Genomic DNA, 72,089 nt, shown 5'->3' on the forward strand with positions numbered 1-72,089 from the left:
TCAAATGAACACTTGTATTTCTACTTTTGTAACTTGATACTAAGCCTGCTTGAACTTCTCCTATCGCCATGGATATGTTAGACGCTTGCTGAGCTCTTTATGCTCACCCCGTTGCTATATAAATTTTTTTCAAGGTAGCTTGTCACGCATAGAAAAGCTAGAATTGGGTTAAAGCAGTGAAAGGCTAGAAGATTTTTGAGCTAATTTTGTTGGATGATGGTTTTTGTTGTATAGTAAACTTTACTTCTGATGTAATGTTAAGGATCTGTTGATACTTATGTGTTGTAAAAGTTTAAAGGACCGCTCATGTGTATGGAATGATAAGTTTAAGTTGTATAAGGATAAGAACTCATGGTAAATAATTATCTTTTTGTGATTGTACATACTTCTATGTTTATGGATTTGTGTTGTGGTTGATGTTTAGTTGAGTTGTCTTTGGATTTTGTGAATCTCTGAGTGAAGTGGATTATGATTTATGTAATGTACATGTTTATGAATTGTGAGTATTGAATTTTGAATGATTCTTAGTATCCTCAAATTGTTAGATTGGATCCTAGATTGAATTGATGATGAATTATAATATTATTGATTTTAGACAGGGTCACACTTCCTGAATGTGAAAATTCGGGAGGGGGGGGCGTGACACAGATGAGTATGTGATGCTTATTGATGCAGGTGAACCAGAGAGTTACTAGGAAACAGTTAAAAGTGAGCAGAAAGAGAAGTGGTTAATTACTATGCAGGAAGAGATGGATGCTCTTCAGAAGAACCACACTTATAATTTGGTGCTGCTACCAAATGGAATGAAGGCCTTGAAGAACAAGTGTGTTTTTAGGTTGAAGACTCATGAATATTGTTCTCAACCAAAGTACAAAGCTAGATTGGTTGTGAAAGACTTTGGTCAAAAGAAAGGTATTGACTTTGAAGAGATTTTCTCTCCTGTTGTTAAAATGTCTTCTATTCGTGTTGCTCTTAGTATTGCTGCTAGCCAGGACTTGGAGGTTGAGCAGTTAGATGTGAAGACAGCTTTCCTTCATGGTGATTTGGAGGAGAAAATTTATATGGAGCAACCAGAAGGCTTCAAAGTCAAAGGTAAAGATAATTTTATCTACAAGTTGAAGAAGAGCTTGTATGGGCTAAAGCAAGCTCCAAGATAGTGGTACAGAAAGTTTGATTCATTTATGATAGAAAATGGATACAAAAGCACGGCTTCAGATCATTATGTGTACATCAAATTGTTTGGTGAGGATTTTATTATTCTCTTACTTTATGTTAATGACATGCTTATTCTTGGGAAAGATGTCTAAAATTGACAGGTTGAAGAAGGAACTAAGTGAGTATTTTGCAATGAAGGACATGGGGCCAGCAAAGCAAATACTAGGCATGCAGATTTCTCGTGACAGGAAAAACAAGAAGATTTGGTTGTCACAGGAGAAATACATCGAGAAGATATTGGAAAGATTCAGTATGAGCAATGCAAAACCAATTGGTTCTCCTCTTGCAGGTCACTTCAAGTTGTGCTCAGAACAGAGTCCGTCAAGTGATGAGGAGAAGGAGAAAATGCAAAAGGTTCCCTATGCTTCAGTAGTTGGAAGTTTAATGTATGCAATGGTATGTACGAGGCCGGACATCGCATATGCAGTTGGTGTTACTAGCAGATTTCTTGCAAATCTAGGCAAAGAGCACTAGGCTGTGAAGTGGATTTTTAGATATCTTAGAGGGAGCTCTAAGGTTTGTTTAAGCTTTGGAGGTGGACCACATGTGTTGACAGGTTACACAGATGCAGATATGGCAAGAGATATAGATACAAGAAAGTCTACTTCAGGTTATGTACTTACTTTTGCAGGGGGAGCTGTGTCATGGCAATCCAGGTTGCAAAGGTGTATTACTCTCTCTACCACAGAAGCAGAATATATTGCTGCTACAGAGGTATGCAAAGAAATGTTATGGATGAAAGAATTCTTACAAGAATTGGGGCTAAAACAGAAAAATTATGTGGTCCATTGTGACAGCTAGAGTGCCATCCATTTGTGTAAGAACCCAATGTTTCATTCCAAATCAAAGCATATAGATGTCAGATACCACTGGATTCGAAATGTATTTGAAGAGAAGTAGTTGCAGCTTCAGAAAATTCATACAAATGATAATAGAGCAGACATGTTGACGAAGACCTTACCAAAAGAAAGATAGGAGATATGCCGACAGCTGGTCGGCATGGCTTCACATTGAGGAGTCATGGGACAGCCTCCCTTATGGGCTGAAGGGGGAGGTTGTTGGGCTGATAGCCCATATTCAGCCCATGTGGGCTAGGGCAGCCCACAGCCCACACCCCCTCTTAACTTAACCCTAATTAAGATTAGGGGGGTGTGGTGGCTACGTTTTAGAAGCAGAAAAAGGCTATAAAAAGGTAGCAACGAGGTAGATCTTGAGGGCCACGGGATTCCAATGAGAAGAAGGAGTACAAGGCAGAAAAGGAAGAGAAAGAAAGGGAAGAAGACAAGGACAACGCAGAGAGACTGTTCTCAATCATCTAGTAGTGTTCTCATCTCAGGTTAGATCAAATCTATAGTAGACTCTTGCTGTGATTACTTGGGGATGTTTTAGATATTGTGGGCAGTGACGTGATTCTTGTATCCCAATTATTCTCTTGAGATTGTTGCTAGGGTTTAGGGCAAGAGATTGAGATTTGTATATTCATTATTCTCATAGTGGATTATCTCTAGTTTGCCCCGTGGTTTTTACCCTTCACATTGAAGGGGTTTTCCACATATATCTTGGTGTTCTGTTTGATTGTTCTTCTATTTAATTCCGCTGCGTATTATGGTCTTCTAGTATTTGTTCATATACAAAGGTTATTCCTCTTTATATCCCCATCAAGAAGTGCCAAGTCATCGTCATAGTCCTCATCACTTGAGTTTTCTCTCAAGTGGTCTTCTGAAGTTCTAAGTGCTATATCCTTCCTGTTCTTTGGAAGGATGTCTTCTTGCTCTTCATGAGCTTTGCAAGTCATCTCGTTGGGCATTAATGACCCGATTAGTTCTTCAAGAGGGAAGTTGTTTAGATCTTTTGCCTCTTGAATAGCAGTGACTTTAGGATCCCAACTCTTAGGAAGGGATCTTAGAATCTTATTTACGAGCTCAAAATCCGAAAAACTTTTTTCGAGTCCTTTTAGACCGTTGACGACATCCGTGAAACGGGTAAACATGTCGCCAAAAGTCTCACTCGGTTTCATCTGGAAAAGTTCGAAAGAGTGTAACAAAAGATTGATTTTTGACTCTTTCACTCTACTTGTGCCTTCGTGAGTTACTTCGAGTGTGTGCCAAATATCAAATGCGGTTTCACAAATCGAAACACGGTTAAACTCGTTTTTATCAAGTGCACAAAATAAGGCATATATAGCCTTTGTATTAAGAGCGAAAGCCTTCTTCTCCAATTCATTCTAATCGATCATTGGAAGAGAAGACTTCGAAAATCTATTTTCGACAAGATTCCAAAGTTCAAAATCTATAGAAAAAAGAAAGATCCTCATTCGGGTCTTCCAATAGGTGTAGTCCGTCCCATTGAACATGGGTGGACGTATAATAGAATGACCCTCTTGGTTTCCAACGTATGCCATCTCTCTTGGGTTTTAATCCATTTGAGAGTTAACCCCGCTCTGATACCAACTGTTAGGATCAAGAGCACTAAGAGGGGGGGGGGGGGGGGGGGTGAATTAGTGCAGCGGAAAACCTTTTACGACTAAAATAAAAATTGCGTTCGTTCAATAAAAGTGATTTCGATAAGAAAGCTGATTCGTAAATCACTTTAACATTTGATTAAGTGAAATGCAGCAATGATATAAATGCAGTTTGCAGTTATGATTCAAATCAGATAGCAGGCGCAAACTGAAATATGATATTCATACGAAGAAACTAATTTACGTCTAAATGATGATCCGTAAATCACTTGATTAAGCGAGATGCAGTTTAAGCAAGGATATAAAAGCAGTTTGCAGTTATGATAGAAATCAAAACGTAAACGCAAACTGAAATATGATGATTATACGAAAAAGCTGATTTACGTCTAAACGCCGGTTCGGAAAGTGCAAAGCTTGAAACCCGATCGTATATGCGTAGAAAGCAGTGAGCTTTTGAGGAAGTTTGCAGTAAAGATAATATGCTCAAAGTAAATGCAAACCGAGATTTAGAGTGGTTTGGTCAATCTTGACCTACTCCACTTTTGGCTTCCTCCACCAACGAGGTCACTGACATCAACTATAGGCCTTCCTTCAATAGGCGAAGGCCAACCACCCTTTTACAGTTTCACTCCTTTTGACGGGCTTAGGAGACAACCCTTGCAGAATTTTCTCTCCTCTCTTTACAACTTAGAACTTGGAAGAAAAGAGGGAGAAGAACTTGTGGCCTTTACAACAATTTTGAGCTCTAAAAATCATAGAACAAGATCAGGATTTCGATGTAAGTTCATGCCCTTTCAGTGCTGAATGAGTGGGGTATTTATAGGCCCCAACCTAGTTCAAATTTGGAGCTCAAAACTATCAATTCCCGGAATTCCGGGATCAGGCGGTTGCACCCCCTGATTAAGGCAGTTGCACCGCCTGGCAGAGCTCGAAGACTGAGCCTCTAGGCGGTGCTAGCTCCTGTTAAGGGTGGTTGCACCGCCTAACTGAGGCGGTTGCACCTCCTATCAGAGCTCGAAGATCGAGCTCAGACGGTGCCACCTCCTATCAGGGGAGGTTGCACCGCCCAGTCTCGCTCGGAGACTGAGCCCAGGCGGTGCAACCTCCTGCCTTGGGCGGTTCAACCGCTTGGCAGAAATCAGGGTCCGAATGGGTTGATCCATTCGGCCCAATTTGGGTTTTTCAAGGGCCCAATTGCTCCAAAATTAAGTTAATGAGATCACCTCCCATTTCCAACTTAATCATTGTGCTAACTACGATATTCCCTAAGACATTTACTGCAACTTGCTCCGGTGCGTCAATCGCTTCTTCCGGCGAGCTTCCGACGAACTTCCGTCGATCATCCGATGAACCCTCGGTGATGCTCCTACGGTCTTCCGGCAAACTCCTGGACTTGCGACGATCCACTTGGCGAGTTTCGACGAGCTTCTTTGGCAAGCTCATGGACTTCTCGGATTTGTTCCCGCAGAACCTCCGACGACTGTCCGAACTTCCATTGAACTCTCGAACTCCCAACATGATCATTGTGTTGACTCCGGCGCAACTCCTGCTGCATGTCTTACTTTCATCATAGTTAATCCTGCACACTTATCTCAACATACAGATTAGATAACAAATAACAATTGACTTCATCATCAAAATCCGAGATTCAACATCGGCGACGCTGCCACAACCGCGCCACCATCGCTGCCTCCGCTACCCCCAGTCGCACCACTGTCACTGCCTTCCCTTGGGTCGCAACCGTCGCAGCTACCGTCGCTCGACCTCCCCTCTTCGTGGCGACCACAACAGAGTAACTTTGTATTTTTTTGCCGTATCCACCAATCACCACAGTTCTTGGCTAGCAACCACTATCGCCGCTGCTCCTGGCCAACGACTAACCCCTTGTTCTGTAGCAGCCGCCCTCCAACAACGAACGCAGCAACCGCAGCAAGTATGCTACCCTGCCTCAACCCCAACAATGCACGCAACACCGATTCTTCTTCTCAACCCCGACCGCTTCAACGCCGCCTCCCCCTTGCTTAGCATATTCTGCCACAATCGCAGGTTGCCATCATCGTAGCCTCAACCCCGCTACTCGGCGATCGCCCCTTGGGTCGCAGTAACTGCAGCCACATCGACATAGTCGCCTTCTAGCCTCGAAGCTCTCACCCTACGCACTGATAGAAACTGTTGGGAAATCATGGGGGGCGACATCATATGCGCAGCGGAAGAACAAGAAAACAAAAATCCCCGATTCCCAAAGAGATGTTCGTCGTCGTGCGAAAATTGGTGCGCAAAAAATCTGCAAAACACAAAACTGCGTATAGAGATTGTGTTACCTAGGGAGATCGTATATCCCTGTTTCCTTGCAGATCCTTAGGAGAGGGTGAAGGAGGTCAAGCATCCTCCTCTCTAGCGGTGATCCACACAGCAGGGTTGCGACGACGCTCCTGAAATCTCCAGGCCTACTCTGAGGTGGAGAGGGAGAGGAGAATAGGAAAGGCAAGCAAAGACTCTAGCCTATAAGGCTATGAATCACTCCTATTTATAGAGATCCCATGTCAAACCCTAATGGGTCCTTCCCTAGTGGGTATTGGATCTGCATCCAATAAGACAAGGGCTCCGTCGGATATCTCATATCCGAACCACTACTCATCACAATGCCTACCATATGTGTGTGACCCTCTAGGCCCAATATCGAGCTGGCCATGAGTCATACCTGTTAGAACTACTTCTAACTCAGTGAATTATTATCTCTGTAATAATTCACTCGACTCATCGACTACGGACGTACTAGGCCACTACGCCGTAGTCCCCAGACGATACAGGGGAATCCAATCCATTGGACCTGTTTGTCCTCAGTTACCATGTACCTATAGTCCCTCATCCATCTAATATCCCAGAGATCGTATATCGAGCATGGTGCTGTCAGACCCATACGATTTCTACCCAAGTCTCGCTCTAATCGGATTCTCCCGGAGAACTCTTTCTCTCTCAACCCGAATGACCCTGGCTAGGGATTTGTCTGAGCAAGAACACATGGGATATTCCTCTCATGACGCCGAGAGTGGATGATCCTCTGTCGACACTCAATAGCCCTCGTAAGGTCGACTACCACTCCCAATGACCAACTGTACTAGATCTGGGATAGCCAAACCTATAAATCTGGTATCAAAGAGTGGAGCACTCATACAGGACATCCTTGGTGTCTCAAGTCTAAGGACCAGATACACCACTAGGACTACGGAATCGCTGTCTGACAATAAGGCATTATCAACCATCCAGCATTCCGTAAGCGGATCAATCAGTGAACTCATTCTCCAATGAGCACCTGTACTGTATCCCTAGTGTCCCTACACGAGCAGCTATGAGACCAGCTGCATCCATCATATGGACGGGTATACAGCACACCAGTCTATCCGGTTATCACGATGTCCCTCTCGAGTAACCTATGACCGGGATTATTTACGATATGTGTTTAAAGGTGAATCGATCTCATTATCATGATCTTATCACGATCCGATTCCCATTGCACAAATCCAAGGACATCACAATATATATATGCATTTATGCAATAGTTATAAAGTGATATACGCCAAAATATAATAAGCAAAAAGATTCTGTATCAAGTCACACGTGCCATCACTCACGTGATTGGCTTGCTGGGCACCTATGACTAGCAATCTCCCACTTGACCTAAAGCCAATCACCTCTGTGTCTGATCCCCATCAGACTCCTGTGACGCTCAAAGACAATCTGAGACAACGGCTTTGTCAGTGGATCTGCAATGTTATCTTCGGATGGAACTCTTTCCACTAATACATCTCCTTGGGTCACGATCTCTCTGATAAGGTGGAACCTCCTCAGAACATGCTTAGATTTCTGATGAGACCTAGGTTCCTTCGCTTGAGCAATTGCCCCGTTGTTGTCGCAATATAGGGAGATCGGCTCCTTGCTACCCAGCACGACTCCCAAATATGTGATGAACTTCTTCAACCAGACTCCCTCCTTTGCTGCATCTGATGCTGCAATGTACTCCGCCTCTATGGTCGAGTCAGCAATAGTATCTTACTTGGAACTCTTCCAACACACTGCTCCTCCATTCAAGGTGTACACATACCTTGAATTCGACTTGCTATCATCGACATCGGACTGAAAACTTGAGTCTGTCTAGCCTTCAACCTTAAGGCTATTACCTCCATAGTAAAAGATTCTTAGTCCTTCTTAAGTACTTAAGGATACACTTTACTGCTTTCCAGTGCTCCAAGCCTGGATCCGCCTGATACCTGCTCGTGACACTCAAAGCATGCGCTATATCAGGCCTAGTACATAGCATGGCATACATGATATACCATATTGCTGAGGCATAAGGTATCATATCCATGTTCGCCCTTTCTTAGAATTTTCAATGCCAAACCTTTTGACAATGGTTTCTATATACCTGGATTGGGACAAGCCAAGCATCCTCTTGGATCTATCTCTATAGATTCTAATCCCCAAGATATAGGATGCTTCCCCTAAGTCCTTTATGGAGAAGTGTCTAGATAACCAAGTCTTTACTATGGATAGCATTCCTACGTCATTCCCAATGATGAGGATGTCATCCACATATAACACCAAAAAGGTGATAGCGCTCCCACTTACCTTCCTATATACACAAGGCTCATCTTCGTTCTTAACGAAGTCATAAGATCTGATTGACTCATCAAATCTTATGTTCCAACTTCGGGAAGATTGCTTTAGTCCATAAATGGATTTAAGCAACCTACACACATTATCTGGGTAGTTCTTGGACACGAATTCCTCAGGTTGCATCATATACACCTCCTCCTCGAGGTTCCCATTGAGGAATGCGGTTTTCACATCCATCTGCCAGATCTCATAATCATAGTGTGCTACAATAGCCAATAGAATTCTGATGGATTTTAGCATTGCTACGGGTGAGAAGGTTTCGTCGTAGTCAACACCTTGCCTTTGACGATACCCTTTAGCCACTAGCCTTGCTTTATAGGTCTCTACCTTTCCATCTACTCCGATCTTTTTCTTAAAGATCCATTTGCAACCGATGGGTACAATACCTTCGGGCGCATCAACTAGGTTCCAAACCTTATTGGAGTACATAGAATCCATCTCAGAATTCATGGCTTCTTGCCACTTCCCGGAGTCTATACTCATAATAGCCTCCTCGTAGGTCTGAGGATCAATATCCTCAGCATCCTCTCCTCTAATATGTCCCACATATCTCTCAGGAGGATGAGATACTCTATCAGACCTTCGTAAAGTTGAAACTTGTGTATTAGGTACCTAAACAGACTCGGGCTGTAGAGTAGTGCTTGAGCTTGGTTCTCCAACCTCGCTCAATTCTATCATTCTCCCATTGTCTCCGTCAAGAATGTGTTCCTTCTCAAGGAACACTGCTCTCTTATCTACAAAGACCTTTTGGTCCTCGAGATGATAGAAATAATACCCACAAGTTTCCTTGGGGTATCCCACAAATTTGCATCGCTCTGTCCTTGATTCTAACTTATCGGGGTTGTGTCTTCTAACATGGGCAGGGCAACCCCAAATCTTAACAACCTTAAGATCATGCTTCTTCCCTTTCCATATCTCATATGGTGTAGACACTACCGACTTAGTTGGAACTCTGTTCAGAAGGTAAGCTGCGGTTTCTAGGGCATATCCCCAGAATGAGATGGGTAGGTCAGCGAAACTCATCATGGACCGTACCATATCTAATAATGTACGATTTCTCCTTTCAGAGACACCATTGAGCTGAGGTGTATAAGGAGGTGTCCATTGGGATAATATCCCATGGTCCTTGAGGAACTGAGTAAACTCTGTACTTAAGTATTCACCTCCTCGATCTGATCGAAGAGTTTTGATACTCTTTCCAGTTTGGTTCTCCACCTCATTCTTATACTCTCTGAATTTCTCAAAGGCCTTGGACTTGTACTTCATTAAGTACACATATCCATACCTTGAGAAATCATCAGTAAATGTAATGAAGTAGGAGTAACCTCCAATGGCATGAGTTGACATGGGTCCACATACATCACTATGTATTAGTTCCAACAACTCATTGGCTCTCTCTCCAGTTCTACTAAATGGAGATTTGGTCAGTTTTCCACGAATGCAAGGCTCACAAGTTGCATATGACACATAGTTGAATAAATCTAGATATCCATCATTTAGCAACTTTTGAATCCTTCTTTCATGGATGTGACCTAGCCTATATTGCCACAGGTATGCACTGTTCAACTCATCTCGTTTCCTTTTGGACACATTTACATTCATGATATATGGAGTGGTGTCTAACATAAATTAAACCATTATGCAATGTTCCTTTCATGATGATTTTATCATCTAATAATATCGAACAACCATTGTTCTCAAAAACAAATTTATATCCACTAACTGTTAAACATGAAATGGAGATAATGTTTTTGATAATAGAAGGAACAAAATAACATGCATCTAATGCAATAAAAGCTCCACTAGGCAGATATAGGGCGACCTCGCCAACAGCTAATACAACAACTTTTGCTCCATTATCCATCTTGAGGTCCATCTCGCCTCTCTCTAGTCTCCTAGGCCTTGCTAGAACCTACAACGAATTGCATATATGATAAGCACTACTGGTATCCAATACCCATGTGTTATCATAAGAGTCTGACAAATAGAGACTGATCATGAATGTACCTGAAGCTTCATCAAGCTTTTGTTTCGCCCTTTCTGCAAGGTACTCTTTGCAGTTTCTCTTCCAATGCCCATCTTTACCACAGTGGAAGCACTGGCCTTTGTCCTTTGCTGGGTCTTTCTTAGCAACCTTTGCTTTACCTTGTTTGCCCTTGCCCTTTCCCTTCTTAAGGGACCTTTCTGCTTTCCTTTTCTTTCTGGTCTCACCAGTGTAGAGAACTGGCTTCTCTTTCTTAATAGTACTTTCTGCCTCCCTCAACATATTGAGGAGCTTTGGGAGAGTCACCTCAAGCTTGTTCATATTAAAATTCATTATGAACTGTGAAAAGGAATCTGGTAGGGACTGAAGCACAATGTCCACACACAAGTTATCATCTAGGACCATTCCTAGACCTGTGAGTTTCTCTATCCACTCAATCATCTTTAGAACATGGTTCTGAATCGGTGTCCCCTCAGTCATCCTAGCGCGAAAAAGGCTCTTGGATATCTCATATCGTTGAGTCCTTCCCTGTTCCTCAAACAATTTGCGGACATGTAGGAGAATGGATCTGGTATCCATCTTTTCATGTTGTCTCTGTAACTCTGGAGTCATAGAGCCCAACATATAGCACTAAGCAAGAGTGGAGTCATCAATGTACTTCACGTAGCGAGCGATCTCATCCTCGCTTGCCCCTTCTTCGGGCATAGGCATCATTGTATCAAGGACGTACACGATTTTCTCCGCTGTGAGAACAATTCTCAAGTTACGGAGCCAATCCGTATAATTTGGACCAGTGAGGCGGTTGACATCAAGTATGCCACGTAAGGGATTTGAAAGCGATAATTTCTGAAAATAAAGATGTAGCATAAATGAATAACATGCAGATTTTGCAAGAAATAAACTATCAAGATATGGACTTCTATCTTAATATGCTCCTACTATTTTACTAACGAGTCACGCGACACCCTCAGCACGTGAAACGGAAGTCTCCGGCAGACTTTTAGTGGGGACCAGGATCCAATCAGCGTCTTAGTGTAACCTCGAGGGATTCGACCAATCACACTAAGCCTAAAAGGTAGGCAACTCTTGCCGATCACAACTCCTTGTGATTCCCGTCCTGTTCGGCCTCCGAATCACCATGGACTCGAGGGACTCGACCAACCATGATGCTCGGTTAAGTCAACACCTTCGTTACAAGATGAGTCTGATTTGATGATATACCCTCGAGGGACTCGACCAAGCATACCATGCCCTCAGGTCACCGGTGACATCTCTATGTCATAAGCAAGATAGCGAATCGCGATATAGGTGAGTCTCGAGGGACTCGACCAACTCAACCTACACCGGGAATCGGTTCCTACTCATAACGATGGAAGGCCACGTGGGTCAATCTAATTGCCTCACGTATACCGACTTAATATTATCGAGACATGTTTCTATAATTTGGTCTCCTAATATGACATGTCACACATATACATATTTAATATATATCTATATCGCATGCAAATATATATACATATCTAGTATGTGTATAAGCAATCACATCAGATGATCATGGACCACAACCTAATATGATTAGCCCCGAGCCAGTAGGCCTAATCACTCACATCAAGATCTATGTGTGCAACGGTGCATCTCCATGCCCTGTGATCGTCCATCTCGTCCTCGTCGGTTCCGTCGACATCTTGATGCATCTCCATGCATCACGATCGTCCGTCTCGTGGGTCCCGCTATCGCATCCACGCTCCCGCTGCGCCTCCTCATATGATTACAACTTAATCATAGGCACGCAGGCCCGACAATAAACGAGAAATATAATGGAGGTTCGCAGACCTCAATAATAATAATCACAAGTACACACATCACACGGTCCATGATCATCCGTCCACACATCATACATCACATGTATAAATAATCATCATCATGTAGGACTACTAGATAATAATAAAAATAATAATCAACTAAACCTTTTAATTAATTAATATTTTTCTAAAATCAGGGACATGTAGGGAATTTCTCAATTCTTAAGGGTATTTTCGTAATTTGGACAAAAGACAGAAACTGGAATTTCTCAAATTCCGAGGGGCAAAACTATCTTTTGCCCAGAAAACCCTAATACCCTTTCCCCTTTTCGCTGCTGTCGCCGCCGCCACCCTACCGGCGGCGGCCTGTGCTGCGGGTGGGTGCCCCCTTCGGGCGCCGCTGCCTCCGCAGACGGTGTTGTACCGCCTGGCGGCCGCCCCTGTGGGGGAGTTTCGCCGGCGGGAGTAACGGCAGCAGGCGCCGCTGCCCTGCGGCGCCTCTTCCCGTGGGCTGCCAGCCCCGCCAGCAGCAAGCCTGCTGCAAGAAGACCGCCGGCCGGCTGCTGCAGGCAAAGCGCTTGCGCATGCACCGGCGTTATGCTGCCTGGCTGCGGTTGCGACTACCGCTGGAGGTGGCTGCTGGCATGCAGATCGAGGGCAGCAACTATTGCTGCCCTTCCTCGCTTTTGCGTCAACGATTTTGACGTCAATATTCTTCCTAAACACAACACACGTAGTTCAAAACCAATCATTCGCACGAACAATCTGGCTATGATACCACTGTTGGGAAATCATGGGGGGCGACATCATATGCGTAGCGGAAGAACAAGAAAACAAAAATCCCCGATTCCCAAAACGATGTTCGTCGTCGTGCAAAAATTGGTGCGCAAAAAATCCGCAAAACACAAAACTGCGTATAGAGATTGTGTTACCTAGGGAGATCGTATATCCCTGTTTCTTTGCAGATCCTTAGGAGAGGGTGAAGGAGGTCAAGCGTCCTCCTCTCTAGCGGTGATCCACACAGCACGGTTGCGACGACGCTCCTCAAAACTCCAGGCCTACTCTGAGGTGGAGAGGGAGAGGAGAATAGGAAAGGCAAGCAAAGACTCTAGCCTATGAGGCTGTGAATCCCTCCTATTTATAGAGATCCCGTGTCAAACCCTAATGGGTCCTTCCATAGTGGGTATTGGATCTGCATCCAATAAGACAAGGGCTCCGTCGGATATCTCATATCCGAACCTATACTCATCGCAATGCCTACCATATGTGTGTGACCCTCTAGGCCCAATATCGAGCTGGCCGTGAGTCATACCTATTAGAACTCCTTCTAACTCAGTGAATTATTATCTCTGTAATAATTCACTCGACTCATCGACTACGGACGTACTAGGCCACTACGCCGTAGTCCCCAGACGATACAGGGGAATCCAATCCATTGGACCTGTCTGTCCTCAATTACCATGTACCTATAGTCCCTCATCCGTCTAATATCCCAGAGACCGTATATCGAGCATGGTGCTGTCAAGCCCATACGGTTTCTACCCAAGTCTCGCTCTAATCAGAATCTCCTGGAGAACTCTTTCTCTCTCAACCCGAATGACCCTGGCCAGGGATTTGTCTGAGCAAGAACACATGGGATATTCCTCTCATGACGCCGAGAGTGGATGATCCTCTATCGACACTCAATAGCCCTCGTAAGGTCGACTACCACTCCCAATGACCAGCTGTACTAGATTTGGGACAGCCAAACCTATAAGTCTGGTATCAAAGAGTGGAGCACTCATACAGGATATGTTGAATCTCGGATTTTGATGATGAAACTAATTGATTGTGTTTAAATGTTTGACTACATTTTGAGTGATACAGGTCTACTCGATCAGGATTAGACAATTAACGCAGGAGGAATTGACGTTGCATCGGAGGAGATCACGTCAGGATATTGGATGGCAGAAGGCTTCGGGCGTCGGGCATCGGGCCAAGGAGAGCGAAATTGCGCCAAGGATATCGGGGTTGCGGAGGTCAACCGCCGATTGGGCAACAAGCCGCAAGAGAGGACGATGCATCGAAGAATCGGATGAAGCGCCAACCAATGACGTGCCGGGCAACAGAATGTTAATTTGCGTTATAATAATTGTCTAGATCGGAGTAGAGTGTTTGCTTGTGTGTGCAGGATTAACTACGATAACCAGAAAACACAAAGCGAGAATACCGGAGTCAAGTTCGATGGACGTTTAAGAGTCCGAAGAATCGTCGGAGATGCTGCCAGAACCAACCGAGAAGAAATCGGGAACTTGTCGGAATTTTCGGAAGTTCGCCGAAGAGATCGTCGGAGGTTCACGGAGATCACCGAGAAGGCTCGGCTACTCATTAAAGTCATCACAAGTTCGGGAGCTTGCTAGAAGCCCGTCAGTAGAAAGTTCGTCGGAAAGCTCGCCAGAACAAGACTCGACATTCGCGGTTGAAAATTTGCTTAGGATGTGTTTTGGTTATGTAGTCCACTTGTAATTAGGATTAGGATTAAGAGATAATCCTATATCCTGGTTAGGGGCCAACTGGGCCCAAAGTCAGAGTTGGTTTAGGCTAAAAATTAAGCTAAACCAGCGAACTAGAGAGCCAAGATTGAAGCCCAACTAGTGGCTGAAAACACTGTAGTCGGGCTGAAAACACTGTAGGCGGTGGCACCGCCTAGCTGGGCGGTGGCACCGCCCAACACCCGAGAGCTGGGCGGTGACACCTCCTGGCTGGGCGGTGGCACCTCCAACAGCGGGAACCCAAAGAGAATTCAAATTTTGAAGCCCAAATTTGAATCCTCTTGAGGCCTATAAATACCCCTCAAATCTCAGCTGAGAGAACAACTTTTTGAGCAGCAATTGTTTGAGAGAAAAGCCTTAGAAAAGTGTTAGCTTGTCTTGTTTTCAATTTGCTAGTGTTCACCTCCTTCTTTCTTGTTGAAAATCTGTAAGAGAGTGAATCGCTTGTAAAAGTTGTAAGAGGGGTATTCACCCTTCACTTTCAAGAGATTTGCTAGTGGAAGGTGGAAGCCTCATCGAAGAGGGGCCTCGCAAGTGGATGTAGGTCACTTGACCGAACCACTTTAAAAACGGCGTAATCTCTGGTTTGCATTTCTTATTGTCATTTACATTACTGCAAATCTTCTTACTTGCTTTGTTTCATCATTACCTTTGCTGCACAACTTTAAGAATACGCTTTCAAGTTAAGCTTTTCAAGTTCCGTTCTTATCGTACGAAAAATTTGATTAAAATCAAAGTTTTAATCCGCTGCACTAATTCACCCCCCCTCTTAGTGCCACTCCGATCCTAACAATTGGTATCAGAGCCACGTTTTTCTACCTTGGTTTAACACCCAAATAGAAATGGCTCTTTATGGCTTTCAAGAGGGTCATTCTCTCATTCGTCCTCCCTTTTTCAATGGGACGGACTACACTTATTGGAAAGCTCGAATGAGAGTTTTCTTACTTTCTTTGGATTTGAATTTATGGCACATAGTCGAAAATGGATTTGAAATGTCTTCTCTCCCAATGAATCATTGGAATGATTTGGAGAAGAAGATGTTTTCTCTAAATGCAAAGGCTATGAATGCCTTATATTGTGCACTTGACAAAAATGAATTTAATCGTGTTTCGATGTGTGACTCGGCTTTTGATATTTGGAGAACTCTAGAGGTCACTCATGAAGGCACTAGCCGAGTGAAAGAGTCCAAAATCAATATTCTTGTGCATTCTTACGAACTTTTCCGGATGAAACCAAGTGAGTCCATCGGAGACATGTACACCCGGTTCACGGATGTCATCAATGGACTCAAAGCTCTTGGTAAAAGTTTTTCTAATTTTGAACTAGTCACTAAAATCTTAAGATCCCTTCCAAAAAGTTGGGATCCAAAAGTTACGGCCATTCAAGAGGCCAAGGACCTTAAAACATTCCCTCTCGAAGAACTTATTGGGTCTCTAATGACCTACGAAATGAACAATGTGACAAAAAAGAAACTCGAGAACAACCTTCCAAATGATAGGAAGGATTTGGGACATAGAACACATGAATACCACTCGAGCATAAGCTCAAGTGATGGTGAACTTAAACTACAAATGAAACAAAAATTAAAAAGCAAAAAGAATGGAACTACTTGCTTTGAACGCAAGAAGAACAAAAGTTGGGATGAATTGAGCTCTTCCGAAGACGAGGAGAAAATCAAGAAAGGCGAGGTGGCAAACTATGCCTCACCCTCTTACAACAATGAGGTAATCAAAATCCCACTAATTTATTTCGATATTACATAATACTTTCTTGAGTTATTTTTAATTTAGTTTAGGATTAATTTTCTTGAAAATTGCATGTGTTATGTTAATGCAGTAAAATGTTAGATATAAATCTAATGCTTATACACCTAGTAAGATTAATCTTATATATGTGATTGAGAAGCAAGAATTTGTATTTTGACGATTTCCATATTGATTTTCAATGACGATGCATGACTTTTGAATGGAAGGCTTGATGATTTTTTTTTTTTTTTTTTAACCTTGTCTTTGGTTTTCAAACATGATGTATGGTTTTGACATATGAACAAAATTTGAGCATGCTAAGATAAAGTTAATCATATAAATTAAAACTAAAGAAGTTTTAGTTATCTATAAGAATCATTCAAAATTATGTTCAATAAAAATGCAAAATGATGGAATGAAAATATTAAATGTTTTAATACCATTTTATGCATGAGATTTTAAACGTTATACATAATGATCTTGATGGTTTTTATGACAAAATTCATTTTTCGATCCTAAATGTTGATGCACATTTTTATCTAGCATAAATGACATGAATTTAAATAACTAAAAAGAGAAAAGCATTGTTCTTGAAAATTATTTTTCTCTATCTTGTTGATTTATATGAATCCCTTGAAAATGATTTTGGTTTGATGATTTGAATTAGAAATGAGTTATATCAAAATCATGATATTGATTTGACTTGAAGTAATGAGTTGAAATCATTTTTTTTGGAATTATGTGTTGCACTTTTTTATCTTGATGATCTTTGATTTTTTTTTTTTTTTTTTAAAACGATGATGCATGGATTTGAAAGAAAAGGAGATGCATGCATGGAATCAATCAATAAGTTGAAACAAAAGGAGGAAAGATTTTTTATTGAAAATTTTCTTTTTCTCTATCTTATTGATTTATACCTAAGAGACCAATAAAATTATTTATGTCATTTTGAATCTCTTGAAAGAAATGTTGAGATTTTGATGATTTAGACGATTTGAATTTGAATGAGTTTTATCTAAAATCATGATCTTGATTCCGTGATATTTACAAATTAAGATTTATTATGAATCAAGATTTTTCATTAATCGATCTCCTAAGATTTTCTTTTGATTATTAATGAGTAGGTTTTTCAAAAAGAAATCATGTCTTTTGGTATTCACATGTTCTAATCCTTCATGATAAAATTTTTATGTAATTCCTTATATTCATGAAATGTTTATCTCATCACCAATTATTTTCTTCTTGATATTCCTTATTTGGTGATATAAAATCATGCATGAAATACTCTTGAGATTATTTTGATGCATACAAATGAAAAGTTATGATCATGCATGGTAGGATACAATTTGACAAATTAATACCATTATGATTTGAAATATTTATAATTTGGAATGATGCATACAATACTTATGCCTTTTATTATGATAATATATGTGATGTATTGCATATGATGTGAATCATGAATGCTTTAAATGATAAATGTCTTGATATCATGATTGATGATTTTGTTCTATGCATAAGATTTTTAAAATTATGCATAATGAATCTTGTAATTTACAGATTATCGATTTTCTTTTTACCATAATGAAAGTGCCTTATTGATCCTTGTCATAATAAATCTAGCACTTTCGGTTTTAAACATGATACATGTTTTTATTTGACATAAAAAAAAAGGGGAGGCATGCTTGAATGAAATAAATCACATGAATTGAAGCAACTAAAAGAGAAGAATATTTTTCTTCTTGAAAATTATTTTTTCTATATTATTGATTTTGATGAATCTATTTGTATTATTTTTATGAATCTCATGGATTATGAAAATGATTTGAATTTAATGGATTTTATTGAAATCATGATCTTGATTTCTCACAATTTTCTATTGAATGAATCAAGTTTGTTTTCTATTTAAAAGGATATTTATCAAAATTTTCATGGTCTTTAGTATTCATGATATTGATAATTATATTTTGAAACTCTATGTAAATCAAGATTCTTCATCATGATTCTCTCGTTTTATAAAAGAGGAGATGTTCTATGTGAATCATAAGATTTTATATGCATGAATTGAGATTCTTTTTGCTATTAACTAGCAAGAAACTTGTTTTTGTAAACCATGACATACTACTTGACATCTTGATAATTTATAACTTGAGTTTTCTTTTTGAATCAAGATTGTTTCCTATCATGTTTTCTATCTACAAAAGAAGAAATTTGTCAAAAATGATATATGTCTTTTGACATTCATTTTTCATCTTTATTATTTACCCTTATCATGATTTGAATATTATAGTAAAGAGAAATGAATTACATGATTGTATTGTTATTCCCTTCTATTTGACACTGACAAAGGGGGAGCAAAACTTGCTAGATAGCAAATTTGCTAGCTTGCACAATTTGAAAAGAGGCAAAATAGTCCATCTTGCACATCTCAAAAGATGTAAAATTTTGCTAACTTTTTATGTGCAAAAGTTGATAGCTTGTATACTATAAATTTGCATACCAAAAATACAATCTTGTTTAGCTCAAGATGCAAAACATACTAACTTGCACTTTGCAACGGAAGCAAAATTGCTAGCTCAAACATTGCAAAGGAAGCAAAAATTTGCTAGCTTACAATTTGCATATTTCAAGAAGCAAGAGTTGCTTTCTTGAACATCTCAATATTGCTAGCTTGCATGATGTAGAACTTGCTATCTTGAACATTACCAAAAGTGCTATCTTATATGCTGTAAAACTTGCATATCTAAAACTTGATAGCTTGAATGTCCCAAGCATGATACATTACTTGCTAAATTTTCTATCTTCAAAATTGCATGATGATAAAAATTTAATATTATGTTTTTCATGCAATGGTTTGAACCCATATAATAAACACATAAGAGTAGGAACTTCTCCTTTTTGTTGATGACATAGGGGGAGAAGTATATTGATGACTTCATGCATTGAATTAAATATTTTATATTTGCATGATAGTTTAAATGTTTTTCATAACATGTGATGAATGTTACTTGGATTTGGGATAATCCAAGTGTTCTATCAATGGCATATTGATAGGGGGAGTTTAGTTAAACTCCGGGGAGTTAAGGTTAACTCCGTTAGTCATCAATTAGTTGTCATCATCAAAAAGGGGGAGATTGTTGAATCTCAGATTTTGATGATGAAACTAATTGATTGTGTTTAAATGTTTGACTACATTTTGAGTGATACAGGTCTACTCGATCAGGATTAGACAATTAACGCAGGAGGAATTGACGTTGCATCGGAGGAGATCACGTCAGGATATTGGATGGCAGAAGGCTTCGGGCGTCGGGCATCGGGCCAAGGAGAGCGAAATTACGCCAAGGATATCGGGGTTGCGGAGGTCAACCGCCGATTGGGCAACAAGCCACAAGAGAGGACGATGCATCGAAGAATCGGATGAAGCGCCAACCAATGACGTGCCGGGCAACAGAATGTCAATTTGCGTTATAATAATTGTCTAGATCGGAGTAGAGTGTTTGCTTGTGTGTGCAGGATTAACTACGATAACCAGAAAACACAAAGCGAGAATACCGGAGTCAAGTTCGATGGACGTTTAAGAGTCCGAAGAATCGTCGGAGATGCTGCCAGAACCAACCGAGAAGAAATCGGGAACTTGTCGAAATTTTCGGAAGTTCGCCGAAGAGATCGTCGGAGGTTCACGGAGATCACCGAGAAGGCTCGGCTACTCATTAAAGTCATCACAAGTTCGGGAGCTTGCTAGAAGCCCGTCAGTAGAAAGTTCGTCGGAAAGCTCGCCAGAACAAGACTCGACGTTCGCGGTTGAAAATTTGCTTAGGATGTGTTTTGGTTATGTAGTCCACTTGTAATTAGGATTAGGATTAAGAGATAATCCTATATCCTGGTTAGGGGCCAATTGGGCCCAAAGTCAGAGTTGGTTTATGCTAAAAATTAAGCTAAACCAGCGAACTAGAGAGCCAAGATTGAAGCCCAACTAGTGGCTGAAAACACTGTAGTCGGGCTGAAAACACTGTAGGCGGTGGCACCGCCTAGCTGGGCGGTGGCACCGCCCAACACCCGAGAGCTGGGCGGTGACACCTCCTGGCTGGGCGGTGGCACCGCTTGGTTGGGCGGTGGCACCTCCAACAGCGGGAACCCAAAGAGAATTCAAATTTTGAAGCCCAAATTTGAATCCTCTTGAGGCCTATAAATACCCCTCAAATCTCAGCTGAGAGAACAACTTTTTGAGTAGCAAGTGTTTGAGAGAAAAGCCTTAGAAAAGTGTTAGCTTGTCTTGTTTTCAATTTGCTAGTGTTCACCTCCTTCTTTCTTGTTGAAAATCTGTAAGAGAGTGAACCGCTTGTAAAAGTTGTAAGAGGGGTATTCACCCTTCACTTTCAAGAGATTTGCTAGTGGAAGGTGGAAGCCTCATCGAAGAGGGGCCTCGCAAGTGGATGTAGGTCACTTGACCGAACCACTTTAAAAACGGCGTAATCTCTGGTTTGCATTTCTTATTGTCATTTACATTACTGCAAATCTTCTTACTTACTTTGTTTCATCATTACCTTTGCTGCACAACTTTAAGAATACGCTTTCAAGTTAAGCTTTTCAAGTTCCGTTCTTATCGTACGAAAAATTTGATTAAAATCAAAGTTTTAATCCGCTGCACTAATTCACCCCCCCCTCTTAGTGCCACTCCGATCCTAACAGGATATCCTTGGTGTCTCAAGTCTAAGGACCAGATACACCACTAGGACTACGGAATCGCTGTCTGACAATAAGGCATCATCAACCATCCAACATTCCGTAAGCGGATCAATCAGTGAACTCATTCTCCAATAAGCACTTGTACTGTATCCCTAGTGTTCCTACACGAGCAGCTATGAGACCAACTGCATCCATCATATGGACGGGTATACAACACACCAATCTATCCGGTTATCACGATGTCCCTCTCGAGTAACCTATGACCGGGATTATTTAGGATATGTGTTTAAAGGTGAATCGATCTCATTATCATGATCTCATCACGATCCGATTCCCATTGCACAAATCCAAGGACATCACAATATATATATGCATTTATGCAATAGTTATAAAGTGATATACGCCAAAATATAATAAGCAAAAAGATTCTGTATCAAGTCACACTTGCCATCACTCACGTGATTGGCTTGCTGGGCACCTATGACTAGCAGAAACAGGGCAACAACTCTTCCTCCAACGCAGCGACCGCAGCACTGCCTTGGCATCCATGTACTCGGCAACTTCGTATCGACAGTGTTGATGCCCTTGACCGACGCCAAAAACAGGAGTTGAGATTATAGATTTGTAGTCTTACGTAATAGCCACTGATAACTCGGTGAAAGCACAAATGGAAGCATTGGAAATCAGAATTGAGAACCGACTGCAAGATACACTTAATGATTTCAAAAAGAGCCTACTGGTGAGTCTCAGCAAATTTCAACAAACTGGGGGCTCAAGTTCCACGTTGCATAGATCTGAAAATACAGGGCCCCAAGATTGTGACACAAATTACTCACACATGAAGATGGAATTTCCGAGATGGAAAGATGGAGATCCGACCAATTGGATCTCTGAGGCAGAAAATTTTTTCTATTTTCACAGAACCCCAAAAGAATCCAAGGTAGAAGTGGCCTCAATCCAGCTCGAGGGAGATGCACTCTAGTGGTATGATTGGTATGAAACTTTCCACGGAGTTCCTTTGTGGGAGCAGTCCAAAAGAGGACTTCTTGTTCGCTTTGGCCCATCCGAATATTAGAATGTTGATTGCCAACTTGCCAAAATTTGTCAGACTTCTACATTGTTAGAATATCAGAGTAGGTTTGAAAATTTGTCAAATCAAGCTAGAGATTGGTTAGACTGACAACTTGATACATTTATTGAAGGGCTTATTCCAGAGATCCGGTGTAAAGTTAAGGCTCGTCAACCCCTCACTATGATAGCTACAATCTCATTTGCAAATCTACATGAGAAAAAAATTGGCAAGGAAAGATCAACAAGGGATTTGTACTATAATGAAAATTGGAGTATGGAGCACCGATGTAAACAAGGGCAACTTCTGATGATTGAGCCAATTAGAGAGGAACCGAAAGTAAAAGAGTTGGACTCCGATCATAAAGGTATGAAAACCAATGAAGATATTGAAGCCATCACACATATAGTACATGTATTGGTTGGCTACACTAACCCACAAACTATGAAAATCGGACGAACTTTGAAGCATCAACCTGTCATTATTTTGATTGATACAGATAGCACTAATAATTTTATGGATAGGAAAGTTGTAGCCCAATTAGCCCACCACATTGAAGGCTGTGATATATTCGAAGCTGATGGACGGATTTTAACTTGTGATATAGCAAAGGACAAGAATTTCTTGCAACGATTACTACACTGAAAGATCGACCTATTGCTTATACTGTCAGAAAGTGGAGACCATACTTACTTGATCAACGGGTTGTGATGCATTGCAGATAGCCTATGACTGAAGTGCTAAAAGACAAGTTCCCCGAGATTGATGCTGCTCAGCCTTGAGGACAAGCTGATTTGAAGAGGGAGGAACTGTTAGGAACCTTTTTCTGAGCTTTTGAATAATGTTTATTGAGTCTGTTTAGTCCAGTTATTTATTGAATTAGTTTGGTTCAGTTAGAGTCAAGTAGAGATTTATTTAATATTTATTTATTATTAGAGTTCAAGTCCTGATGGACTTTGGGTGGAACTCTATAAATAGGGATGTAACTGCTTCTTTTCAGTAATCTATGAAAAATATTATTTTGTCTTTTGACAAACCCTAGGAGGGCGATCCCATCGAAGTGATCAAGGAGGGTCGATCCCCTCGAAATGATCATACCTTTCTCTTTTCTTTTTTACGATAAGACTTTAGGGTCTTAGCAATTGGTATCAGAGCCTATGATAAGACCTCTAGGGTCTTATCATTTAGTATCAGAGCCTACGATAAGACTTTAGGGTCTTATCAGATCCCTTCCAAAGAGTTGGGATCCGAAAGTCACGGCCATTCAAGAGGCCAAAGATTTAAACAACTTTCCTCTTAAAGAATTAATTGGGTCACTAATGACCTATGAAATGACATGCAAAGCTCATGAAGAGCATGAGGACACCCTTCCAAAGAATAGGAAGGGTATGACACTTAGAACACAAGAAGACCAATTGAGAGAAAACTCAAGTGATGAGGACTTTGAGGATGACTTGACACTTTTAATAAGAAAATTCAAAAAATCATTAAAAGAAACAAATTTAAAAATGACACTAAAAATAAATTTGAACCAAAAAAGGATTAAATAATTTGTTACGAATGCAAGAAGCCGGGACACTACAAAAGTGAATGTCCCCAAGCCAAGAAGAGGACGCCAAAGAAGAAGTCACTCAAAGCAATATGGGATGACTCAAGCGCATCTGAAGAAGAGGAGCCCAACACCGAGCAAGTTGCTCATTTTGTACTAATGGCCATTGGAGAGGAGGTATCAAGTTTAATTGATGCAAATTTATCATTTGATAAATTATTAAATGCTTTCTATGACTTATTCGATGAATGTAAAATAATTAGTAGAAAATATAAATTATTAAAAAAGGAGCATGAATATCTTGTCAGTAATTTCAATAAATTAAAAATTGAGTATAATGATAGCTTAGCTCCATGTACGAAATGCCATGATTTAGAAATAATTCAAAAGGAGAACATGCTACTCAAGGATACCTTGAAGAAATTTAAGGTTGTTAGCAAGTCTTTGAACATGATCCTTACTAATAAGGGTCATGTTCATAAAAGAAGTAGAATCGGATTTATGAGAAGCTCTCGCCAAAATCCAACCACCTTCATTAAAGGCCATATCTTGCATATTTCGCACCAAAACAAATGTAACTTTTATTGCAAATATGGACATAGTGCTTATCATTGTCCATTCAAGAAGGTTAGTCCAAACAAATTGATTTGGGTTCCTAAAAGAACCATAAAGAACTCAATTTAGATCAGTTTTTTAGGCACCCAAGGTCAATTAGGTACCTAAAAGTCATCCTCTTTTTTAGAAACGTATACCATCATAAACAAGAAGCAAGAGATGATATCTTGCTTTTTGGGTGCTCAAGGTTTATGACCAGAGATCCAAAATGACACATAATGCTCTCTAGCTAAAATGAAAAAAAGAGGATCAGTAGAATTAAAACTATCAATTACAAAATGATACTTATATTCGATATGTTAATGATGGAATCTTGTAAAACACTTAAGTTTGATCCCTTAAAATTTTAAAACTCATAAACTCTTATGCATAAATTCCCCTTTACATATCCTCCGGATTTCTAAATTTATTGAATACATTCCTCCCTTAATTCTTCCGGATCCAACAATATCTTACAAGATCATGAACTTATAGCTTACGATGCTTGCATGATGAGTCATAAACATATTGAAAACATATAAGCTCTATATGACATTTGAGTAGAGTATGCATTTCACAAGATCGATCATGAACGTACGAATTTTCTCATCTTGTGATGTGAATCTTTACATGATTATGTAATTAGGGTTGTGTGCTCTACAAACAAACACTCTCTTCAAATTGAAATCACCCACATCAGCCCACACACCCTTGTAAGTAGTGCCGACTACTTGTAGGCGGTGGCACCACCTAGTTGGTAGTAGAATCGTTAGCTGTCACGGGTGGCAGGCGGTTGCACCACCTAGCCAGCAGTGCCACCGCCCGCAATCTGCCCCCTTTTAAAACCAAGCTAGGGCTAGTGGTAGAATCGACCCCAACTCTTTTTCCACTCCCCCTTTTAGCTCTAAACCCTCCTTCAACTCCATTCTCTCCCTCTAGCTGCCCAAAACTCTCTATTTCCTACAAGATCAAAGATCAATCCTACATCTTCTTGAAGATCTCAACTAAGGTATTCTCTAAAAGGTCTTGATTTCTCTTTTGTATCATCTACTCTTGCTTATTATTTATCTTCATAATAGTAGTATTTATGGGTTCTAGAAGATCCTCTAGGGACAAAGAGAAGAGGAGATTAGAAGAAAACTATGATTCCACACTTTTTGATTCAAATCAACATACCCTAAAATTTGCATCCATAGAATTTAGAAAAAGTGGACATAATTCCTTCGTGTCATATTGTAAAACTATGTTGTTGTAAACATTTTATGCTATTCACTTTGATCGCAATGCCACTTAGTTTGATGATCGCAAGTCCTTGATATGTTTAACTATTGGTATCTATGACTTGATGTATTATTTGGTGAGCATTTACGGAGTTAGGAATATTAATGTTGATTGAACTTTGTTTTCAGATTTTCTTGATTCTTTGATCACTTAAATTCGGTGCTGAAAATTTGAGAAGTTTCAATCATACATCGGATTCTTAATCTTTGAGTACTACAATGCACTAATAATTTTGCTTCATAATTGTGATTGAAAAGCTATGACAAAACATTGTCAGAATGCATGAATTTGTTAAATTTCATTTTCGGACTTTGTTGATTTTTTGATCACTCACTTAAATTTGATGCTAAAAATTTTATGATATGAATTTGACATGATTGTATTACATGTTTACTTTAATGTTGGAAATTTTGTGCCTTGGTGCAAAATGTTTCCATGATGTTGAGCATGTTATACCTTCATGATTGTGATTGAAAAGCTATGACAAAACATTATCCGAATGCATAATTTTGTTGTATTTCACTTTCGGATTTAATGTATTTCTTGAATGGAGCTTTCATGAGTCTATACCATATCAAATTTATTTCATGCTCCATCACTTAATGATACATGGAATTAATTGACAAATGCATCTCTCATGGATTTATCTTGTGTGAATTTTGATTGAGAAATGGATTTGATGTAATGATTATTTCACATGAATTCCTTCTTGATGAAGGAAGAATTTTTTTTTGAGATGAACACTTGCAAGGATTTAATTTCATATGTATATCTTGGTCCTTGTGAAAAATGATGCATGATTTAAATGAAACAATTTTGTCGTTTTAAATTCATTCAAAGTTGGTTCTGTTAGAGCTAGCCCCAGGAAATTTACCACAAGGTAATTTTGGCAACCCAACAAGACAATAAAGCGGAAAGAATAAAAGCGAGACAAGAACACCAGAACACCAGATATACGTGGTTCGGTCAATTGACTTTGACCTACATCCACGGACGAAAGAGGAGCAAATTACTACTACAAAAGAGGGACAATTACAAATGCCTTAGGAAGATGTTCCTAGGCCATAAAACACCCAAAAATACTAAACAAGAAAAACCAAACTATAAGTCCAAACTATTTAACTGAATATGGACTTAAACCAAAGTAAACACTTAGGTTTTTCTTGTGGTGCCACTTATGGTACCTCTTGTGGTGCATCTGACTTCAAAGCTCAGGCCCTTATTTATAGTTCCAATAGGAGATAACAAATCTGGTTTTCCCGATATAGGACTATGGGACTTGCCAAACTAACAAATCTCCACCTTGGCATGTCCCAACAAAACTTGCTCTACCTTCTTCATAACAGCCCCAACGGGCAATTACCAACAATGAACACCAACCAAGTCCAAGCACTGCTTGAACTTGTAAACCAGAAGAGGCTTCGTAAACATATCAACTAGATTGTCCTTCGTATGAATTTTCTGAACAAGGACTTTCCCCTCAGCAATGGTATCCCATTTGCATCCAACAATTTTCTTACCCGAAGGCGGCTTCATAAGATCCCAAGTTCTATTCTGATGGAGAGACTCAATTTCTTCATTCATCGCAATCAACCACTTAGCGGAATTATCATAAAAAACTGCATCTGAGTAGGAAGTAGGCTCACCAACTTCACTTGTCTCTTCTACAACAGACAAAGCATATCCAACCAAATTTGCATATCTTTGTGGTGGTCGAATATCTCTCCATGGTCTATCCTTGGCTATGGAATATTGCTCTTCCTCTAGATCATCTGTGTTAGTAGATTCGGGACCACCTACTGACATTCTTTGAGTAGAAGAGTTCGACTTAAAGAAATCTGAACTACCAATCTCAAGCTCCACTTGCTTCTGCGCACTATTATTTGTACAACTAATAGATTCCTCTTTAGAAGATAGCATAGATAATTCATAAAATGTAACATCTCTATTGATTACAAATTTTAGGGATTTGGGATCAGAACACCATAATTTATATCCTTTCACCCCAGAAGCATACCCAAGGAAAATACACTTTTTAGCCCGAGGCTCTAATTTTCCTTCATTTACATGCATGTATGCTGGACACCCATAAAATTTTAAATCAGAGTAATCAGCAGGAGTACCTGACCAAACTTCCTCTGGAGTTTTAAAGTTAAGTGCTGCAAAAGGAGCACGGTTGACAACGTAACAGGCCATATTAATCGCCTCTACCCAAAAGTCCTTTGTCAACCCTGCATTTGAAATCATACATCTCGCTCACTCCAAGAGTGTTTTGTTCATACGTTCGGCCACACCATTTTGCTGAGGCATCATCCTAACTGTGCGATGCCGAACGATTCCTTCAATTTTGCAAAATTCATTAAAGTCACCTTCACAAAATTCCATATCATTATCTGTTCGAAACCGCTTAATCTGTTTACCTGTTTGTTTCTCAATCAAAGCCTTCCATTGTTTAAATGTTAGAAAAACATCATTTTTATGCTTCAAAAAATAAACCCAAATTTTTCTAGAATAATCATCAATGAAAGTCAACATATACCTAGCACCACCCTTAGACTGAACATGAGCTGGACCCCAAAGGTCTGAATGAATATAGTAAAGAGTACCTTTCGTTTTGTGAACTGCTAGAGAAGTGAAGCTGACTCTTTTCTGCTTTCTAAAAATGCAGTGTTCACAAAAAATCAAGTGGCCCAGTACTCTGTCCGCAAAGTAGACCCCTTTTGCTCAATATGCTTAAACCTTTTTCGCTCATATGACCCAAACGTATATGCCATAATTTGGTGATGTCAGAATCAGACAATGATGATGATGAAACTGCAACCGAACCTGTAACAGTAGTTCCCTATAGAATATACAAGCTACCAGACCTACAAGCTTTCATAACAATAAGAGCACTTCTAGAAACTTTCATAACTCCACCTTCAACTGTGTATTTACACCCAAGGGCCTCTAGGGTGCCTAAAGAGATGAGATTCTTTTTTAAATCAAAAACATGTCTAACATTAGTGAGCGTCCTCATAATACCATCATGCATTTTAATTCGGATTGTGCCTCTACCAACAACATCACATACGACATTATTGCCCATCAAAACAATTCCACCATTACAAGATTCATATGTGGAAAACAAATCCCTATTGGGACACATGTGATAAGAACAACCTGAATCTAAAATCCATTCATTTTTAGACCTCGTCCTATCATCAATAGTAGAAAAAATATTTCCAACATTCTCATTAGTTGCTACACTAACTTCAGCGGATTCAATAGTTTTCTCAACAAATTTTTTCTTTTGCTTTAATTTTTTTTTCAATTTAAAGCAATCAGATTTAATGTGCCCTATTTTATGACAACATCTGCATTCCAAATTTCTATGTCTAGATTTAGATCTACTACTATCAAATTCTCTTTTATCCATTCTCCCCATAACAACCAGACCCTCAGCCTGATTCTCTCTACTTTCCCCAGTGATATTCCTGTCTATCTGCTCCTTAGATTTCAGTGCAGATTTAATTTCTTGATACAAAACTATTTCTTTTCCATAAATCAAAGTATCACGGAAATGCTTAAAAGATTGGGGAAGAGAACACAAGAGTAACAAAGCCTTATCCTCTTCATCAATTTTTGCATCTATATTCTCCAAATCCATAACCAAAGAATCAAACTTATCAAGATGTGAGAGTATAGATGTACCTTCAGTCATCCGAAGCATATATAGACTCTGCTTCAAGTAGAGACGATTCTCCACTGTCCTCTTCATATACAAGGCTTTAAGCTTGTCCCACATACTCTTAGCCGTAGTCTCCGTAGCTACCTCCCATAAAACCTCGTTAGAGAGATTTAGAATGATTCTTGATCGGGCCTTCTTATCCATACCCACAAGCTCTTCTTTTGACATATCATATGGAATGCTCTCGGCTCCCTATAGTACCAAATCAACTCTATTTTAAACTAGAATGGCCTCCATCTTGAGTTGCCATAAGCCGAAGTTAACATTTCTGTCGAATTTCTCGACAACAATCTTTGTTATTGTCATCGTTGCCAAAAGATCCCAGAACCACGCTCTGATACCAGTTTGTTAGAGCTAGCCCCAGGAAATTTACCACAAGGTAATTTTGGCAACCCAATAAGACAATAAAGCGGAAAGAATAAAAGCGAGACAAGAACACCAGAACACCAGATATACGTGGTTCGGTCAATTGACTTTGACCTATATCCACGGACGAAAGAGGAGCAAATTACTACTGCAAAAGAGGGACAATTACAAATGCCTTAGGAAGATGTTCCTAGGCCATAAAACACCCGAAAATACTAAACAAGAAAAACCAAACTATAAGTCCAAACTATTTAACTGAATATGGACTTAAACTAAAGTAAACACTTAGGTTTTTCTTGTGGTGCCACTTATGGTACCTCTTGTGGTGCATCTGACTTCAAAGCTCAGGCCCATATTTATAGTTCCAATAGGAGATAATAAATCTGGTTTTCCCGATATGGGACTATGGGACTTGCCAAACTAACATGTTCTCAATGGCTTTTCCTCCTTACTTTCCTTCTTGATGCAAAGTTTTTATGATAAGTAAAAGGAAAGAAGTTAATGAATGATATCATGTCATGAATGCTTGAAAAATAATTGGTATGAATTTCTTTACAAGTTGAAAAATGACATGAATTTTTACCACACTTGCATATATTGTTGAATCGTTCTCATTTTTGTTGATGACAAAGGGGAAAAAATATTTAGTAAATTGATGATAAATGTATGCAATTTTACACTTGAAATGTTTGCATTATGATAAGATATCTAGAGCTTAATTTGAAATATTACAAATCGATATCTTGTCATAGAATGAATTGCTATGGTTGTTATCCTTCATATTTGAAATATAAGACTTGAAAATAGATGTCATGCCTTAACATCATTTTCAGAAAGTTACATCATGATAGGAATCATAATGGTGTTTAATCTCGGATTTTGATGATAAAATCAATTGATGGGTTAATTGATCTAATCCATATTATTGAGTTAAGTGTGCAGGATTAACTATGATAACCAGAAAACACAAAGCAAGAATACCGGAGTCAAGTTCGATGGACGTTTAAGAGTCCGAAGATTCGTCGGAGATGCTGCCGGAACCAACCGAGGAGAAATCGGGAACCTATCGGAATTTTCGAAAGATCGCCGAAGAGATCGTCGGAGGTTCACGAAGATCACCGAGAAGGCTCAGCTACTCATTAAAGTCATCACAAGATCGGGAGCTTGCTGGGAGTTCGTCGGAAGAAGTTCGTCGGAAAGCTCGCCGGAACAAGATTCGATGTTAGCGATTGAAAACTTGCTTAGGATGTTTTTTTTGTTATGTAGTTCACTTGTAATTAGGATTAGGATTAAGAGACAATCTTATATCCTAGTTAGGGTCCAACTGGGCCCAAAATTAGACTTGGTTTGGGCTAAATTTGAAGCCCAACCAGTGAACCGAAGGGTCTGGTGGTGGCACCGCCAGACTGGGCGGTGGCACCGTTTGGGCTGGGCGGTGGCATCGTTTGGCTGGGCGGTGGCACCGCTAGTCCACTATCAGTGTCAGAAATTTTGGAGCCCAAATTTGAATCCTATTGAGGCCTATAAAACCCCTTAAATCTCAGTTGAGAACACAACTTTTTGAGAAGCAACTGATTGAGAGAAAGGTCTTAGAAAAGTCTTTGCTAGTCTTGTTTTCAATTTGCTAGTGTTCACCTCCTTCTTTCTTGCTGAAAATCTGTAAGAGAGTGAACCGCTTGTAAAAAGTTGTAAGAGAGGTATTTACCCTTTCCCTTCAAGAGATTTGCTAGTGGAAGGTGGGAGCCTCATCAAAGAGGGGCCTCGCAAGTGGATGTAGGTCATTTGATCGAACCACTGTAAAATCGGCGTGATCTCTGGTTTGCATTTACTTATTGTCATTTGTATTACTGCAAACCATTTGCACTTTAATGCTCTACTTCTTTGTCTCCGTCTTACTTATCCCTTCAAGTTAAAACACAATCGAAATGGTTTCAAACGAAAACGTTGCTTTTATCATCAAAAGTTTATCGCACTTTATCACTGCACTAATTCACCCCCCCCTCTTAGTGCCGCTCCGATCCTAACAATTGGTATCAGAGCTAGGCTCACTCCCATATTTGGTTTGATACCCAAGAGAGATGGCTTACTCCGGCATACATGAGGGTCATTCTATCACACGTCCACCCTTGTTTAATGGGTCGGATTACATATATTGGAAGACTCGCATGAGATTTTCCTCATTTCTATGGACTTTGAGCTTTGGTCTATTGTCGAGAATGGATTTCAAAAATCTTCTCTTCCGATGAGCGAATGGAATGAATCGGAGAAGAAGGTTTTTGCTTTAAATGCAAAGGCTATGAATGCCTTGTTTTGTGCACTAGACAAAAACGAATTTAATCGTGTTTCAATTTGTGATCCGGCTTTTGATATTTGGAGAACTCCTGAGGTCACTCATGAAGGCACTAGCCGAGTGAAAGAGTCCAAAATCAACATCCTTGTGCACTCTTACGAACTTTTCCGAATGAAACCAAGTGAGTCCATCGGAGACATGTACACCCGGTTCACGGATGTCATCAATGGACTCAAAGCTCTTGGTAAAGATTTTACTAACTTTGAACTAGTAACTAAAATCTTAAGATCCCTCCCTAAAAGTTGGGATCCAAAAGTTACGGCAATTCAAGAGGCTAAAGACCTTAAAACATTCCCTCTTGAAGAACTTATTGGGTCTCTAATGACCTACGAAATGGCATGTCAAGCTCATGATGAGCTCAAGAACCCCCTTCCAAAGAACAGGAAGGATATGGCACTCACATCACAAGAAGACCACTTGAAAGGAACATCAAGTGATGAGGACAGTGACAATGACATTACACTTTTGACTCAAAAATTTAAAAAATATTTAAGAAAGACCAAATTTAAAAATAATACAAAAAATAAATTCGAACATAAGAAGGACAAAGTGATTTGCTATGAGTGCAAAAAACCAGGACACTACAGGAACGATTGTCCTCAAGCCAAAAAGAGAACATCAAAGAAGAAGGCGCTCAAGGCAACGTGGGATGATTCAAGCGCGTCCGAAGAAGAGGAGTCCAACACCGAGCAAGTTGCTCATTACGCCCTAATGGCCATCGGAGAAGAGGTAACGGATTTAATTGATGCAGATTTACCTTATCATGAATTATTAAACGCTTTCCATGAGTTATTTGATGAATGTAAGACAATTAGTAGAAAATACAAATTGTTAAAAAAGGAGCATGATAGTCTCACTTGTGATATTGATAAATTAAAAACTGAATATCATGATAGTTTAGCTCCATGTATAAAATGTCATGATCTAGAAACTTTCCAAAAGGAGAACTTGCTACTTAAGGACACCTTAAAGAAATTTGAGGTTGGTAGCAAATCTTTGAACATGATCCTTACAAATAAGGGTCACATTCCTAAAAGAAGTGGAATTGGATTTGTGAGAAGTCCTCACCAAAATCCAACCACCTTCATTAAAGGCCCCATCTTACATGTTCGGCACCAAAACAATTGCAACTTTTGTTGCAAATATGGACATAAAACTTATAAATGTCCATTCAAGAAAATTAGTCCGATCAAACTAATTTGGGTTCCTAAAGGAACCATGATCAATTCTATGCAATATGATGAATAAGTTAAATCAGTTTTTAAGGCACCCAAAAGAAAATGGGTACCTAAAAATAATCCCTTCTTGTAGAAACAAACACCATCACAAGCTAGGAGCAAGAGATGGTATCTAGATAGTGGATGCTCAAGATATATGACTAGAGATTCATCTCATTTCTCTATGCTCACTAGCAAAGAAGAAGGGTACGTCACCTTCGGAGACAACAATCAAGGCAAAATCATTGGCAAGGGAACCATAGGTAACAAATTAAATTTTTTTATTGATGATGTCCTACTAGTTGATGGATTGAAACATAATCTCTTGAGTGTTATTCAATTATGCGATAAAGGTTATATCGTTAGATTTGAATCAAATGTGTGTATTCTTGAAAAACCAAACCATAACATAACTATGATTGCATTAAAACAAAATAATGTCTACACCATCAACCTTAATGAACTAAGTAATGAAATGTGCTTCTCCGCTTTAAATGATGATGCTTGGCTTTGGCATAGGAGACTAGGCCATGCAAGCATGAAACTAATATCTAAGATCTTATCTAGAGAATTAGTGCGAGGAATTCCAAATATAAAGTTTATTAAGGACAAAGTATACGATGCATGTCAACTAGGTAAACAAATAAAAAGTAGTTTCAAACCAAAAACTCAAATTAGCACCATTAGACCGTTACAATCGATTCATTTGGACTTATTTGGATCAATTGACACGACAAGTCTAGGAGGAAGCAAATATGCGTTTGTAATCGTGGATGACTATACTAGATATACTTGGACCTATTTCTTAGCTCACAAAAGTGATTGCTTCAAGTGTTTCTCTAAATTTTTTAATCTCACTCAAAACAAAAAAGGTTTCATGATTTCATCAATTCGGAGTGATCACGGTGGCGAATTTCAAAACCATGACTTTCAAAATTTTTGTGAAGTTAATGGATACAATCACAACTTCTCCACTCCGAGGAATCCCCAACAAAATGGAGTAGTTGAAAGAAAAAATAGAAACCTATAAGAAATGGCAAGAACGATGTTAAATGAATATAGTCTACCGAAGTATTTTTGGGCCGAAGCCGTAAATACGGCTTGTTACATCATGAATAGGGTCCTAATAAGACCATCCCTATCAAAAACTCCCTATGAATTATGGAATAATAAAAAACCAAATATTTCCTATTTTAAAGTTTTCGGTTGTAAATGCTTTATTTTGAATGAAAGGGATGCCTTAGGAAAATTTGATGCTAAATCCGATGAAGGCATCTTTCTTGGTTACTCTTCCGTTTCTAAGGCTTTTTGGGTTTTTAACAAAAGAACCTTAGTAATAGAAGAGTCTATTCATGTAGTTTTTAATAAAATTTCTAATTTAAAAAAAAAATAATTTTGATGATGATCTTGGTTTTGATAATTTGAATTTAAATGAACCCCCTCCTCAAAATAGAAACTTGGATGCACCTTCTTCCGAAATTTCCTTACCCAAGGAATGCAAGTACATAGATGCTCATCCAAAGGAGCTAATTATAGGAGATACATCAAAAGGGGTTCAAACTCGTTCCTCTTTCAAGAATTTTTGTGCTAACGCTGCCTTCCTTTCTCAAATCGAACCTAAATGCATTGACGAGGCCATAAAAGATGATTTTTGGGTAATTGCAATGCAAGAGGAATTGAATCAATTTGAGAGGAATAAGGTATGGAAGCTTGTTCCTAGACCTAGTGACCATTTAGTTATTGGTACTAAATGGGTCTTTAGAAATAAGCAAGACGAAAATGGTATCGTGGTTAGAAACAAGGCTAGATTAGTGGCCAAAGGTTTCAACCAAGAAGAATGTATCAATTACGAAGAAACCTTCGCTCACATGGCTCGATTAGAAGCCATAAGGATGCTCCTTGCCTATGCTAGTAGTAATAATTTTAAACTATTTCAAATGGATGTCAAAAGTGCCTTCTTGAATGGTTTTATTTCCGAAGAAGTATATGTCGAACAACCTCCCGGATTTGAAAATTCTCTTCTTCCTAATCATGTATTCAAATTGACTAAGGCTCTCTATGGCTTGAAACAAGCTCCTAGAACTTGGTATGAAAGGGTTAGTTCCTTTCTTATTTTAAATAATTTTACCAAAGGCAAGGTTGATACTACATTGTTTATTAAATATTTTGAAAATAATTTTCTTATTGTGTAAATTTATGTTGATGATATTATTTTTGGCTCTTCGGATGAATCACTATGTGAATCATTTGCCAAATGTATGAGTCATGAATTTGAAATGAGTTTAATGGGTGAATTAACTTTCTTTTTAGGATTACAAATCAAACAACTTAGGGATGGTATATTTCTTAACCAATCTAAATATACATTAGAATTGTTAAAACGATTTAACATGGATAATTCAAAAGCAATAAACACCCCTATGAGTACTGCGACTAAGTTAGATATGGATGAAAATAGTGAAAATTTCGATAAAAAAACATATAATGGAATGATAGGTAGTCTACTCTACCTCACCGCGACTAGACTGGATATTATGTTTAGTGTAGGACTTTGTGCTAGGTTTCAATCAAATCCTAAATTATCTCATCTTAAAAGTGTTAAAAGAATATTTAGGTATCATAAAGGAGCTCCAAATCTAGGATTGTGGTATCCAAAATCTGAAAAATTCGATTTAATAGCTTATGCAGATGCCGATTTTGGCAAATGCAGGATAGATAGAAAAAGTACATCCGAAACATACCAATTTTTAGGACATGCACTTGTTTCTTGGACTTCCAAGAAACAAAATTCAGTTGCACTATCTACGGCAGAAGCCGAATACATTGCTGCAAGTGCATGCTGTGCACAAGTTGTTTGGATGAAAAATACATTAGAAGACTATGGAATTCACTTTAAAAACATTCCCATAAAATGTGATAATACTAGTGCCATATGTCTTACTAAAAATCCAATTAAGCACTCTAGAACTAAGCACATCGACGTTAGCCATCATTTCATACGCGATCATGTCCTTAACAATGATATTGTTCTAGAATTCATTGACACAAAGCATCAATTAGCAGATATATTTATAAAAGCTTTGAATGAAGACCAATTTGAATTCATTAGAAGGGAATTAGGTATGTTAAATTGACACTATGAATAAACTTGTTTGAATGGATTTTCCATAAAGTTTTTCATCCTCTCTCCGTTCCTCGATGAATTTGATCCTTCTCTTTCGATTCTAAATGACACATTAAATTACCTTAACCTATCTTGAGTCAAACTGTCACGCCCCGCTGAATTTTTTTTTTTTCTTTTGTATTATAATTCAACAACAATTCATTCCAGGATCCGTTCACACATTTGAGGATATTGAGAAAACATTCAGGTCATTCATATCTATAATTTTCCAATTCATAAAACCTGTGCAGTTTATAATCATAGTATAATATCACTTAATGATTCACAAAATCCAAAGCCAACTCAACTAAACCATAACCACATCATAAATCCATAAGCGTAGCAATCTATACAATCACAAAACCAACATGTATTACATGTTTATATCATTACACAGTTTAAACTTTAACATTCCCAAAATCCCAACACAAGAGGTACTTTCCAAATATTTACAAGATACATCAATCTAGATTTGTCGTTGATACACACAAAAGAACTTATACAATATCAACTTATTAATTACGAAAGATTTGCCCCAAAATCTTCTAGCTTTCCACTGCCTCAACCCAATTCTAGATTTTCAGAACATAACAAGCTACCCTGAAAAATTTATATAGCAACGGGGTGAGCATAAAGAGCTCAGCAAGCGACTAACATATCCATGGCGATAGGAGAAGTTCAAGCAGGCTTAGTATCAAGATAACAAAAGCAGAAATACAAGTGTTCATTTGAAGTCATCTTATTTGATATAAAATCACAAAGGTTTACCTCGTTCAAAAACAGGCATTAGACATAACAATAGGAGAAAAGAAATTGGAGCATATCATTGGCATAAGGAGCATATCGATGACATATAATAATTTCAAGGCATAACAAAGACGTAAGGAGCATTTTGGATATATATGGCATATGAAACAGTTCGGAACATATCAATGGTGAATGAAATGCTTCAGAACGTATCAATGGCATACGGAAATATTTCGGAAGCATAAGAAGCATTTCAGAACATATCAAAGAACAAATATGAAATAGAAGCTCAAATGTCGTACTCTAGCCTAGTGCATGTGAGGATTAACTCAGTGGTGGCTCCACGCCGTGATGAGTTTTCGACTCCATCCACGGGTAGCCCTTTCCTACTCGAGCCCTCTCACCCTGCCCAAGTGCTAGGTCGGCTCTGAATTTTATATCAAACATATAGAAGGTGAAGTGGGATCATAACATAATATGGTCCATCCATTTCTGGATGACCACCAAGCATAAGTCTCCCACGTCTGGGAGCTCCATCCACCCACGTCTGAGTGAAGTCAATGGGGCCGGCAGAGCAATCGCGGGCTCTAAGCATAACTCCCTTTACCATTTCTGGCAAAGGTTCACAATATCCCACAAGACACCAGAGTACAAAAGGGTAGTATGAACAATAACATTGACACATATCAGAAGCACATGCGGAACAACGAAATGTACATATGCCTTTCGAGTCAATACGATACAAACACAATCTTTCACAAATGTATTCAGATTTAAAAGGAAACAAAAGTAGGAGTACACAAGGATTTCAAGAAATCACATATGGCTCAATTGAAATAAGAAAGTTAGATGAATTCAATGTCCAAAGAAATGAAACTGGAATTGGCACATATCGAAAGCAAATGCGGAACAATGGGATGCATGTGCCGAATCATTATGCTGAAAACATGAACTTTAGATGATAGCTGCAAACAAATAAATAAAGGACAAAAGTATACAGGAATTCAAGGTAATAATGTAAAGCTTAACTAAAGAGTGTTTGCCGAAATCAATTTCCAAAGAGAAGAAACAAGAAGAGCCGAAATCGACCAAAGCTCGATTCTGGCAGAATTTGATAGGGACATTGTATGAACTATTTCGATAACTAATTATGCTCCAATTTATGCAAAATATGTGTCATTAGAAAGCTTTATCAATCTAATTTTAGGCAAATTAAGTTTGACAAGAATTGGAATTTACAACAGGGAGTTACAGATAATTTCGTAGCCAAAGGTCTGAAAATATTTGCTCTGTTTTACTGAATTCATTGGGTCGATGAAAGCAGATGTTTTAGTTAGCAATTATTATCCGAAAATTTCAAATCAGGTATATAAAGAAAGAATTTTGAGTCTAGCTTCGAATAAATCATACATTGTATGAATCTGAGTTCACAGTATAAAGTTATAACTAGTTAAGCAACAAGAGGTCAGAAATTTCAGTCTCTATTTTGCAGAATCTGTAGGGTTAATTGAAACAGAAGTCTTAGTAGGCATTTAAACTCCAAATCATTCAATCTTAGTGTCAAAATAAAGATATTTGAGTCTACTTTCAAATGGAATAGGTTTTACCTAAATCAGAGTTTAGTGCTAAAAGTTAGATCGAAAACAATATACAGAAGTCAGATTACCGAAAAATTTCAGATTCATGGCTTTGTATCAAAAGGAAAGAACGGTTTGGTACTAAGCTGAAATCTTTTGCATTATGAAGAATTAAAAGGAAAACAGAGATTAGGAATTCTGTAGGAAGAGATTAGAACACTTGCCTTAAGCAAATTTGATTCCCAAATGGGGGGGAGTTGATGCAAAACCTCAATCAAAGCTTCTTCTTCAATTCCTCTTCTTCTTCTCCTTCTTCCCTTCTCTTCTCTTCTTAACTCACGTTGGCTGCAGTATCTGAAGGTTACATTTAGTTTCTCCTTTAATCTCTTATTTAATTACATTTTGGTTAACACAAGGGTTGCAAAGTTACAAGGTGGCAAGCATGCATGAAAAATGCTAGGTGTCATCCTTAGAGCAAACTTAGGTGGCACCATTAGGTTAGCTAGTGACACATGTCCACTATTTTTATTTTTATTTTTATTATTTAACTTAAATCTGAATCTTTAATAAATTATATCAAACTTCTAATATTTACTCTTAGGTCCCTAGCCATAAATATTTAATCATTTATTATTTAATAAAAAAATTATTAAATAATCCTCATATTTACAAACAAGCATTTACTAAATTTTTTTTTTTTAAATGGGGGATGTTACACAAACACCTCTGAAAAAAAAAAAAATGCTGCACGTCAGCGATGGCACCGCTAGAACCGGCGGTAGCACCGCCTGAGCGCTCGGGCTCCAGGCGGTGGCACCGCTCGGTTTGGCGGTGGCACCACCCGAGACACCCTATAAATCCCAAATGGTTATGGCCGGCGGTGACACCGCCCCCAACCCGAGGAAGCCTTGCTCCAACTCTCCCATGTTAGGATCAAGAGCACTAAGAGGGGGGGGGTGAATTAGTGCAGCGGAAATCTTATAAGAAATTAAAATCAAAAAGCTGCGTTCGTTCAAAAACAATTATGATGCAAAAGCAAATTCTCAGTTTGTATCTAAGTGCAGTTTTGCGTCTAAGCGCAGATTGCGTCTAAGCGCAGTTTTGCGTCTAAGCGCAGTTTTGCGTCTAAACTCAGATTTACGTCTAAATGCAGATTTACGTCTAAACGCAGATTTACGTCTAAACGCAGTTTTACGTCTAAACGCAGTTTTACGTTTAAACGCAGTTTTACGTCTAAACTCAGATTTACGTCTAAATGCAGATTTACGTCTAAACGCAGATTTACGTCTAAACGCAGTTTTACGTCTAAACGCAGTTTTACGTTTAAACGCAGTTTTACGTCTAAACGCAGATTTACGTCTAAACGCAGTTTTACGTCTAAACGCAGTTTTACGTCTAGACGCAGATTTACGTCTAAACTTTGAAACTCGTTTGTATATTCGCAGAAGGCAGTATGCATTTGAAATCAAGACGTAAACGTAAACTGAAATCTGATGATTGAGCGAGGAAAGCCGATTTACGTCCGAATGCAGTTTTACGTCTAAATGTTGAAACTCGTTCGTAAAATCGTAGAGGACAGATTGCAGTTATTAATAGGATTAAAATGTAAGCGTAAACTGCAAGGAAGCCCGTTCGTAAAAGCACGGAAAACAGATTTGCAGAATCAAACGTAAACGTAAACTGTAATGTATGAAAATACGAGTTTACGTCTGAATGCAGAATTGGAAGAACAGCACTTAGAACTTGTTCGTGAAAGCGCAGAGAGCAGTAGTGACGAGGGAGGTTTGCAGTAATGATAAAGTGCTCGAAAATAAACGCAAACCAGAGATTTAGAGTGGTTCGGTCAGCCTTGACCTACTCCACTTTTGGCTTCCTCCACCGATGAGGTTGCCGACGTCAACTAGGTGCCTTCCTTCAATGGGCGAAGGCCAAACTTCCCTCTTACAGTTTCTCTCCTTTTGACAGGCTTAGGAGACAACCTTTACAGACCTTTCTCTCCTCACTTTACAGTTGAAAACTTGAAGAACAGAAGGAGGAGACTCAAGGGCTTTACAACACTTTTGAGCTCTTTAGAATCACAGAAAAGATCACAATTTCGGTATAGGTCTGTGTCTTTTCAGTGCTGAATGGGTGGGGTATTTATAGGCCCCAACCCAATTCAAAATTCGAGCTCAAAACGATCAAATCGATCAAATCCCAGAATTCTGGGATCAGGCGGTTGCACCTCTCGACTGGAGAGGTGGCACCGCCTGGCAGAGCTCGAAGACTGAGCTCTGCCGATTGCTTCTTCTCTGCCAGAGCTCGAAGACTGAGCTCGATGGTTGCATCACCTGGCAGAGCTCGAAGACTGAGCTTGGTGGTTGCATCACCTGGCAGAGCTCGAAATCTGAGCTTGGTAGTTGCATCACTTGGCAGAGCTCCAAACTGAGCTCAAGCTGATGCACCATTCTGCCATAGCTCGAAGACTGAGCTTGGTGAATTCATCACCTTGCAAAGCTCGAGACTGAGCTCAGGCTGATGCACCACTCTGCCAAAGCTCGAAGACTGAGCTTGGTGGTTGCATCGCCTGGCAGAGCTCGGAACTTGAGCTCTGGCGGTGCAACCTCTTGGCTGGAGCGGTTGCACCTCCCAGCCGTGCAGCCCTGGCGGTTGCACCTCCTGGCTGGGGCGGTTGCACCTCCCAGCCCCACAGCCCAGGCGGTTGCACCTCCTGGCTGGGGCGGTTGCACCTCTCAACCCCACAGCCCAGGCGGTTGCACCTCCTGGCTGGGGCGGTTGCACCTCCTGGTGCAATCAGGGTCCGAATGGTTCACTCCATTCGACCCACTTTGAATCTTTTCAGGGGCCCAATTGCCCCAAGATTAAGCTAATGGGATCACCTCCCATTTTCCTGCTTAATCATCGTGCTAACTACGATTATCTCTAAGACAACTTCTGCAGCTTTGCACCGATGCGTCAATCGCTTCTTCCGGCGAGTTTCCGGCCAACTTCCGTCGATCAACCGATAACCCTCGGTGATCCTTCTGCGGACATCCGGCATACTCCTGGACTTTGCGACGATCCACTTGGCGTGTTCCGACGAGCTTCGCTTGGCAAGCTTCTGGACTTCTCGGATCTGTTCTCTCTGAACCTCCGACGACCGTCCGAACTTCCGTCGAACTCTCGAACTCCCAACGTGATCATGATCTTGACTCCGGCGCAACTCCTGCTGCTTGTCTTAATCTCATCGTAGTTAATCCTGCACACTTATCTCAACACATAGATTAGATAACAAATGACAATTGACTTCATCATCAAAATCCGAGATTCAACAATCTCCCCCTTTTTGATGATGACAATCAATTGATAAAGGAGTTATCCTTAACTCCCCCTATCTATATGCCATAGTTGAGATAAGTCAACCTTGAATTCAAGACCTAAGAATTCAAGTGACGCATTGATAAGTTAGATCAGTTAAACTTATCAATGCTCCCATCATGATGCCTATCATGATGTATCTCTTCAAGAATTATGTCAAGGCATGACATACATCAACAAGTTTGTATGATAGTGTTTGTAACCAATCATCATGCAATCATATAAAGCTACGAAGGACTTTTTACATGATGCTTACATTTGAGATTTTCTAGTAAGTTTGCATTTTCTTCACAATATCAAATCAGGATATGATGCAAACTATAGTACATGTTCACATATCTCTTGGTGATGCAAGGATGGCATAACATTGTTTATAGCATCACTCAAGTATTTGCAACTATGACATAGATATGATTATGGCAGTTCAGCTATGACATAGTGTTTATCAATTCATATTTTTCTCCCCCTTTGTCATCAACAAAAAGTATGATAGCATTATCAAGCAAATAAAGGAAGTCATGACACATATATCACTTTATTGTTTTTGCTTGACGGAGGAAAGTCATTTTCCAAGGAGTTTTCATAAGAGTGTACGGGAACATCCCATTTTTAGCATACAACCCGAAAAATGAACTTTTTACATGCATTTGGTTAAAAATATTTGTCACATAATTTGCAACATGTTGTTTGATCAAGCGTTGTCAAGGCATGTAATAGTAATAACATCCGAAAAATAATTTTGATGTAGTAACACAATTATTTCAAGTGCAGCATTATATCATATTGCATAGCAGGATTTTTATTTCAGCAAGTGTAGCATTGCATCACATGGTAAGATATCAGTTCGTATGATGCAAATTTTTGTTTGATACATGGCATGATAGCAATCATATTAGCAATAGCAACCATATCAATGTCATACTGCTGACTTATCAACTTACATTGGTATGTTGCTTCATATTTTCAAGGCATAGGCTTTTAAACCTTTTTAGTTTCAGTGCAAAAACCGAGATAAACAATAAGAGATGTTTGCAAATATGCTTACACAGACAAAGATAACCATATCAGGGTAACAGCATATCAGGTAACCATAAAGACAAAGTCCTTCATGAATAACATAAGGAGTTTACAACATGTCATATCAAAAACATCAGATGTTTATACAAGCTTATTCATGAGGTGGAAGATTAAAGTGCCTAAATAAAGAGTCAAATTGTCGATGGATTTGTTGTAGCTCGGTTAGGATTTGATCTTGTCGAAGTTCAAGCCGTTCTTGTCGTTGCTCAAATCGGTCCATCCGAATCCCGATATCTTCGATGGATGATGTGTGAGTTTGCTCAACCGGATGTGTTTCCTTAAAGGGACAGATTGGAGGAGAGTGGGTACTCCTAAAGACTGGGGTTTCCGGCTCTGGTTCAGGTTCAGGTTCAGGGGGATTAGTTCTTCTAGGCATTCTTACCCAGTTACCGTTTCTATAGTGACATCTTAGTCGGTGAAGTAGATTTTTGTTTATTATGCTGTATCTATCTGATTTCATTACTTCTTCTTCTAGTGGTATTTGAATGTCGTAAGCTTTCATTATTCTAGTAATAATTCCACCATATGGGAGCATCATATCTTTTGTAGATAATTCCAACATGTTTTGTTGGATCAGATAGCCAAGACAAATGTCACGTTCTTTCATAATTAGGTACATAATTCCTAATTCCAATTGACTCACTTCATCATGATGATATTGCTTAGGAAGAATTATACTAGTCATGATATGATGAAGTATCTTAGTGTTAAAAGGCATTAGATGTTCACAACTTTTAGAAATAGATTCTATGTTAGGATTGGCAAGGATTGTTCCTAAGGCGTCAACGTAAGATGTTCCAATAGTATTTTCATCCCATGATCCTTTGAAGTAAAGTCCTATGCTTTTCATGGGGATACCTATTATATCACAAATGAATCTATCAGTGATTGAAATGTGTTGTCCTAAGAGATAGGTTGATATCCTTTCTTCATCATCTTTTTGCATGTTGTTGTAAAACAATCGAACTAGTCTAGGATAAATGGGTTCGTTGATCTGCAAAATGGGAAGTAGATTTAGGTTTGCAAACCAATGGATAGTCTCTACATCTCTTAGTTCATTCAGATCTACATATTTTCCCTTATTGATGCTTCTTAGTTCGAAGGAGAGAAATTTTTCAGCATGGTTTTTGGAATCAAAAAGAGTGAGATCAAACTCTTCTACTACTCTCCTCTTTCCCTTGTCCCTTGAGGATCTTCTAGATCCCATTACTACTGCTGTTTTAAAGGGATGATGATGAGCTAAAGAAAATGAAGAACAAAACAGAATTTAAGAGCTTCTTAGAGAATACCTTTGTGAAATCTTCAAGAGAAGGAAGGATTCTTGATGTTTTGCTCCGAAATGGGAGGTATTTGGAAGGCTTAGAGGAGTGAAGTGGGAATGGAGGAGTCTTGGAAGAGTAGAGGAGGGAATGGGGGTGAGTTGGGGTCGGTTCCTTAGCCGGCCCTAGCGTGATTTTAAGGGGGCAGAGCTGCTGGCGGTTGCACCTCTGGCTGGAGCGGTGCAACCTCTGGCAACCCGTGAAGGCTGGAGGTGCAACCGCCAGCTGGAGAGGTGCCACCGCCTGCAGCAGGTGAGCATTTTAGGATGTTTTGATTTAGGGAGCCTTTGCCTTGAGGAGAGTTTCAGAGCAATTGATGTTTGTTACATGATTTCGTATGAATTTTCATTTAAGGAAGAAGCTCTTTGTAAGATAGATCTTTTAAGGTGTATACGAATGTTTGTTTGGTGTCCCTTTTATGACATGTTTAGTTTCTACAAGAATTAATTCGTAGATGAACAGGTTTTGAAGATCAGGGGTATGTGAATTTGGATATGTTTCTAATTGTATCGTATTTGTGATTTCATAGCTTCCACTTGTTACTTAAGCGTTGCGAGTTCCTTTTTGATTTTATGACCATTGAGAGTCAAGGAGCAGAACATTATTTCTTGCTCCGGCCTAGACTTTTAATGTTTTTATAGGAACGGATGATTTTTAGGAACCCATTTGCTTTTGGGTGCCTCATAAACAGATCTATATTTTCTATCATGTTGCATAGAGTTTATCATGGTTCCTTTAGGAGCCCAAATTAATTTGTTTGGACTTATTTTCTTGAATGGACAACAATGTGTCTTGTGTCCAGATTTGCAACAAAAGTTGCACTTGGTTTGGTTTTGAACATGTAAGATGGGGCCTTTTACAAAGGTAGTTGGATTTCGGTGAGGGCTCCTCACAAATCCAATCCCACTTCTTTTGGGAGCATGACCCTTGTTTGTAAGGATCATGTTTAATGACTTGCTACCAACCTCGAATTTCTTCAAGGTGTCCTTAAGCAGCAAGTTTTCTTTTTGTATAGTTTCTAAATCATGACATTTGATACATGAGTTTAAACTATCATGATGTTCGACTTTTAACTTATCAAACTCACAAGTAAGATTATCATGTACCCTTTTTAGCAACTTGTATTTTCTATTTATAACTTTGCATTCATCAAATAAATCATGGAAGGCATTTAATAATTCATCGAAAGATAAATCAGCATCTAATAAATCCGTTACCTCCCCTTCGATGGCCATAAAGGCGTAATGAGCAACTTGCTCGGTGTTGGATTCTTCTTCCTCAGATGCGCTCGAATCATCCCATGTTGCTTGGAGCGCCTTTTTCTTTGTTGTTCTTTTCTTGACTTGGGGACAATCACTTTTGTAATGTCCCGGCTTTTTACATTCATAGCAGATCACTTGGTCCTTCTTAAGTTCAAGTTTATTTTTCACATCGTTTTTAAACTTGTTTCTTTTGAAGAATTTTTTAAACTTTCTTGTCAACAGTGCCAAGTCATCGTCACAATCCTCATCACTTGAGTTTTCTCTCAAGTGGCATTCAGAAGTTTTAAGTGCCATATCCTTCCTGTTCTTTGGAAGGATGTCTTCTTGCTCTTCATGAGCTTTGCAGGTCATTTCGTAGGTCATTAATGACCCGATTAGTTCTTCAAGAGGGAAATTTTGCAGATCTTTTGCCTCTTGAATGGCGGTGACTTTAGGATCCCAACTCTTAGGAAGGGATCTTAGTATCTTATTCACAAGCTCAAAATCCGAAAAGCTCTTTCCGAGACCTTTTAAACCGTTGACGACATCCGTGAAACGGGTAAACATGTCGCCAATGGTTTCACTCGGTTTCATTCGAAAAAGTTCAAAAGAATGCAGCAACAGATTGATTTTTGACTCTTTCACTCTACTTGTGCCCTCGTGGGTCACTTCAAGTGTGTGCCAAATATCAAAAGCAGTTTCGCAAGTTGAAACACGATTAAATTCGTTTTTATCTAGTGCGCAAAATAAGGCATTCATAGCCTTTGCATTAAGAGCGAAAGCCTTCTTTTCCAAATCGTTCCAATCGATCATTGGAAGAGAAGATTTTGAAAATCCATTTTCAACAAGGTTCCATAGTTCAAAATCCATAGAAATAAGAAAGACCCTCATTCGGGTCTTCCAGTAAGTGTAGTCCGTTCCACTGAACATGGGTGGACGTGTAATCGAATGCCCCTCTTGGTTTCCGGCGTATGCCATCTCTCTTGGGTTTTAATCCTTTAGAGAGTTAACCGAGCTCTGATACCAATTGTTAGGATCAAGAGCACTAAGAGGGGGGGGGTGAATTAGTGCAGCGGAAATCTTATAAGAAATTAAAATCAAAAAGCTGCGTTCGTTCAAAAACAATTATGATGCAAAAGCAAATTCTCAGTTTGTATCTAAGTGCAGTTTTGCGTCTAAGCGCAGATTGCGTCTAAGCGCAGTTTTGCGTCTAAGCGCAGTTTTGCGTCTAAACTCAGATTTACGTCTAAATGCAGATTTACGTCTAAACGCAGATTTACGTCTAAACGCAATTTTACGTCTAAACGCAGTTTTACGTTTAAACGCAGTTTTACGTCTAAACTCAGATTTACGTCTAAATGCAGATTTACGTCTAAACGCAGATTTACATCTAAACGCAGTTTTACGTCTAAACGCAGTTTTACGTTTAAACGCAGTTTTACGTCTAAACGCAGATTTACGTCTAAACGCAGTTTTACGTCTAAACGCAGTTTTACGTCTAGACGCAGATTTACGTCTAAACTTTGAAACTCGTTTGTATATTCGCAGAAGGCAGTATGCAGTTGAAATCAAGACGTAAACGTAAACTGAAATCTGATGATTGAGCGAGGAAAGCCGATTTACGTCCGAATGCAGTTTTACGTCTAAATGTTGAAACTCGTTCGTAAAATCGTAGAGGACAGATTGCAGTTATTAATAGGATTAAAATGTAAGCGTAAACTGCAAGGAAGCCCGTTCGTAAAAGCACGGAAAACAGATTTGCAGAATCAAACGTAAACGTAAACTGTAATGTATGAAAATACGAGTTTACGTCTGAATGCAGAATTGGAAGAACAGCACTTAGAACTTGTTCGTGAAAGCGCAGAGAGCAGTAGTGACGAGGGAGGTTTGCAGTAATGATAAAGTGCTCGAAAATAAACGCAAACCAGAGATTTAGAGTGGTTCGGTCAGCCTTGACCTACTCCACTTTTGGCTTCCTCCACCGATGAGGTTGCCGACGTCAACTAGGTGCCTTCCTTCAATGGGCGAAGGCCAAACTTCCCTCTTACAGTTTCTCTCCTTTTGACAGGCTTAGGAGACAACCTTTACAGACCTTTCTCTCATCACTTTACAGTTGAAAACTTGAAGAACAGAAGGAGGAGACTCAAGGGCTTTACAACACTTTTGAGCTCTTTAGAATCACAGAAAAGATCACAATTTCGGTATAGGTCTGTGTCTTTTCAGTGCTGAATGGGTGGGGTATTTATAGGCCCCAACCCAATTCAAAATTCGAGCTCAAAACGATCAAATCGATCAAATCCCAGAATTCTGGGATCAGGCGGTTGCACCTCTCGACTGGAGAGGTGGCACCGCCTGGCAGAGCTCGAAGACTGAGCTCTGCCGATTGCTTCTTCTCTGCCAGAGCTCGAAGACTGAGCTCGATGGTTGCATCACCTGGCAGAGCTCGAAGACTGAGCTTGGTGGTTGCATCACCTGGCAGAGCTCGAAATCTGAGCTTGGTGGTTGCATCACTTGGCAGAGCTCCAAACTGAGCTCAAGCTGATGCACCATTCTGCCATAGCTCGAAGACTGAGCTTGGTGAATTCATCACCTTGCAAAGCTCGAGACTGAGCTCAGGCTGATGCACCACTCTGCCAAAGCTCGAAGACTGAGCTTGGTGGTTGCATCGCCTGGTAGAGCTCGGAACTTGAGCTCTGGCGGTGCAACCTCTTGGCTGGAGCGGTTGCACCTCCCAGCCGTGCAGCCCTGGCGGTTGCACCTCCTGGCTGGGGCGGTTGCACCTCCCAGCCCCACAGCCCAGGCGGTTGCACCTCCTGGCTGGGGCGGTTGCACCTCTCAACCCCACAGCCCAGGCGGTTGCACCTCCTGGCTGGGGCGGTTGCACCTCCTGGTGCAATCAGGGTCCGAATGGTTCACTCCATTCGACCCACTTTGAATCTTTTCAGGGGCCCAATTGCCCCAAGATTAAGCTAATGGGATCACCTCCCATTTTCCTGCTTAATCATCGTGCTAACTACGATTATCTCTAAGACAACTTCTGCAGCTTTGCACCGATGCGTCAATCGCTTCTTCCGGCGAGTTTCCGGCCAACTTCCGTCGATCAACCGATAACCCTCGGTGATCCTTCTGCGGACATCCGGCATACTCCTGGACTTTGCGACGATCCACTTGGTGAGTTCCGACGAGCTTCGCTTGGCAAGCTTCTGGACTTCTCGGATCTGTTCTCTCTGAACCTCCGACGACCGTCCGAACTTCCGTCGAACTCTCGAACTCCCAACGTGATCATGATCTTGACTCCGGCGCAACTCCTGCTGCTTGTCTTAATCTCATCGTAGTTAATCCTGCACACTTATCTCAACACATAGATTAGATAACAAATGACAATTGACTTCATCATCAAAATCCGAGATTCAACATCCCAAACTCTCTCAATCCCTCATTCTAACCTCTACAAACCTTGGAGAGGGATTCTTGTTGGTCCAAGCTCTCCATCCTCCAAGAAACACTACATAAGGTAAAATCCTTCCTTCCCTTTCTTCTTGTTTTACCTACTCATTACAATTTCATATTTTTTTTCATCTTATCTAGAAAATGGCTCCTACGAGATCAAAAGGGAAAAGGATTGAAGGAGATTCATATGATCATGATCTTTTTAGATCCAAAGAAGAAGCCCTTAGGTTTCCAAAATTTGAAACAAGATATATCCATAAGGGTAAACACGTTGATCTCGATGAACTAGGAGACTTAGAACCCATTAGGTGGTTTGCTCATCTAGAGGCCCTACCTCTCCTACAAATAGATGAACCAATTTATCCTAGGATAGTTAGGCTCTTTTATGCAAACCTATGGGTAGATAACGATAGCCTAAGTACTTACCTTTTAGGCACACAAATTAGGATTTCTGATCATACTATTTGTGAACTAATTGGAATCACTGAAAAAGATAGGGGCTGCTATTTTAGAGGTAAATGGGATGTTAATATAATAGGAGCAACTTACACCGAAGCTGTCGAAACCATTTTTGCAAACTCGAACCTCGGAATAATACCCAAGAGTTGCGAACACTTACTACCTTTTAACTCTAAGATTCTTCATCATATCATAACAAGCATACTATTCCCTAAGCAATATCATCTTGATGAAATGAGTCTAATAGAGATAAGCACAATGTATTAGATTATGACTGGTCAACATAACTGTTTTGGATACTCAATACGGCAACACATGTAGGATATTACAGCTAAAGATACTATGTTGCCATATGGGGGGTTAATCACTAGATTTCTTCATGCCTATGACATTTGCATCCCACCCGATGAAGAAACAATTCAAAGTGATAGATATAACATCATCAATAAAAATTTACTAAAGAGACTTAGGTGCACATTTAACAATGAAATATGGGTAAGGCAACCTAGGAGGACTGATCCTATTCCTCCACCAGTAGAACAACCAGAAACACCAATTTTTAGGGGAAATGAATCTACTCCTCCTAGTCCCTTTGGTGCAGCACCTTCAGCTCATGTTTCATCCTCTGAAGGACTCATTATGGCAGAACTGTCTCAGATCAAATTCCAACAAGATCAACTCAAATCGCAGCAAGAACAAATTCAACTCCAGCAAATTAAAATTTTGAAGGAACTATGACAACTAAATCAAAAAATAGATGTTATGTATCAGCACTATGCATTACCTCCTAAGGATTGATGTATCTTTTTATTCTGTTCTGTTTACTCTTAATACCAAGTTCGAAGCTGGTCATCTTTTGAACGAAAACTGAACCTTCTTTTTACATGTAATTTTAAAATTCTGGATATATGATTCTGGATGAATGCTGATTTTTCCTTTAAGATGAACTCTACGTAAATATTTTAGCATACTTAATTTTGGATAATAAATTTTTGTATGATCAGTGCTGAATTCCTGATATTATAATCACAAGTTATATGCTTCAAGTCTCATTCCCTTTTTTGTTGATGACAAAGGGGGAGAAGTGATGACTAAATGATGACTTATACCATTTTGATATGAATCGTTAACATGACTTATATGAATTACAAAAGCTTGAGTGATATGAATGTCTTATATGCCTTGTAAAATCTTTGAGAATATCGCAAGATTGATTGATCATATTGAAAGCATGCCTTACATTTATATCATAAAATTCATGTTAAAAATCTTTATCTCCTACCACAGTAAAAATTGTCTCTTATCATTCGACTTGAAAATGATTTTCATCGAAGTTTTGTATTTACTATTGCTTAATAAGAATAACGATAAGTTCTACGGTTAGAACTTATCGATTTATGCTTGAATTCAATGGATGAAATTCAAGTGTTTTCATCTTCTCATAATATGGCATATAGATAGGGGGAGTTATGTTTAACTCCGTCATCAATTGATTGTCATCATCAAAAAGGGGGAGATTATTGAATCTCGAATTTTGATGATAAAATCAATTGATGGGTTAATTGATCTAATCCATATTATTGAGTTAAGTGTGCAGGATTAACTACGATAACCAGAAAACACAAAGCAAGAATACCAGAGTCAAGTTCGATGGACGTTTAAGAGTCCGAAGAATCATCGGAGATGCTGCCGGAACCAATCGAGAAGAAATCGGGAACCTATTGGAATTTTCGAAAGTTCGCCGAAGAGATCGTCGGAGGTTCACGGAGATCAGCGAGAAGGCTCGACTACTCATTAAAGACATCACAAGATCGGGAGCTTGTTGGGAGTCCGTCAGAAGAAGTTCGTTGGAAAGCTCGCCAGAACAAGACTCGATGTTCGCGGTTGAAAACTTGCTTAGGATATTTTTTTGTTATGTAGTTCACTTGTAATTAGGATTAGGATTAAGAGATAATCCTATATCCTGGTTAGGGGCCAACTGGGCCCAAAATTAGACTTGGTTTTGGCTAAATTTGAAGCCCAACTAGTGAACCAAAGGGTCTGGCGGTGGCACCGCCCAGCACCCGAGAGATGGGCGGTGGCACCGTTTGGCTGGGCGGTGGCACCGCCTGTCCACTATCAGTGTCAGAAACTGACAAGCAGTGGCACCGCCACTGATAGGCGGTGGCACCACCAGCATTAGGAACCAAAGAAGATTCAAATTTTGGAGCCCAAATTTGAATCCTCTTGAGTCCTATAAATACCCCTCAAATCTCAACTGAGAACACAACTTTTTGAGAAGCAATTGATTGAGAGAAAGGTCTTAGAAAAGTCTTTGCTAGTCTTGTTTCTAATTTGCTAGTGTTCACCTCCTTCTTTCTTGCTGAAAATCTGTAAGAGAGTAAACCGCTTGTAAAAAGTTGTAAGAGGGGTATTTACCCTTCCCCTTCAAGAGATTTGCTAGTGGAAGGTGGGAGCCACATCGAAGAGGGGCCTCGCAAGTGGATGTAGGTCATTTGACCGAACCACAGTAAAATCAGCGTGATGTCTGGTTTGCATTTACTTATTGTCATTTATATTACTGCAAACCATTTGCACTTTAATGCTCTACTTCTTTGTCTCCGTCTTACTTATCCCTTCAAGTTAAAACGCAATCGAAACGGTTTCAAACGAAAACGTTGCTTTTATCGTACGAAGTTTCCGAAAGTGTTTAAATCGTCAAAGTTTCTTGCACTTTACCGCTGCACTAATTCACCCCCCCCTCTTAGTGCCGCTCCGATCCTAACAAATGGGTGTATTGATAAGTTTAAATAAACTTAACTTATCAATATGTCTTTTGAATTCAAAGGTTTTGAATTCAAGAATGACTTTTCTCAAGTATGGCATATAGATAGGGGGAGTTGTTGAATCTCGTATTTTGATGATGAAACCAATTGATAATTATTTTGAGTGATGCAGGTTTACTTGATCAGGATTAGACAATTAAGGCAGGAGGAATTGACATTGCGCCGGAGGAGATCACATTAGGATATTGGATGGCAAAAGGCTTCGGACGTCGGGCATCGGGACAAGAGCAGAATTGCACCAAGGATATCGGCATTGTGGAGGTCAACCGCCGATTGTGCAACAAGCCGCAAGAGAGGACGATGCGCCGAAGAATCGGACGAAGCGCCAACCAATGACGTGCCGGGCAACAGAATGTCAATTTGCTTTATAATAATTGTCTAGATCGGAGTAGAGTTTTTGCTTGTGTGTGTAGGATTAACTACAATAACGATGAAGACATAAAGCTAAACAAAGTGTCGGAGTCAAGCACGAAGGATTCATTGTGAGTTTGAGAGTTCGACGGAAGTCCGAAGGTTCGTCGGGAATGCTGCCGGAACTAGCCAAGAATGAGTAGGGAGCTTGCCGAAGGGTTTTTCGGAAGCTCGTCGGAAGGTTCGTTGGAAGTTCGCGGAGCTCGCCGAGAAAGATTGGAGCTTGCCAAAGAAGCTCATCGGAACTCGCCAAGATCAAATCGTGAAGTCTAGGAGCTTGCCGGGAGTCCGTAGAATGGTTTCCGAGAGTTTATCGGAAGACCGCCGGAAGTTCGCCGAAAGCTCGCTGGAAGAAGTCTTGACTTACGGACTTTGTAATAGCTTAGAAAATATCTTTAAATTCATAGTTAGCATATTAATTAGGATTAGGATTAGGTATTAATCCTATAACCCAAGTAGGGGCCAATTGGGCCCGAGTTCGGACTGTTTTGGGCCAAGTTTGGAGCCCAACCAGTGAGTTGAATTAGCCTAGGTGGTGGCATCGCCCAGCACCCGAGAGCTTGGCGGTGACACCTCCTGGGCTGGGTGATTGCACCGCCCAGCACCCGAGCGCTGGGCGGTGGCACTGCTTGGCTGGGCGGTGGCACCGCCAGCATCGGGAACATAAGAGAATTCAAATTTTTGGAGCCCAAATTTAAATCCTCTTGAGGCCTATAAATACCTCTCAAGTCTTAGCTGAGAATACAACTTTTTGAGCTGCAATTGTTTGAGAGAAAGGTCTTAGAAAAGTCTTTGCTAGTCTTATTTTCAATTTGCTAGTGTTCACCTCCTTCTTTCTTGCTAAAAATCTGTAAGAGAGTGAACCGCTTGTAAAAAGTTGTAAGAGGGGTATTTGCCCTTCCATTTCAAGAGATTTGCTAGTGGAAGGTGGGAGCCTCATCGAAGAGGGGCCTCGCAAGTGGATGTAGGTCATTTGATCGAACCACTGTAAAATCGGCGTGATCTCTGGTTTGCATTTACTTATTGTCATTTACATTACTGCAAACCCTTTGCACTTTAATGCTCTACTTCTTTGTCTCTGTCTTACTTATCTCTTCAAGTTAAAACGCAATCGAAATGGTTTCAAACGAAAACGTTACTTTTATCGTACGAAGTTTCCGAAAGTATTTAAATCGTCAATAGTTTATCACACTTTACCGCTGCACTAATTCACCCCCCCCTCTTAGTGCCGCTCCGATCCTAACAATCGATATCAGAGCCCGGTATTTCTCATTTCGGATTTACTCCCGAGAGAAATGGCTCTTCATGGCTTTCAAGAGGGTTTATCGGTTGTTCGTCCATCGTTGTTTAACGGATTGGACTACACTTATTGGAAAACTCGAATGAGAGTTTTCTTGATTTCTATGAATTTGGATTTATGGAATATCATTGAAAATGATTTTCAACTTCCCTCTAAACCGATGAACGAATGGTCGGATTTGGAGAAGAAATATTTTTCTTTAAACGCAAAGGCTATAAATGTCTTAATTTGTGCTTTGGACAAAAATGAGTTCAATTGGATTTCTACGTGCGTAACGACTTTCGATATTTGGCGAACACTTGAAATCACGCACGAGGGAACTAGTAGAGTCAAAGACTCGAAAGTTAACATTTTATTGCATGATTTTGAGCTTTTTCAAATGCAACCAAGCGAGACTATAGGCGACATGTACACCCGTTTCACGGATGTCGTCAATAATCTAAGAGTTCTTAGTAAATATTTTTCGAATTTTGATCTCGTGAGCAAGATCTTAAGATCCCTTCCAAAAAGGTGGGATCCTAAAATAACCGCAATATAAGAAACAAAAGATTTAAATATTTTTCCACTTGAAGAAGTAATTGGTTCATTGATGACATATGAAATGGTTCACAATACACATGATGAACATGATGAACAAAATCACCTTCCAAAGAACAGGAAGGATTTGGAACTCCGGACAAATAAATACCACTTGAACGATGACTCAAGTGATGAGGACAATGTTGAACTTGAACTTCGAACACTAAATCTTAATAAGTTTATTAAACAAAAATCTAAAATAAACAATGAATTTGAACGGAGGAAGAGGCCAAAGAAGAGGAAGGCAACCAAGGATGAATCAAAAACTTCCAAAGGCGAAACGGCGAATTGGGCTTTGACGGGCTTCGACTACAAGGTAAGTAACTCAACTCTCTTGAATTATTTTGAAATTACTTGATGTTTTCCATGATGCATTTTCTCTTTTCTTTTGAATAATTATTTTTCTTGAAAATTATATGTTTTATGTTAATAGAATAAAATGTTAGATTTAAATAATCATATATATGTGCTTGAGAAGCAAGAATGTGTATTTTGATGATTTCCATATTAACCTTCAATGATGATGCATGGTTTTTATATGGAAGGCTTGATGATTTTTTTAAACCTTGTCTTTGGTTTTCAAACATGATGTATGTTTTTGACATAAGAACAAAACTTGAGCATGTAAAGTCAATCACATAAAGAAGTTTTAGTTATCTATAAGAATCATTCAAAATTATGTTCAATGAAACCATTGCATAATGATGTAATAAAAATATTAAACATTTAGAAACCATGTTTTAGTGTCATGCATAAAGATCATGCTTAATAAATTTCGAAATTATGCATATGAATCTTGTGATTTATGGATTATTTATTTTTACCATAATGAAAGTGCCTTATTAATCTTTGTTGTAATAAATCTTACACTTTCGGTTTTAAACATTATACATATTTTTATATGGTATAAGTGAAATAAAATCATATGAATTGAAACAACTAAAAAGAGAAAAATATTTTTTCCTTGAAAAATTATTTTTCTCTATCCTATTGATCTTGATGTTTATTATGATAAATCTATGTATACCATTTTGAATCTCGTGAAAGTAATGGTGATATTTTGATTATTTTGATGATTTAAATTTGAAATGAGTTTTATCAAAATCATGACATTGATTTCTTGGAATAACATGAGATTACCTTTGATGATCATTTTGATTTATGGAATTTTGGATTCATGACTTGGTCTTACATTTGTTTATGAGATGGTTGAAATCTTTGTACGTTTGAATTCTTCCCTTCTCTTTTCAATTTATGCATGTTATATGTTAAAGATTTAAAACCATGTTTTGGTATCATGCATATCTAAGAAATATTGATGTGACAAATTGAATAAGTTGAAAATGAATGATGATTTTTCTCTTGAATATAACTTGTGATATTTTTTATATAAATCATCATTTTGATTTCTCGACATTCGATACATGAGATTTTATTATAAATCAAAATTTCTCATTAATCGATCTTCTACGAATTTACTTGATATTCTCTTGAGAGGAGATTTTCTAAATGAATCATGATTTTTCCTTGTGAGTTCTTGGAGTTATTACTTGATTTTTCTTTTAAAACAAGATCTCTTCTTTGTACTCCTATGATTTTTCTTGATATTTTATTTAAAGAAGATATTTACTATATGAATCATGTCTTTTGGTATTCAAATGATTTTATCCTTCATGACATGATTTCTTTGTATTTATGGCTTGCATTGGCTTGAAATGTTTTGGTATAATCCATACAATGATGAAATATTCATAAAGTTAAAATGATGTATGCAATACTTATGATAATGATGTACATGATGTATTTATTGCATATAATGTGTATCATGAATGCTTTAAATGATGAATGTTTGGTATCACATGTTGATAAATGCTTAAAAATTTTAATGTTTGAGTATCATGTATGATATGCTTATTAATAATGATTGATTTATTTTTCGGTATCGTGCATGAAAAATAAGGTTATTGAAATTGTGTATGTTTTAATTTGAATATATAATGATGCACAAATAAGAATGATACTTACCTTTGTCATAATATGAAAATTGATATAAGGGTCTTCCCTTCTTTTTGACAATGACAAAGGGGGAGCAAGAATTCTAGCGTGGACATCATGAAAAGAGGCAAACTAACTAGCTTGCACAATTCAAGATGAAAGCAAAAATTGCACTTCTCAAAAGAGAAGATGCAAATGTAACATTTGTCAAATTGTTTGCTTGCCTCATGTAAAACATTATCTCTTGCTAGTTTGGCATTTTTGCTAGCTTGTATGTTGCAAAACTTGATCACTTTTTCAAACATTTTGCTAGCTTACACTTTACAAAGAAAGCAAAAATGACACTTCTAGATGAAAGAGCTTGTTATTTTGAATATCACAAGCTTGCCTATCTTAAGAAACAAAAATTGCAAAAGTGCTATCTTGCCTATCTCAAGAAGCAAAACTTGCAACTTGCACATTGCAATAGGAAGCAAGAATTATGAGCTTACACAAGAAAGCTATCTTGCATTTGCTTTCGAAATTTTTGCTAGCTTGTATATTGTGAAACTTACATATCGTAAAAATTGCTAGCTTGTAGTCTAAAGAGAAGCAAAAAGTTGCTATTTCAAAAGAAGCAAATGTGCTATCTTGCCTATCTTAAGAGTCAAAAATGCTAACTTGCACATCTAGCAAAACTTGACAAATTTGCATATTTCAAGAAGCAAGAGTTGCTTTCTTGAACATCTCAATATTGCTAGCTTGCATGATGTAGAACTTGCTATCTTGAACATTACCAAAAGTGCTATCTTGTATGCTGTAAAACTTGCATATCTAAAACTTGATAGCTTGAATGTCCTAAGCATGATGCATTACTTGCTAAATTTTCTAGCTTCAAAACTGCATGATGATAAAACTTAAAATTATGTTTTTCATGCAATGAGTTGAACTTATATTACAAACACAAAGAATAGTTGTACTTCTCCTTTTTGTTGATGACAAAGGGGGAGAAGTATGTTGATGACATGATATGCATAAGTCTATGCATGAGTTCATAATGACGTGTTGCAAGTATTCATGATGAATATTGCAATGACTTGAATTCGGTTTGAATTCAAGGTTCTATCAATATGGCATATTGATAGGGGGAGTTTGTTTAAACTCCGGGAGTCAAGTTTAACTCCGTCATCAATTGGTTGTCATCATCAAAAAGGGGGAGATTGTTGAATCTCGTATTTTGATGATGAAACCAATTGATAATTATTTTGAGTGATGCAGGTCTACTCGATTAGGATTAGACAATTAAGGTAGGAGGAATTGACGTTGCGCCGGAGGAGATCACATTAGGATATTGGATGGCAGAAGGCTTCGGACGTCGGGCATCGGGCCAAGAGCAGAATTGCGCCAAGGATATCAGCGTTGCAGAGGTCAACCGTCGATTGGGCAACAAGCCGCAAGAGAGGATGATACACCGAAGAAACGGACGAAGCGCCAACCAATGACGTGCCGGGCAACAGAATATCAATTCGCTTTATAATAATTGTCTAGATCGGAGTAGAGTTTTTGCTTGTGTGTGTAGGATTAACTACGATAACGACGAAGACATAAAGAAAAACAAAGTGTCGGAGTCAAGCACGAAGGATTCATTACGAGTTCGAGAGTTCGACGGAAGTCCGAAGGTTCGTCGGGAATGCTGCCAGAACTAGCCAAGAATGAGTAGGGAGCTTGCCGAAGGGTTTTTCGGAAGCTCGCCGGAAGGTTCGTTGGAAGTTCGCGGAGCTCGCCAAGAAAGATCGGAGCTTGCCGAAGAAGCTCATCGGAACTCGCCAAGATCAAATCGTGAAGTCTAGGAGCTTGCCGGGAGTCCGTAGAATGGTTTCCGAGAGTTTATCAGAAGACCGTCGGAAGTTCGCCGGAAGCTTGCTGGAAGAAGTCTTGACTTACGGACTTTGTAATAGTTTAGAAAATATCTTTAAATTCGTAGTTAGCATGTTAATTAGGATTAGGATTAGGTATTAATCCTATAACCCAAGTAGGGGTCAATTGGGCCCGAGTTCGGACTGGTTTGGGCCAAGTTTGGAGCCCAACCAATGAGTTGAATTAGCCTAGGTGGTGGCACCGCCTAGGTTGGGCAGTGGCACCGCCCAGCACCCGAGAGCTAGGCGGTGACACCTCCTGGGCTGGGCAGTTGCACCGCCCAGCACCCGAGCGCTAGGCAGTGGCACCGCTTGGCTGGGCGGTGGCACCGCTAGAATCGGGAACATAAGAGAATTCAAATTTTTGGAGCCCAAATTTAAATCCTCTTGAGGCCTATAAATACCCCTCAAGTCTCAGCTGAGAATACAACTTTTTGAGTAGCAATTGTTTGAGAGAAAGGTCTTAGAAAAGTCTTTGCTAGTCTTGTTTTCAATTTGCTAGTGTTCACCTCCTTCTTTCTTGCTGAAAATCTATAAGAGAGTGAACCGCTTGTAAAAAGTTGTAAGAGGGATATTTGCCCTTCCATTTCAAGAGATTTGCTAGTGGAAGGTGGGAGCCTCATCGAAGAGGGGCCTCGCAAGTGGATGTAGGTCATTTGACCGAACCACTGTAAAATCAGCGTGATCTCTGCTTTGCATTTACTTATTGTCATTTACATTACTGCAAACCATTTGCACTTTAATGCTCTACTTCTTTGTCTCCGTCTTACTTATCTCTTCAAGTTAAAACGCAATCGAAACTGTTTCAAAAGAAAACGTTACTTTTATCGTACGAAGTTTCCGAAAGTGTTTAAATCATCAAAAGTTTATCACACTTTATCGCTGCACTAATTCTCCCCCCCCCCTCTTAGTGCCGCTCCGATCCTAACAGGAGTTAAGGTTAACTCTATCATCAATTGATTATCATCAATTGATTATCATCAAAATTCATAAAAATCAAAAAAATCCTCATTTTAGTCTTCCAATAGGTGTAATCTGTTCCATTGAACATGGGCAGATGTGTAATTGAGTGACCCTCTTGGTTGTCTAAAAATATCATCTCTCTTGGTTTCAAACCAAATGAGAATGATCGGGTTCTGAAACCAATTGTTAGGATCACGAGCAGCACTAAGAGGGGGGGTGGGGTTTGAATTAGCGTAGTAAAAAAATTGTTGATTCCAAAAAATATTCGTTTCGATTCAATCAATTTCGGAAAGAAATTAAACTTGAAAGCTTTCGTAAGAGTGCAAAGAGAAGGTTAAGGATGTTTGTAGTAATGTAAATTGCACAAATAGAAAAGTAAACCAGAATTTAAAGTGGTTCGATCGTTGTGACCTACATCAACTTTCGATTCCCCCTCTATCGAGGTCACCGGCATCCACTAATGGTCTTCCTTCAATAGGCAAAGACCAACCATCTCTTTACAGCGCTTTCTTCTTTTCACGGGTTTAGGAGATAACCCTTACAAGTCTTACACCTCTCTTGAATGATCTCAACACTTAGAAAGGGAGGCGGAGGACTCTAGCACTTTTATAACACTTTAACACTTCAAATATTCAAGATTATGCCAATACTTTCATGCCCTTTCATGCAGAAAAGGGTAGGATATTTATAGGCCCCAATGGCTTCAAAAATGGAGCCAAAAAGTGTCTCATCCCGATTTTCCGGGGTACTGGTGGTAGGACCGCCATTACTGGGCGGTACCACCACCTGACACCTAATACTAGGTGGTACCATCGCCTAGTCTGGACAGTACCACCACCTGATAGAACTCAGAGATTGAGCTCTGGCATTACCACCGCCTGACAGGGGCGGTACCACCGCTAGCAGCATTAACTACTAGCGATAGTACCATGTTAGGACTCAAGCTAGGAGAGTCTTAATTGAGAGGGATATTCATGTAAAATCTACCTAAGCCGACCCTATTAAAGAGGTGAAGAGGCCGACTAGGGTTTAGAGGTTATTTCTTAGAGAAGAATTAGGAGTTGTAAAGGAATAGGAGTCTTGAGTAGGAGTCCCATTAGGATTAGGAGTTGGTTAGAAGTAGGAGTCTTGAGTAGGAGTCCTATTATAAGTTAGGGTTTAAAAATGCTATAAATAGCCATGTATTCATCCTCTTTTTATAAGTAATAGATGAATCTTTTCTGCAGCCTTTGAGCAGCAACTTGGTGGAAGGAACCCCTATAGAGTTCCAAGGAAGTCGATCCCCTAAAGAGATCAACCTCAAGCTTCGAATCTACAAGGGTTCTAACACTTGGTACCAGAGCAGCATTCTTGGCATCTCACTGCCCTTCTATAAGCTCTCCACAGCCACCCAAAGTAATTCCTATAATTGCTTAAAAAATCGTCGCCAAATTCCGCCGTCATCTCTGCCACCACGGATCATCCTTTGATCTCCCCATGAATTGCAACCGGTTCTGGTTTCCTACCTTACTACTGTTGAATCTCGGATTTTGAAGAAGAAGTTATTAGGATCAAGAGCACTAAGAGGGGGGGGGGGTGAATTAGTGCACAGGAAATCTTTCAATGAAAAAACACGTTCGAACGATAAAAATGATTTCGGTGTGAAAGCCGATTCTAATATTACTTTAACATAAGATCAAGCGAGATGATGTTAAAATCAATCTATGAAGGTAGTTTGCAGTTATGATGAAAACCAGAATATAAGCGCAAACTGAAATACGACGTACGTACGAAGAAGCTGATTTACGTCTAAATGCTGATTCGTAAATCACTTGATTAGGCGAGATGCAGTTTAAGAAAGGATATAAAGGCAGTTTGCAGTTATGATTAAAATCAAAATGTAGGCGCAAACTGAAATATGATGATCGTACGAAAAAATAGATTTACGTCTAAACGCTGATTCGGAAAGTGCAAAGCTTGAAACCCGATCGTATATGCGTAGAAAGCAGTAAGCTTTAGAGGAGGTTTGCAGTAAAGATAATATGCTCAAAGTAAATGCAAACCGAGATTTAGAGTGGTTCGGTCAATCTTGACCTACTCCACTTTTGGCTTTCTCCACCGACGAGGTCACCGACGTCAACTAGAGGCCTTCCTTCAATAGGCGAAGGCCAACCACCCTTTTACAGTTTCACTCCTTTTGACGGGCTTAGGAGACAACCCTTACAGAATTTTCTCTCCTCTCTTTACAACTCAGAACTTGGAAGAAAAGAGGGAGAAGAACTTTTGGCCTTTACAATAATTTTGAGCTCTAAAAATCACAGAACAAGATCAAGATTTCGGTGTAAGTTCATGCTCTTTCAGTGCTGAATGGGTGGGGTATTTATAGGCCCCAATCCAGTTCAAATTTGGAGCTCAAAATTGTCAATTCCCGGAATTCCGGGATAAGGCGGTTGCACCTCCTGACTGGAGCGGTTGCACCGCATGGCAGAGCTCGAAGACTGAGCCTCTGGGCGGTGCTACCTCCTGTCAGGGGTGGTTGCACCTCCTGACAGAGCTCAAAGATCGAGCTCAGGCGGTTGCACCTCCTGACTGAGGCGGTTGCACCGCCTGGCAAAGCTCGCAGACCGAGCTCAGGCAGTGCCACCTCCTGTCAGGGGAGGTTGCACCGCCCAGTCTTGCTCGGAGACTAAGCCCAAGCGGTGCCACCACCTGGCTGGAGCAGTTGCACCTCCCAGTCTCGCTCGGAGACTGAGCCCAAGCGGTGCAACCTCCTGCCTTGGGCGATTCAACCGCCTAGCAGACATCAGGGTCCGAATGGGTTGATCCATTCGGCCCAATTTGGGTTTTTCAGGGGCCCAATTGCCCCAAGATTAAGTTAATGGGATCACCTCCCATTTCCAACTTAATTAACATGCTAACTATGATTTTTCCTAAGACATTTACTGCAACTTGCTCCGGTGCGTCAATCGCTTCTTCCGGCGAGCTTCCGGCGAACTTCCGTCGATCATCTGATGAACCCTCAGTGATGCTCCTGCGGACTTCCGGCAAACTCCTGGACTTGCGACGATTCACTTGGTGAGTTCCGACGAGCTTCTTTGGCAAGCTTATTGACTTCTCGGATTTATTCCCATAGAACCTCCGACGACTGTCCGAACTTCCATCGAACTCTCGAACTCCCAACGTGATCATTGTCTTGACTTCGGCGCAACTCCTACTGCATGTCTTTCTTCCATCGTAGTTAATCCTGCACACTTAAAACAAAGCTTCGATCGAGACAATTAATCCTAAGCAATTAACCAAGTTGTCCGGCATGTCATTGGTCCCTCGACGCTTCATCCGATTCTTCGGCGCATCGTCCTCTCCTGCAGCCTATTGCCCAATCGGCCAGTTGACTCCGCAACTCCGATATCCTTGGCACAATACCCGCTTTTCTTGGCCCGATGCCCGAGTCCACGGTCCGAAGCCTTCTGTTGATACGTCGACCGATCCACCAGCCCGACATCCATTCTTTTGACATGTTCCTCTAGCACAACATGATTTTCCTGCTTTAATTGACTCATCCTGATCGAAGCATCCTGCGTCACTCAAAACACAGATTAAATCATAAACATATATCAAGTAGTTTCATCATCAAAATACGAGATTCAACAATCTCCCCCTTTTTGATGATGACAACTACTTGATGACGGAGTTAAACTTAACTCCCGGAGTTTAAACAAACTCCCCCTATCAATATGCCATATTGATAGAACCTTGAATTCAAACTGAATTCAAGTCATTGCAATATTTATCATGAATACTTGCAACACGTCATCATGAACTTATGCATAAACTTATGTATAACATGTCATGTCATCAACATACTTCTCCCCTTTTGTCATCAACAAAAAGGAGAAGTACCACAATCAAGTGTTTGTGATATTGGTTCAACTCATTGCATGAAAAAACATAATATCAAGTTTTATCATCATGCAAGTTTGCTATTATCAAATATCAGCATGTAAAATTGTGATGTAAGCTTTTGATATCATAACGCAAACATTTCAAGTGTTTATCAATTGTAGCATTTCATCACATGGTAAGATATCAACGCGTAAAATTACGATACAAGTTCTTGATATCTTAACGCATGATGCAAACATGGCATAATGCAAATTTGGCAATCATAGCATCAATTCATATATCTCTTGATGATGCAAGCATTGCAAATATGGCAATCATATTAATTCATATATCTCTTGATGATGCAAGCATGGCATAATCATAGCATCAGTGTTTGTAGCATCAATTCATATATTTCTCCCCCTATGTCATTGGCAAAAAGAAGGGAAGACCCTTTACATTAATTTCTAAATCATGACAAAGGTGGGTTTCAATCTTGTTTGTGCATCATTATATTTTCAAATTCGAACATGCACAATTTCAAAAACCTTATATTTCATTCATGCATGATACTGAATAAATCAATCAATATTATGAGCATATTATACATGATACTTAAATTTTTAACTGTTTATCAACATTTTGATCATGATACCAAACATTCATCATTTAGAGTATTCATAATATTAAATCAACATTTATAATACATTATTTTAGTAACAACTCATAGCATTTTAAATCATGATTTATATCATATGCAATACATCACATCATAATTAAAAAGCTCAAGTATTGCATGCATCTTTGCAAATCATAAATGCTTCATATCATGATGGTATCAATTTTGTCAAATTATATCCTACCATGCATGATCATAACTTTTCATTTTTATACATCAAAATAAATTAATGAATATTTCATGTATTCATATCATCACATAAGGAATAGCAAGAAGAATTGGTAATGAGATTTACGAATTATGTAGAAAAATTAAGAGACATATTATGATTCTTTTTAGATAACTCAAATAGCAAAAAGAAAGAATCATAGTAAGTTATTTTGATTTATAAAAAGAATTCTCAAGTTATAATTCCAAGAAATCATGATTCATTTCAATAAATTTCAATAAGAACACAAAGTAGGTGATCTTGATTCATAAATGATTTCAAGTTATAAATCATGGGAAATTAAGATCATGATTTCGATAAAACCCATTAAATTCAAATCATCAAAATCTCAACATTACTTTCAAGAGATTTAAAATGGCATAGATAATTTTATTAATCTCTTAGTGAAAAAGTCAATAAGGTAGGGAAAAATAAATTTTCAAGAAAAATACTTTTCTCTTTTTAGTTGTTTTAATTCATATGATTTTATTTCATCTATGCCAAACATGTAGCATGTTTTAAAATCAAAAGTGCAAGTTTTATTATGACAAAGATCAATAAGGCTCTTTCATTACCGTGAAAATAAAAAATCGCAAGATTCATCATCCATAATTATAAAACCAATAAACACAATTTTTAAAATCTCATGCATAGAATAAAATCATGGTATCAAAACATCATTATATCATCAAGCATGATTTCATATTTTCAATCAAGATCAATATGTATTTTTGATGATTATTTTCAGAACTACTAGCATGATCATAAATTTTGCATTTTCATCATTTTTTTTTTTTAAACATGTAATTTTCAAGAAAATTAATTCTATACTAAAAAAGAAAATACATTATGAAGAGCATCATGTAATTTCGAAATAAATTAAGGGGGTTTTGATTACCTCATCGTTGAATGTCGTTAAGGCATAGTTTGCCACCTCGCCTTTCTTGATTTTCTCCTCGTCTTCGGAGGAGCTCGATTCATCCCACTTTATGTTCTTCTTCTTTGGCCTCTTCCTTCGTTCAAGTTTATTATTTAATTTAGATTTTTGTTTAATAAACTTATTAAGATTTAGTGTTCGAAGTTCAATTTCATCGTTGTCCTCATCACTTGAGTAATCGCTCAAGTGGTATTCATTTGTCCGGAGTTTCAAATCCTTCGTGTTCTTTGGAAGGTGATTTTGTTCATCATGTTCATCATGTGCATTGTACACCATTTCATATGTCATCAACGAACCAATTAGTTCTTCAAGTGATAAGTTGTTTAGGTTTTTAGCTTCTTGTATTGCAATTACTTTTGAATCCCACTTCTTAGAAAAAGAACGCAAAATCTTGTTTACGAGTTCAAAATCCGAAAAATATTTTCCAAGAGCTCTTAAACTATTGACGACATCCGTGAAACGGGTGTACATGCCGCCTATAGTCTCGCTTGGTTGCATTCGAAAAAGCTCAAAATCATGCAATAAAATGTTAACTTTCGAGTCTTTGACTCTACTAGTTCCCTCGTGCGTGATTTCAAGTGTTCGCCAAATGTCAAAAGTCGTTTCGCACGTAGAAATCCGATTGAACTCGTTTTTGTCCAAAGCGCAAAATAAGGCATTCATAGCCTTTACATTTAAAGAAAAATACTTCTTCTCCAAATCCGACCATTCTTTCATCGGTTTAGAGGGAAGTTGAAAACCATTTTCAATGATATTCCATAAATCCAAATTCATAGAAATCAAGAAAACTCTCATTCGAGTTTTCCAATAAGTGTAGTCCGTCCCATTGAACATGGGTGGACGTGTAATAGAATGACCCTCTAGGTTTCCGGCTTATGCCATTTCTCTTGGGTTTTAATCCGTTTGAGAGTTAACCCCGCTCTGATAACAATTGTTAGGATCAAGAGCACTAAGAGAGGGGGGGGGGTGAATTAGTGCAGCGAAAATCTTTCAACGATAAAAATCATTTCAGTGTGAAAGCCGATTCTAAGATTACTTTAACTTAAGATCAAGCGAGATGACGTTAAAATCAATCTATGAAGCCAGTTTGCAGTTATGATGAAAACCAGAATATAAGCGCAAACTGAAATACGACGTTCGTACGAAGAAGCTGATTTACGTCTAAATGCTGATTTGTAAATCACTTGATTAGGCGAGATGCAGTTTAAGTAAGGATATAAAGGCAGTTTGCAGTTATGATTGAAATCAAAACGTAAATGCAAACTGAAATATGATGATCATACGAAAAAACAGATTTACGTCTAAACGCTGATTCAGAAAGTGCAAAGCTTGAAACCCAATCATATATGCGTAGAAAGCAGTAAGCTTTATAGGAGGTTTGCAGTAAAGATAATATGCTCAAAGTAAATGCAAATCGAGATTTAGAGTGGTTTGGTCAATCTTGACCTACTCCACTTTTGGCTTCCTCCACCGACGAGGTCACCGACATCAACTAGAGGCCTTCCTTCAATGGGCGAAGGCCAACCACCCTTTTACAATTTCACTCCTTTTGATGAGCTTAGGAGACAACCCTTACAGAATTTTCTCTCCTCTCTTTACAACTCAGAACTTGGAAGAAAAGAGGGAGAAGAACTTTTGGCCTTTACAACAATTTTGAGCTCTAAAAATCACAGAACAAGATCAAGATTTCAGTGTATGTTCATGCTCTTTCAGTGCTGAATGGGTGGGTTATTTATAGTCCCCAACCCAGTTCAAATTTGGAGCTCAAAACTGTCAATTCCCGGAATTCCGGGATCAGACGGTTGCACCTCCTGACTTGAGCGGTTGCACCTCCTGACTTGAGCGGTTGCACCGCCTAGCAGAGCTCGAAGATTGAGCCTCTGGGCGGTGCTACCTCCTGTCAGGGGCGGTTGCACCTCCTGACAGAGCTCGAAGACCGAGCTCAGGCGGTTGCACCTCCTGATTGAGGCGGTTGCACCGCCTGGCAGAGCTCGAAGAGCGAGCTCAAGCGGTGCCACCTCCTATCAGGGGAGGTTGCATCGCCCAATCTCGCTCGGAGACTGAGCCCAAGCAGTGGCACCGCCTGGCTGGAGCGGTTGCACCTCCCAGTCTCGCTCGAAGACTGAGCCCAAGCTGTGCAACCTCCTGCCTTGGGCGGTTCAACCGCCTAGCAGACATCAGGGTCCGAATGGGTTGATCCATTCGGCCCAATTTGGGTTTTTTAAGGGCCCAATTGCCCCAAGATTAAGTTATTGGGATCACCTCCCATTTCCAACTTAATCAACGTGCTAACTATGATTTTTCCTAAGACATTTACTTTAACTTGCTCCGGTGTGTCAAGCGCTTCTTCCGGCGAGCTTCCGGCGAACTTTCGTCGATCATCCGATGAACCCTCGGTGATGCTCCTGCGGACTTCTGGCAAACTTCTGAACTTGCGACGATTCACTTGGCGAGTTCCGACGAGCTTCTTTGGCAAGCTTATGGACTTCTCGGATTTGTTCTCGCAGAACCTCCGACGACTGTTCGAACTTTCGTCAAACTCTCAAACTCCCAATGTGATCATTGTCTTGACTCCGGTGCAACTCCTACTGCATGTCTTTCTTCCATTATAGTTAATCCTGCACACTTAAAACAAAACTTCGATCGAGACAATTAATCCTAAGCAATTAACCAAGTTGTTCGGCATGTCATTGGTCCCTCGATGCTTCGTCCGATTCTTCGGCGCATCGTCCTCTCCTGCAGCCTATTGCCCAATCGGCCAGTTGACTCAGCAACTCCGATATCCATGGCACAATACCCGCTCTTCTTGGCCCGATACCCGAGTCCACGGCCCGAAGCCTTCTATCGATACATCATCCGATCCACAGGCCTAACGTCCAATCTTCTGACATGTTCCTCCGGCACAACATGATTTTTCTGCTTTAATTGACTCATCTTGATCGAAGCATCCTGTGTCACTCAAAACGCAGATTAAATCATAAACATATATCAAGTAGTTTCATCATCAAAATACGAGATTCAATCGAAGTCAATTGTCATTTGTTATCTAATCTATATGTTGAGATAAGTGTGCAGGATTAACTACGATGAAAGTAAGAAATGCAGCAGGTGTTGCGCCGGAGTCAAGACAATGATCACGTTGGGAGTTCGAGAGTTCGACGGAAGTTCGGACAGTCGTCGGAGGTTCTACGGGAACAAATCCGAGAAGTCCATAAGCTTGCCAAAGAAGCTCGTCGGAACTTGCCAAGTGGATCGTCGCAAGTCCAGGAGTTTCCCGGAAGTCCATAGGAGCATCACCAAGGGTTTATCGGATGATCGACGGAAGTTCGCTGGAAGCTCGCCGGAAGAAGCGATTGACGCACCGGAGCAAGTTGTAGTAAATGTCTTAGGAAATATCGTATTTAGTACAATGATTAAGTTGGAAATGGGAGTTGATCCCATTAACTTAATCTTGGGGCAATTGGGCCCCTAGAAAACCCAAATTCGGCCGAATGGATCAACCCATTCGGACCCTGATTTCTGCCAGGCGGTTGAACCGCCCACGCTAGGAGGTGGCACTGCTTGGGCTTAGTCTCTGACCGAGACTGGGCGGTGCAACCCCCCCTGATAGGAAGTGGCACCACTTGAGCTCGGTCTTCGAGCTCTGGCAGGAGATGCAACCACCCCTGACAGGAGGTAGCACTGCCTAGAGGCTCAGTCTTCGAGCTCTGCCAAGCGGTGCAACCGCCTCAATCAGGAGGTGCAACCGCTAGATCCCGGAATTCCGGGAATTTACAATTTTGATCTCCAAATTTGAACTGTGTTGGGGCCTATAAATACCCTACCCTTTCAGCACTGAAAGCACACTCAAATACACCAAAATCCTGATCTTGTTCTGTGATTTTTAGAGCTCAAAATTGTTGTAAAGGCCAAAAGTTCTTCTCCCTCTTTTCTTCCAAGTTATGATCTTTAAAGAGAGGAGAGAAAATTCTATAAGGGTTGTCTCCTAAGCCCATCAAAAGGAGTGAAACTATAAAAGGGTGGTTGGCCTTCACCTATTGAAGGAAGGCCTCTAGTTGACGTCGATGACCTCGTCGGTGGAGTAAGCCAAAAGTGGAGTAGGTCAAGATTGACCGAACCACTCTAAATCTTGGTTTGTATTTACTTTGAGCATCTTATCTTTACTGCAAACCTCCTCAATAGCTTACTGCATTCTGTGCTTTTACGAACGTGTTTTAAAGTTCAGTGCTTTCCGAATCGGCGTTTAGACGCCAATCATTTTTATCATATGAACGTCATATTTCAGTTTGCGTTTATATTCTAATTTTCATCATAGCTACAAACTGCCTTCGTAGATTTACTTTAATGTCATCTCGCTTGATCTTAAGTTAAAGTAATCTTAGAATCGGCTTTCATACCGAAATCGTTTTTATAATTCGAACCTTTTTTTAATCGTAAAAAGATTTCCGCTGCACTAATTCAACCCCCCCCCCCCCCTTCTTAGTGCTCTTGATCCTAACAATTGGTATCAGAGCGGGGTTAACTCTCAAACAGATTAAAACCCAAGAGAGATGGCATATGCCGAAAACCAAGAGGTCCATTCTATTACACGTCCACCCATGTTCAACGGGACGGACTACACTTATTGGAAGACCCGAATGAGGATCTTTCTTATTTCTATGGATTTTGAACTTTGGAATCTTGTTGAAAATGGATTTTCGAAGTCTTCTCTTCCAATGATCGATTGGAATGAATTGGAGAAGAAGGCTTTCGCTCTTAATGCAAAGGCTATGAATGCCTTATTTTGTGCGCTTGATAAAAACGAGTTCAACTGTGTTTCGGTTTGTGAAACCGCATTTGATATTTGGCACACACTCGAAGTGACTCACGAAGGCATAAGTAGAGTGAAAGAGTAAAAAATCTATCTTTTGTTACATTCTTTCGAACTTTTCCGGATGAAACCGAGTGAGACTATTGGCGACATGTTTACCTGTTTCACGGATGTCGTCAACGGTCTAAAAGGACTCGGAAAAAGTTTTTCAGATTTTGAGCTCGTAAATAAGATTCTAAGATCTCTTCCTAAGAGTTGGGATCCTAAAGTCACTACTATTCAAGAGGCGAAAGATCTAAACAACTTCCCTTTTGAAGAACTAATCGGGTCATTAATGACCTACGAGATGACTTGCAAAGCTCATGAAGAGCAAGAAGACATCCTTCTAAAGAACAGGAAGGATATGACACTTAGAACTTCAAAAGACCACTTGAGAGAAAACTCAAGTGATGAGGACTGTGATGATGACTTGGCACTTCTAACAAGAAAATTTAAAAAATTCATTAAAGGAAACAAGTTTAAGAATGACACAAAAAATAAACTTGAACCCAAGAAGGACCAAGTTATTTGCTATGAGTGCAAAAAGTCGGGACACTACAAAAGTGATTGTCCCCAAGTCAAAAAGAGAACATCAAAGAAGAAGGCGCTCAAAGCAACGTGGGATGACTCGAGCGCGTCCGAAGAAGAGGGGTCCAACACCGAGCAAGTTGCTCATTACGCCTTAATGGCCATCGGAGAGGAGGTAACAAATTTAATAGATGCAGATTTATCATTTGATGAATTATTAAATGCCTTCCATGACTTATTTGATGAATGCAAGATTATTAGTAGAAAATACAAATTGCTAAAAAAGGAGCATGATAGTCTTACTTATAATTTCGATAAGTTAAAAGCTGAATATCATGATAGTTTAGATTCATGCATAAAATGCCATGATCTAGAAACTCTCCAAACGGAAAACATGCTACTTAAGGACACCTTGAAGAAATTCGAGGTTGGTAGCAAGTCCTTGAACATGATCCTTACAAACAAGGCTCACGTTCCCAAAAGAAGTGAAATCGGATTTGTGAGAAGTCCTCACCAAAAACCAACCACCTTCATAAAAGGCCCCATCTTACATGTTCGACACCAAAGCAAATGTAACTTTTGTTGCAAACTTGGACATAAAACGTATTATTGTCAATTCAAGAAAATTAGTCGGAACAAATTAATTTGGGTTCCTAAAGGAACCATGATAAATTCTATGCAACATGATAAACAATGTAGATCTATTTTTTAGGCACCCAAAAGCAAATGGGTACCTAAAAATCATCCTTTCCTGTAAAGACATAAAAAATTATAAGTTGGAGCAAGAAATAATATCCTGCTCCTTGGATTCTCGATATTCATGACCCGAGATCCAAAAAGAACTCACGATGCTCTCTAGCCTAAATAACAGAAGAGGATTAGAAAATTAAAATCACAAATGTGATTTAGATACAATCCTATTTGATTTCTCAAAATTGGAAACCCATGATTCTCAATTCACATATCCTCTGGATTTTCGAACCCATCAATTTCATACGTTCGTAACTTTCGAATCCAACTCTATACCATGAACTGACTAAGTTTGTCATGAACTTGCAAGGCTTACCAACTTGAACAATCTGTCACAAACATGTGTACGACATTGAGAGTATGCACGTCAAAAGATCTATCTTGATCATGCAAAAGTTCTTATCTTAAAATGAAAATTCTTACGTAATTACGTAAGTAAAGTTGATTGCTCCATAAATAAAAATTCATCTCAAAGTCAAAAACATTCAAATCAGACCACACAGCAGTCAAAACCATGCTCACTGCCTGCAGCGGTTGCATCGCCCCAACTAGAGGTAGCACCTCCGGCTATCACGTGTTGCAAGCGGTTGCACCACCCCAGCCAGAGATGCAACCGCCCGCAACTCTGCCTCTTTTTAACCCGAGCTAGGGCCGGTGGTGGAACC

The sequence above is a fragment of the Musa acuminata genome, chromosome BXJ2-8 (assembly GCF_036884655.1).
Source record: "Musa acuminata AAA Group cultivar baxijiao chromosome BXJ2-8, Cavendish_Baxijiao_AAA, whole genome shotgun sequence".
Taxonomy (NCBI): domain Eukaryota; kingdom Viridiplantae; phylum Streptophyta; class Magnoliopsida; order Zingiberales; family Musaceae; genus Musa; species Musa acuminata.